Source organism: Diceros bicornis, chromosome 23 (genome assembly GCF_020826845.1).
Source record: "Diceros bicornis minor isolate mBicDic1 chromosome 23, mDicBic1.mat.cur, whole genome shotgun sequence".
Lineage (NCBI taxonomy): Eukaryota > Metazoa > Chordata > Mammalia > Perissodactyla > Rhinocerotidae > Diceros > Diceros bicornis.
The window spans coordinates 23,082,639-23,154,727 of record NC_080762.1 but is presented as its reverse complement, the minus strand read 5'-3'; the positions used below and the strand labels follow the sequence as shown (position 1 = coordinate 23,154,727).

General features: G+C 37.6%; 1 pseudogene; it reads right to left on the bottom strand.

Moving 5' to 3' along the window:
- Nucleotides 1–56,697: 56,697 nt before the first annotated feature.
- LOC131420333 (CWF19-like protein 1) lies at nt 56,698–59,050 on the bottom strand (annotated as a pseudogene).
- Between the last annotated feature and the right edge of the window lie 13,039 nt (nt 59,051–72,089).

Below are 72,089 nucleotides of genomic sequence, written 5' to 3'. Positions count from 1 at the left end.
TGAAGACTGTAACTACATGGTATTCTATTATGTGAATATATCACAATTTATTTTTCATTCCATTCTTGATGGGCATTTGAATAATTTCCAGTTTTTGGCTGTTGTGAAAAGTGCTGCTATGGACATATTTTTGTGTTTTTTGTTGAATATGTGTACACATATCTTCTGTGTATATAGGATCATAAGATAGGCATATTTTCAGCATTTGTAGATACTACCAATTAATTTTCCAAGGTGTTTGTATCAATTTAGACTCCCACTATCAGTGTATGAGAGTTTTGGTTGCTCTACATCCTTGGCAACACTGGATATTTTCTTTCTTTGAGGCAATATAGTGGTATTACATTTGCTTTTAATTTATATAATCATGATGCCTAATCAAGTGTTGTACCTTAAGTGTTTACTGAAGTCATTTTCCCCATTTTCAATTGAATCGAGTTGTCTTTTTCTTATTGATTTGCAGTTCTTTATATATTTTGGATACAAGTCCTTTATTGGATTACAATATCGCAAATACTTTCCATTCTATGGGCTGTCTTTTCACTTTCTTACCAGTGTCTTTTGATGAATAGAAAATCTTAGTTTTGGTATAGTCCAATTTATAATCTTTTCTTTATTGTTAGCCCTGTTTGGAAATCTTTAACTAATCGAAGATCATGAAGATATCTGCCTACATTTTCTTCTAAACACTTAATTGTTTTAATTCTTACAATTAGATTTGCAAAATATCTAGAATTGATTTTTTCATGGTTTGAGAAATATACATTTTGTTTTCCATACGGAAATCCAATTAACCAAACCTGGTAGCACAATTAAAAAAAGAAAACAATTTAATGCTGCTTACTTTGAATAAGAGTGCTATCGTTACATGGAATGGACTGTATCTCAAATCATTCTGTAAATTTAAGTAGTTAAAATTAATAGAGTCTTTATGTTACATACTATGAATTTTTTTAATATGCTTTCATATGATCAAATCCTATCAAAGAAACTGAACATTGGGTAATATTGGCGTTAGAACTTTCTTGAATCCATTACTAATATATTGAGTAGATTAGAGATGTTAAATCCAGAAACCTTCACCATTTAAGCATAAATTTAATAGATACTCACTATTTCCTATAACATTTTATGGGAAAAAGTAGAAAACATATAAAGAAATTTGAAGAAAAGTGTTTATATGTATCATATCGGAAAAAAACAACAACAGAAAATTCAGGTTGAGCATAGTAAGTGCTTTTTTGTTTTAATACATAAAAGGGGAAAAGGATAGTGACAGCCACAGGTTTTAAACGGAAAACATGTGCATGAACTCATGGTTTTGAAAAATTCTTGTTCAGTAGCAAAAATTACCTTTGCTACTTCTGCAGATGTTCTGTTTACTTCACTACTAAGAGAGTGAAAAGGTAACCCACAGAATGGAAGATAATCTGTTGCCAATGTGTATCCGGCATGATAGAACCTGCAGGTCTACTACCCAGTTTATGGTCCTTTGCATGGCCTTTCACTAAAAGCAGAGAGGGCTCTCTGGAGTGAAGCCACTGTTGGATCTCGAGTCAGGAAAAGCTGAACAATCCTAGACTAGCTCACAGTGGAGAGGCAAAGATGGTTTGGGAGATACCTGGGGTAGCGTTGAGATGGGTCAAGACTCCAATCCCCAGAAGAGGGCTTCAATCGAATTGTAAGATTCCTGCATTAAAGTTTTCAGTCAACACCCAAGTTACTCTACCCCTCCTTGGACTCAGAAGATACTTTGTCTTTAGAGGGGCTTCTGCAAGGAGGGACTCTTCTCCAGTGAGGTAGATCTTGCCAGTTAGCACAGTGGGAACTTAATATGCAATTCAAATTTACCTTCCTGTATGGTCTACCACAGGCTTTATTTTGTTCGTTTAATTTTCTAATAGGAATTGGGTTCCACACTGTGATTACTTCTTTGATTATTTCAGAACAAGTGATTATGTCAGGGTCTCTGCGGAATCAAGGGGAAGTGCTCCTCAAGACATTAACAGGCCAATGTAGTGTGCCTTCTGCTGAGCAGAAACTACAAACATCTGATTTCAGAAATGCAAATTACTGACATAATTTTAATCCTCAGCATTATTTAAGTTGTCTGGTTAAAGACATTTTGAAGGAAAATCAACTACTACAATTATAATTAAAATCCCTTCATGTCTATATGGGAAAGACACATAAAGTGTAGATTATAAAGGAAAGGACAGCATTGGGAAGTTTCAAAATAATTTTTTCTTCTATAAAAGGTAAAATAAGAGTGAAAATGAATTTGTTTGGGTTTGAATATTGAGTACATTTTGGTTTAGAATTTTCTGCTTTGAGTAAATAAAGATAATTTTGTGCTGATCAACATGACTGAGCCACTAAAATATTTTAAATTCTAGCACTAAACTAGAATTTAATCTTTGTTTCTCTAAGATAAAGAAATTGGGCTTTTGATTAGGCTGTTACTTCTTGGAAGAGAAAATCAGCCAAGGAGAAGTAACTACCCCCTCTGCTCTAAAGACCTTAGTGTGTATTACATTGAGGAGAGGCAGGCTTGGCTTAATGAACAGGAGGTAGTGGGAGTTGGGGACTCTGTTGAGTCTTGGTGACAAAGAACAACACTATCCTTAAGGGCTGGCTTTGTAATTTGCAGGGCCCAGTGCAAAATGAAAATGTGGGGTCCCTTGTTCAAAAGCAGGAAAACAGTGCCATTAAAGGTACTAAAATATAAAGCTTTTCCCTTTATTCCACCATCTTTCTCTCAAATTGTCACAGTGTTTTTAATTTGCTACTTAATGTTGTTGTAAGTAAAAAAAATTACAATTTTAAATTATTAACATGAGTTTTACCATTCATCTTTATACTGTACGATGCCAGTTCTACATGCAAATGTAAGAGTATTTAACTTGTATATAGAATCACTGAAATTGTATAATTTGTATTTCGTGCATGCATATATATTTCGTTCTTACTAGAGGAGTGGAAAAGCTGCAATAAAACCAACACAACTGTTTTTATTTCACTTCTTGATACGTGCAAAAATATGGATTACTCTACGAGTCCCTTTTCCCCCTTTCCTTGTGTGTCATCATTTTCAGTGTAAGTGGTTGGTTAATACAGGGAAGTAACACAAATAAGAAAGGATATGGTAGGGTTCCTTACTCTTCAGTGTTTTTCAGACCACTGTTGCCTTCTTTCTGAATTCTGGATGGAATGGAAAGTCTGGCTTCCATTTACGCAGTCACAGATATAACATGCTTACCTTGTACTTACTTAGAGTCTTTCTGGACCCCACCATTGTGGGTCCACTGGAATTTTTCACTCCGGGGGCATCGAGGATGCCATATGTGAATAGGGCAGCAAGGAATGGTCCATGTGCAGACTGCATGTATCTCCTGTGCTCACGCTCCAGTGTCCTATCAGACTTCACTTAGAAACAAAAGTTCAGAGATAGCATTATTAAGGATTTAAAGATGGTGACAGCAGAGTGTTAAATCAAGGACAGTGCTCTTCTGAGCATGGCACCCTGTGTGACGGCCCTGGTTATAAGCCCATGAAGCCAGCCCTGCTTCCAACAGACAGTTTATTCAGATGATGTCCTGAGGTTTACATTGTTTCTTCTTAGAGTGGCAGGCCTTCTGGGGCATGGGGCTTAGTCCAGGGGAGGCCTGGGACGAAACATCAATGCCCTATTTAGCACTAGCTCCTTTACCCCAATGGTGAGAATTCCTAGACCACAGGGTGATCTGCTCTTGTGCCCAGAATGAGCAAGTAGAGGGAATGAAGGGCTAATGCTACTTTCTTTCTTACCCACTTTACCCAAGAATTAGGCCTCCCGTTTTTTAGAGTCTTGATATTAAGCACTCACTTTGGTTGAACCATGTTGGTGGAAAGGGGGATTAGAATAGTTCTCTTATCCTCTATCTTAGTGATTTTCAAACTTTGCACCACATTAGCATCATCTGGGGAGTTTTAAACAATTCCAGTGGTTAGGCCACAGTCCAGACTAATTACATCAAGAAGGCTAGGCATAGGTGGGATGCTATTGAAGCTCCCCAGGTGATTCAATGTGCAGCCAAGGTTAAGAATCACTGCTCCAGCTTCTTGCTACTCAAAGTGAGGCCCCTAAACCAGTAATATCAGCATCACCTGGGAGCTTGCTAGGCTAGCAGAAGCTCAGGCCCCAGACCTACTGAGTCAAGTTAGAATCTGCATTGTAACAAGACCCCCAATAAAACTTTGAGAAGCATGGCTGCAGCTGAGCAGGCCACTTGTAACACCTGGAGGCTGGCCCCTCCAGTTCTCCTGCAGACCACTGGTCCTCAGTCCTGGCTGTTTGTTGGAATCACCAGTCATTCCGGCAATAAGCACAAGGATGCATTGATTTTATTTTTATGTTTAATAGTATTTATCAGAATTATAGTACACTAGGATTATTTTCATCAATTATGTTCTAATAATAACAAATGATATCACTAAGATTTACTTTAATGCTTAGAACCTTACAATTATATAAAATTTAAAAATGTTTTAATCTATATACAAAATTTGGCTGTAGAAAAATACAATGTGTGATTAAGAAAATATATTAAAGCATAAAATATATTATAATAGTAAAACATTATGTGAGGAAGTACATTGGAAATACGAATTCAAGGAGAAAAAGAATGTAAAATTTCTGACTATTAAAGGTGAATGTGCTCATGTGTTTTTTTAAATGGATGATGACAGATGTAAAACCTCTGGGGTTTTTTTCAGTCCATTGGATACATTAAAAGAATGATATAAGTTTTATTTTATTTTAAAATATCAAAATATCGATACTTGCAATATGCCAAGAATTAGATTATTTTTAACCATTTAAATTTATAATGGAAAACATTAGACAATGATGCTTCTTATTTTAAAGTGTCAATATACCAGGGATTATATTACTTGCAACAATTTGAATTTATGATGAAAGATACTAAATGCCAATATGTGAGAAGTACATACTTTTTCAAAATTCTAGGAGTGTGAAATAATTCGAAGACCACAGGGATACATGACAAGACCTGAGAATGTCAGAGTCATCTCTGAGTCCTTGGTTATTCTCTTGGCCTCCCTGCGGTCCACTTAGCAACATGCGCTCCTTTTCACTGTGAGGGGGCATAAGGGACAACGTGTTTGCTCCCGCTTTCTTGCCTTGACAGCCCTTCCCACTGGTCATGCTGCTTAAACCTGGGCATTGCCGGAGTAGTTGAACAATCACAGACCTACCTGTTATTGTTCTCCCCTTTGGCAGTACAACTTAATATCTTAGTCAGTTTCTTGCCAACCTAATTTTGGAGGATTGCATAATCTAATAATGCCAGAAATTATGTCCAGCTAAGCCCCTTGAATTGATAGTCTGCACTTGGAGTTTCCATTTCTTAATACTAAGCTTGTGGGTTCTGCCATTCAAAGAACATGGAAGGGAGACCAGAGGCTAGGTGGGGAGAATGCGGTGCCCTGGAATGTTGCCACTCAGGGTTCTAGTTGAATGCAATTCACAAAATTTAATTCTTATCCCTATCAAAGTGATACCATCACATAGTTTTTAAATCAAAAAATTACTAAAAAGCTCATATTAAGATTTTTCATTCTCCACGTCTCCCTAGCCTTAGTTCCACTTCTAGAAGTACATACTTTCAACTCTTAGTTGTTTCCTCTGGGATTTACCTTTATATATTTACAAAAATTATTTATGCTGCTCCTTCTCAATTAAGACTGTTTAGACTTTGTTTATAACATCCTGCTATGGTAGTTGAGGCACTAGCTTTTTTACAAGGCATCCTCTTTCTCTCTCTCTGTCCAACCAATATAGTCATAAGTCAAACTTTGGTTAAATAAATATTCACTGTTACATTTTAATGAATGTATAAACATGCTCACTCATGAGTCCAGTAGTTAACTATAATTATATTTCATATTTTAATAATTTTTTATTTTCTAAACTCTCTATGTATCAAACACTAATTCTTTAGCAGTTTCTAAAGCAATTTGTTATACTGTTCTAGTAATATTTTTGCAAATGCTCAAAACACTTCATATAATCTATGAATTTCTTTCTTCATTCATTCATCTGTTCCTGGCACCCTCCTTGAGCTCTGATCTGAGCAAGCGCTTCTGTATCTGGCACACAGCTTCTCATTTTGAAACTTTCCTTCACCATGTTTCTATGCTGGGTTTTGGTTGGATGTCTTAATTCTATGATCTTCTTCTTTCTCAGTGGATTTCTTTGTTTTTCTAGAACACATATACTGGTAGCTTCCCAAAAAAGAGTGCATGGGAGGTAGTATTTTTTGTTATCAGATCCCTGCAATGTTTTTATTCTATACTTTCATTTATTCTACCTATCAATTCCACCATTGATATTTTCATCTATAAAGAATTTTTCGCTGAAAATAATCTTCACTTGGAACCTGACAGGCACTCTTGCACCATCTTCTAGCATCCAGTGTTGCTCTTGAGAATCTGATGCTATTTGGATTCCCATTCTTTTGCATGTGGGCTTCTTTTGGCACTCTGCAGGCTTTTAGGGTCTTCTCTTCACCTGTGTCATCCTGAAATTTCGTGATGATGTATCTTAGTACTTTTTTTTATTATGTGTGGTTGGCACACAAGTGAACGGTTTCAAGCTGGCAATTTATGGCCATTAGTTCTGAGAAATTTTCTGATATTATTGTCATCATCATCATCATCATCATCATCATCATCATCATCATCATTTTTGATGGTCTTCTTGCTTCCATTCCTTCTGTTCTTTCTTTCTGGAACTCCTGTTAGTCACATATTAGATCTCATGTACTAAGTCTCTAATTTTATTATCTTTTTAATTTATGTTTTTATTTTTACTCAACTTTCTGGGAGGTTTCTTAAAATTATCTTTTGAGTCTTCTACTGTATTCTTAATTATGATTATCGTATTTTCATTTCCAAGAGCTCTATCTTGTTCTCGGCTTGATGAAACTTGTTTCATGGACAGAGAATGATTTCTTATATTGTTGTGTTGTAGTGTATGGTTAAGAGGTGGCCTTGTAGCCAGACCACTTACATTCAAATCTCAGCTCTGCCGTTTACAGGTTTATAAGCTGGGACAAATTACTAAATTTCCTCAACTGTAAAATGGGCTAAACCTTCATCATAGGATTATGATTATTTAATGAGTTAATGCACTTAAAGTGCTTAGAACAGAGCTTGACCCATAGCAACAGCCTCCATAGGCATTTGCCACTCATTATCTCTCTGAGGTTATTAATTATAGGACTAAATTTTTTTTCTAGTTTAATTGTCTTTCCTTCCTCTGAGATCCTTTTGTTTAATTTGGTACCCATCTTAAATATTTGAAGATTTCCTCAGGTGTCTGGTGACCCTTGGCTGTCTGTTCATAATGAAGAGTGAGTCACTAGAAAGTTGATTGGAAGTCGTGTATGTGCATCAAGCTGCTTGACTCAGAGAGTTCACTGTAGGATGCATGGATATTGAAACTGCCCTTTTGTTGGAGGCTACCCAAAACTTACTATGTAGATATCTTCTATCTTTAGCTGTTCAATTTCTCCAGAGAAGAAGTTTGGTCACAATAAAAGTCCAACAGTTCAATATGTACACTTTCATTAATCCCCATTTCAATCTTACACTTTACCACAGTCATGCATTCTTTAGTCTAGATCCTCGTTGCTTAGGTTTCCTCAAAAAATCTTTCAATTTCTTTTGGGAAATTACTGAAGGGGTACTTAATTGTTCTGCTTGATTGGGGAAGAGAACTGGGAAGTCCAACTACTCTCTATTTAGACTGTCAATAAGGCCATCCGTGCTTAATCCACACCTAACACTTACCTGGTATCTCTAAGCCTGAGCCTTTCATGGGTGCTGTGGAGGTGTGTTGGCTCATTTCCTGTCAGTGTCTTCTCTCTTTAAGAGCATAAGTTAAAAGTTTCTCAACTCTGCTAAGTCAGTTAGTTACTACTACTCCATCCACTTTTCATCCTCAAAAATGTTATTAAAATCTTTCCTCAGCAGTTGTCTTGCCTCCCATTCCTATTGCCTTTTGGGGTTATATCTTTTTATCCCCCTTAACTATCACTTTAATGAGGTTCAAGGAGGAAGAGGAGCCTAGGGTTAATTTGCCGTGTTCAACTATAACTCCAACGAATTTTTTAATAGGAGGCTTTATCATCTTTTTCTGGTAGTAGGTACACAGGAAGTACCAAAGAAGCAGGTATTGCTAATGACCCTGGATCCTCTGGATCCATACCCATTTCAATTGCTAGGAGCCAATATTTTGCCTTTCAGCTCACTACTTTAGGGTGAGGCCGAGTTTGTGGCAGTTAATCAAATTGTATTATTATCTGATCTTCAGAGGCCTCAGATTACTGAGTCGAATGGAAAATCATCTTTCTTTAACAAAGCTACATCATCTGTCCTTTTTTTCCCTGTCAACTTTCAGATGAGTCAGCTTGTCTCTCTTTGCCTCATTTTTATGAATGCTAAAAGAAGCAGCCAACACCCTATGATAGGGACGATAGCATTTTCCTCCTAAGCTCCCTCAGGCTCTAGCCTTGGTTATTACTTGGTCTGAATCCAAGAGGTGACAGATCATGTTTTAACCAACTGCTTCACCACCTTCAAAAAGTGTATATCTTAATGAAAGTGTACGTATTGAACTGTGGAATTCTAAAGCTCTGACCTTCAAAAAGATACTTACTCTCACCCTACTTGGATTCACCCATATCAAAAATTTAGGTCCTACCCTGGTAAGAACCAGACTCTTTGAGTTGTAACTGACCATAATCAAACTCAAAATTACCTCCCAGAATCCACGGAAGAATTGAACAACCAAGAGAGAAGCAGCTGGTTCTCACAAGCAGCTGTGACCAGGGATTTGAATGCCACCAGCATACAACTTCTCTCATCTCTGATGTTCTGTATGTCACCATCATCATTTTTAGTTTGCTCCCCAGACAGTTGAATAGAGACATCAATATTCATGAGTTTTCCATATTATGTATCTTCCACCAACCCAAAAGACTGACCTACTTTCTCAGTTTCAGTTAAAAAAAAATCCCTGGGAAGGGCTTTACTTGGCCAAGCTTGAATGAGGTATCCATACCTGGGCCAACCAACTGGGGCCATAAAGTCAGATAAGAATGTCATCTCCCACGGGAACCATTTGGGTAGGATAGTCGTGGTGACAGTGGCACATCCTTGGAAAAGTAAGAGACAGTGCTTGCAAAACAATACCTTACAAGTTCACCACAAACTAGCCTTTAGTTTGGAGCAAAATTTTCTCTTAGTTCAAACTACATATAGTACTATGTTTCTTATACACATCAACTTAAAGTGTAGCTATTAGAGGCAAAAGGAATACACTTTCCATTGTCATTTCAAACTCTTAACTCTTTTTCACTCTGAAATAACCAGCTTATAGCGACAAGGCTGATAGTTCATTTTCAGAACAGAAATCTGACAGCACTTACTGATTTTGACACTTTCAATACAAAAACTCTCTTGCAGTATTGACAACCTGAATTATAAGCAAGAGAGTCAAGAATGTTGGAATGAAAGATACTTTTAACATAATAGACCTCAATAAATATTTTGCATATTGATGGCAATAAAATATCCAACCTGGAATTAGAATCACTTTGAAATGTAATAGATAGCCACCAAATAAGGCACTAAAGTGATTTCTGACAATCTGATTGGTATATTAATATATATACATGTGATGATGTATATATAAAATTCAACGGTTTAATAAAATTACGTAAATTAAAAGGGAAGATTGGTATCATTTTGGCTCAGCATGTACAGTTTGCCAGAACTAGTTATTGATGCCTTTCAAAGGACTTGACACAAACTTGAATTTGACACAAAATTGAACCTTTTGACTGGTTTGCTGCCATTCAGTGACTTTTACATTCTGGTTGTTTTAAAATATAAGAATTACATTTTACACTTGAGAGCTTGTTTTAATTAAAACCTCAAGACTGAATTATACTTCCCTGCAATCTGAGTAGAAGAAGATTGAATTATTTACTTTGTATATCTGTGCAGATACCATAGACCTGATTTTTTGCTGGTAATGATATTCAATCATAGATTAGCACTCTGGATATTCAAAATTTAAAACACATCTTAGTAATTGTTGAATGTCTCCTGAGAAGTCATGCCTGATTTTAAAAAAGTAAGAAAGCACACTTGGGGTTGACAGATGCAGATTTTAAAAACATTAATGTAGCATAGTCAGAAGTGTCTCCTACTGTTAAAATTTCCTCCGCTTCAAAATTTCAGACACTCTCTGACCCTGAATATAGAAAGTGCTTGATAATTTCAGATAATTTCACCTATGCTGAAAGTGTGATAGGTACTTGCAGATTTAGGTATATAATTTTAAAATACCCCGTTTGAGATTTTCTCTTTAGCATGATGCATTAGTATTCTGTTTTTAAGAATGCATGCATATTTATGTAGATTGGATTATATACTTGTCTAATACAAATGGAGATGATAGAGTCATTAGGATCTTATTCATTTCAACTCACATTAAAATCACTGAAATTTAAAACATTCAAGGATGAAATAGAAGGCGGGTGTGAGAATGGAAATGTATAAGGACGTACCTTCTCCCTTTTCTGCTGCATCTTAAATTTTGTGGCTTCACAGAGCCCAGGGAATGGAAGGAGAGATTAAGAGAGACGCTCTGAGCTAGGAGTACTGTACTTTGTGTTTCTGAGTGGCATATGAGCTGTGTTCAAGCTGAGAGACTTCAAATAAAGTCACAATATACTAGACTATGGCGAGAGAATTCCAGAGGGAATGGCTTGTAAGAGATAAATAATTTGAGCATCTATATTAAAGAATTATTTATAACTGTTTCTCCGAGTCCCTATGCATACTCGGTTGTAAAGGCATAAAAGAAGCTAGGCCAAATGAGGCTGAGCAGAGGTTAACCCAGGTTAGTAAACACATGAAGATGTACCATGGCCCTGTGTTGTGAGTGCCGGATGCTCATGACCATTTAATCTAGAGATGGTGGTTTTCAGAATTAAGTTTTAATAGCGAGTACTATCAGATATTTGACACAAGTAGGTGTAGAAGGCAAGAAGCCTTAGGGTGTTTCCTGTGCCTCAACTTCGTGGTGACAGAGACTGGGGATGTGGAAGAATTGGGAATGATAGTGAACCTTGACTATATATTGGTACGTGTCATGGCTTTGGAGGAACTCAAGCAATACCTTCTTAAGGGGATAAATGTCCAATGTCAGTGAAATATGTGAGCTGAATATCGGGAGGAATAAGCACTCCCTTAAAGATTTTTGCCCTCATCACTGGCCTTGTTCTACCAAATTCAGGGGACTGCACCATTTTTAGAGTTTAATAGATAATAGATGTGACCTGTAATAACTATGTCCAAATTCCCAAGTTCCTCTATCTAATGTAACTCAAAGTGAACAAATGTGGACTAGAATCTCTGCTGGAGGCCTGGAGTCCTAGGCGGCCCCAAACACTGAGGGAGGTGAAGGTCCACCATTCCAGAGACTTGAGGTCCAAAATAACAACGTGCTGTGGTGAGTTAGCCACTCCTCCAGGATAAAGAAGGCACCCTAAGATCTTACCTTGCTGGTGTTTTCCTGGCTGTCACACACCTCTGGCAAGCAGCCATGAATCCTCAACTGCAGAGTGCTCCTGGTTGCCCCAGACCCTCCAGCAGAGGGCGAGACGGGAACAATCTGGGTCTATTGTTCCTCCTCCATCCCACCATGACCCGGGAATATTCAGCAGTGTCTCACTGCCCTGCTTCCCTTCTCATCCCTTTCAATTCCTTTTGACTGTGCTGGATATACCTCAGGGCCTGCCTGTAATGACAATGGGGTGATTTACCCCTCTCCTTTGCAAAGTGAACAGGGAATATTATCAAGACTGATTCATAAGGCTGATTGAACTGACTGCCTCACTCACTACTCCCATCCTGTCCCATTCCACTCGATTCAAAGAAAGAAAGGGAAAAGGAAGGAAAGAAAAAGAAAAGAGGCTTGCATAGTTCACATGTGGATGTACACAGAAACACATTTTAATAAAATATTTGATTTCACTGCACAGAAAACTAGAACTGTCAATCAATTTATTGTAAGAATCTGTGAAGAATATTACCACGAGGCCAATGGAACTAGATTGAGAAAACAATCAGTCATTTATGTAAGCTGGGATGCCAAGCAAACCTACAGGACTGAAAGAAATTAGAAAGATTCTTTATGCCCCATTCATTTTCAGAACTCCGATTTGGAATGCAAGTCCATTTAAAACCTGGACTGCCTTCTTTCTACTTGGAGCAACTCGTACCAACATTTACAGGTTAATTAACTATAAAATAAAAATGTCACCTAATAGGAAGATGATAACCCAATTAAGCAACATCATCCCATAAACCTACTGTAAACGCCACCAGTCCCCTGCAACCCAAAACCTTGAAGCCCCATCATTTATGCTCCCCACCATTATTCCCTGTCTCTTATAAATCTTTCCTCAATTTCTGCACTCCCCACCCCCACAAAATATAAGATTACTATACATTTGCAATTGCTGATTATTTAATTGTTGATGGAAAGGTAGAAGCCATTCAAAAATAGTAAGTGCCTAGTTAGGATATTTGGTTGTAAGAATATAAGGCTATCTCTAATGACGGAGATTTATTATGAGGTTTTCTGTGTGGCAGTAAGGGGGATGGGGTTTCACAAGACTGCAAAGATGAGTCACATAAAAGAAACCGAAGTCACTCTTCAGCCATAATTTACAGAGCCAACCCTAGAGGAAAGGGTTGTTTGGGATCCAAGGCTGCTCTGGGGAACCAAGTGTTTCATGGGCCCTCATTGGCAGTTCTGTAATTCTCTGTTGAGTTCCTTCTGATTTTACTGCTTCTGCCTAATTATCATCCTCTCTATCCTACTCATGTCTGTATGGTATATTTTTGGCTTACTTACAATTTGGCTCCTTCATGTTTCCTCTGCTTTACGTCTGCTTTTGGTGCCTTTTATTCTTCACCCTGCACTGCCCCCCCCCCCACTCTGGCCCCCAACGACAGTTCTTTCTATATTTCACACTCAAATTCCTGCCACATTAAAATTCCTGAGGAATATAGATACTTTGATTGGGCTAGAAAATCACCATGATTACTGTTGGGCAGAACTTTCGAATGGGCCAGTCTATAGTGAGGTGCTTACTCTGGTCCAAACAGCTATAGCGGATATGCAGGGTTACTCAGGCATAGAAGGTTTAGGCACAGGGAACGAATCCCCATGGTCGTGGCCTCAGCGGGGCGGTTGCTTACTGGTTTCCTGTGTGAGACTACGTCACAGGTGCTGTAACTGATCTGTCTACTTTCACAGAAGTCAGATTTTGCCTAGAAATTTGTACGAGTCAAATTCCCTTACAACAAACATCCTCATATGAATAGTCTCAGACTGAAAACACAGATTACAATGCATTGATCAAATACTTGTTTGATTTAATAAAAGGTAATTTGTTTCACTGCAGATTTGATTCCTTCCTTCTTTCTTTCCTTCCTTCCTTCTTCCCTCCCTCCCTCCTTCTCTTATTTTTGTCTCTTTGGACTTTTATTTAGAATCCACTTCACGTATATTCTACATAGTTTTGAATTGCTTGGTCATGATGCAAAAAACCAAAAATGTTTAAAAACATTTTTAAATATAAATTTTTATAAGTTGTACATATATTTGAGTCTCTTCTGTCTATCATGTTACATACCACCTAGAAACTCTACTTTTTAAAATTGGAGTCAGTCAGATTTGGGTTGAAATTACAAATCTACTGATTATTAAGACTATGTCTTAGGCAAAATATTAGGCTAGCCTTCCATATCTTCATTTGTAAAATCGCGATGATAATTTTACTCTTATAGAGCTGCTGTTTTTAAGATCAATCAGATTAAATTACACATTAACCACGAAAATCACCAAGCTCAGTGTTCTGGTTCATGGAAGAAATTTAAGAAATATTAGGTCTTCTCTCTTTCGCTACAACACCAGTATTTTTATTTTTGCACATACTTGATGTGGGCTCTACTTCCTTCATGGTAGGGTGAGCACATAACTTATCATCAGGAAGAGACCATTTTCAGAGTGAAAGTGGCTGTTCGTAATTGTTAGTCCAGGAGAATGTGTGTCAAATGGGACTGTCCAGCAAACTGGAGTGTGGTTACCCTATTCACGGAGCCCTTCTTGTGGGTTTGGGTTCAGGGCCCTGGCAGTTATTGAGGGGTTGAGAAATCACAGGCCCTTACTTACCTGCAATTTTCTGGCAATATAGTTTTTCACTCTTCTTTAACCTCTTCTTGTTCTCACTTCATGGTTTCCATAGTCAGTCGCTGTGATGATCCCTCTCCTCTACTCTCAGCTCCTTAGCACCCGGCACTGACTATTCCCAACTCTCAGAATTCAGCACCTGCATTAAGTGATTTGAATGAGGCTGGAGAAAAACAGAAATCCATGCTGACACTTAGCACATATCTCAGATGGGTCTTCCGCTCTGCCCAACCATCCAGCTTCGCTTCCCTTGTCATTCTGCTTTATACTCTCTGAGGGACTATTTCATACCTTCTCTTCTCTCCTCAAACAACATTCCCTTTCCATGATGCACATGCTTCTCATTTTATTAAGAAAACAGAAGCAATTAGAACTCTGCATCTTCCCACCACCAAGCCTTTAAACCTACCTGCATCTGAACCCATTCACTCAGAACCACTATGCTGCACAACTCCAGGGAACATGCTTCATATTCTGGTCTCCATGAATAGTACCTTCTGGAACACATTTCAGTAGCAATGCTTACGTAGTGTTTCCACATTCTCATCTCACATTATCTCTTTAATCAAGTCTCGTTCTGGCTTTCATTCCTCTTAGGAGCTGTTCTGGAGACTCCCAGTGACTTCTATCTTACAAATCTATTTTATTCTCAGTCTTTATCTTAGTTGACCCCTCCACAGTGATTTTCCTTCACTGGCTGATCTTCCTATCTCCTTTTCTGAAGCCTCCTCTCTGCCTCACCGAGCCAGATGGCCTATGTTCAAATCCCCACTCTATCACTTACTAGCAAGTTTCTTAGCCTGTTCATGCCTCAGTTTCCTCATTTGTAAAATAAAGGTAAAATAGTTTTTATGTCAGAGGATTGTTGTAAGGATTAAATAATAATTCAGGTCAAGTCCTTAGCAAAGTGCCTGGTGAATAGTAGAATTCAATAACTGTGCTATTAGTTTTTTTTATTAAATGTTAGTGTGTCCCAGGGTTTTGTATTTGGCCATCTTCTCTTCTCTATCTACACTATTTACCTAAGTGAGCTCCTCTAGTCTTTTAACTTTAAATTCCACTCTTACCAAAGCTACCCTGATTTTTATCTCTAGCCATAACCTCCCCCTCACTCTTTGGCTTGTGGCCTCTTCCTGCATCTTTAAAGCCAGCATCATAGCAGCTCTCTGACCCTGCTTTCATCATCACCTTTCTTTCTCCAATTCTCCTCTGGCCTCCTTCTTACACTTTTAAGAATTCTTGTGATTACACTAGGCCCGCTTGGATAACCTAGGATAATCTCTCTATTTTAAGGTCAGTTTATTAGCAACCTTAATTCCATCTGCAACCTTGATTCCCTTTTACATGTAACTTCACATATTCACAGATTCCACATCTTAGGACGTGGGCATCTTTAGGAGACCGTTATTCTGCCTACCACAAGCACCAACCTCCAACCTGGCAACTAATTCCATCTTTACTCGACAATGAAGTGGCGTCTCTACCACTTGCCAATCAACTTCTCCTGGCCAACACCAAGAAAAAGAAAATCGCGAAAAGGGAAAATGGCTTTTAAGCTATTTAGTTTGCATGGATATGAATCTAATTTTATAGAAACCATAACTGGAATCTACAATCTTTGTAAAGTGTGATGTTGCTGCTTAGAAGACGTATTAGACTGTATACAGTTGAAAGAAGGAAAATTTCAGTTTCCCATTTTTGGGGAAATGAAATATCTCATATATAATATTTTACAAAGCTCAAGAAGCCCATCTACCATGGGTTTTTTTTTCCTCTGTAAATGCTTCTAATATATGAAAAATTGCTAACATTTTATGACTATAAAATTGAATAGAAGAATGAATAAGTAAAGCATTCTTATCAAAAATAGCTTATCATCAGACATTCAAAATTGTTCTTCACTTTAAGACTGGAAAACTGGGTAGAGTTCCGAATCGTGAGCTATTTGAAATAAAATACATGGTATGTGTTGTCTAAGATAAAACTAGGTTAGAAAGCCATAGTTTCATAAATTAATTAAAAGAGAAGAATCTTGTTTGACTATATCTATGAGGGCAGAAAACAAATTGAAATGCATATTAAATTAGGATCTTTCTATCTGATACAAATTCCAAGCTACCTAATAATGGATTATCTTTGTATTTAAAGATGATACAGTCAACTCACCATCAGCTGAAAAGTCTAAACTAATAAAAACTGAAGCCCTGTAACCTCTCCCCCTGCTGTTTTACCAGAACTAAAGGTCAGTAAGCCAATCAGACAATATTGCTGAGGGCCTTCTATGAGCAGGGCACTGCGATTAATCCAGGAAAGGAAATCCAAAATAGTCTTTTAGAAGGAACTTGTTAAAATAATTCTTACCATATATGTAAAGATGTGTATATATGGAAAGAATATCTCTTGGTTTAATTTAACATTTATTCCCAGATAGGCCACAAAAAAACAAATTGGAATATCTATGAAATTCTTACCTGGGGCCATTGGGGTCAGCAAAAGGAGACGTGGAGGTTATACTGAAAAGAGGATGATCATCTGTTGCCCAAGTATCTGCAGAAGTGAAATAAGTCACATTTCCACATTCTAACCGGCGTCAAACTTAACATCTCTTGGATTTGATGTGTGTCACAGGCCTTAGAAGTGCAGGCTAATTTGCCTAACTAATTCACGAGTTGTGAAAGGAAGCCAAACATGTAGAAATATTCTATTAGACACTGCTGCTTAACAACTCCAGGGTGCCTCATTTTAGAAAGTACGTGCTGAGATTCTTTTGAAGTGTGATTGTTATTATTCACTTGAAAACACTCTTAAGTTTTTATGAATTTATGAAATGATTGATCAGCCTTGTCTATGGGTTACTCCAGATGTTGCTTTCCAGGCTGTAATTTTTATAAGCCTATTTTATAGGTCAAAGAGCTGTGAGTCAGGGGAACTAGTTATAGCCTCAAGTCTGGAGAGGTGATACTTAACCATTTAGGGGGCAGGAAAGCAATGAAATGACCATTTGGAAGTTTTGCATTTTAATGAGTGTATGAGATATAAATATAGGGGACAACCGGCCCAGGTCACCTATAAACTGGGAATATTGCCTTAAGAGTCTTTCATCTCTCTTTTTAAAAAAATAAACCAAAACTCAATGAAGATGGTAAGCAGTGTCTTGTGATCAAACTTCAACTCAAGGCTGCACTGCATCTTCTTATTTCCAGCCCTGACCTTACAAGTCAGCTTCTACCCTGAGGCTCTGATGCCTGGGGAAAGCGAAAGGCTGAGCCTTCTACACAACAGGAATAAAGATGACTCATGGACTTGGTTTGAATCAATCTACTCATTCTTTCATCCAGCAAACATCATAAGAGCACTCACAGGGCACTGGTGGCATGCAAAGATGCCTGAGACACTGCCCCTGCCCTCCAACAGCAAATAATTCCTTTATGTGGAGAAAGAGGGAAAGTGAGTGGGACCACGTGAAGGTCAAGAGAAATGGCAGGAAAGTATTTAAAAGAGGCAGCAGAGGGGCAAGCCCGGTGTCGCAAGCAGTTAAATGCACACGCCCCGCTGTGGTGGGCGGCGTTCGCGGGTTTGGATCCTGGGCACGCACAGACGCACTGCTTGTCAAGCCATGCTGTGGCGGCATCCCATATAAAGTGGAGGAAGATGGGCATGGATGTTAGCCCAGGGCCAGTCTTCCGCAGCAAAAAGAGGAGGATTGGCAGATCTTAGCTCAGGGCCGATCTTCCTCACACACACACACACAAAAGGCAGCAAGGCTTAAAGACCATCTGAATAAGTGGCTTCCACTGAACAGGAAGCAGGATAGAGAAGAGGTTAAGCCATGGATTCTAGAGTCAGATAGAAGTGGGTTTGAATTCTGCTTCTGTAACTTCCAATATCCGTGGCCTTGCTCAGGATATCCTAAGCCTTTATTCCTGGACGTAATGATAATGCCTTTGTAGGGTACTTGTGGGGACCAATAATGTTATTCTAAAGCTTGGCACATAAAGAGTGATTACCAAGAGGCAGCTGTTATTTTTATTGTTGTATTTGTCTAAGGCTGTTCAGAGGTTTGGACTATTTCTTTTGTGGGGCAGAGAATTGGATTCAGGGAGACTTCCCTCGCCAGTGGTGATGGATCTGCCCACACCAGCTCAGGAAAGCCTATTGTGAGGTTTTCAGGAATTTTAGAAGCCGTTTGTTAGACACTTTGAAATGGGCCATGGTGGGAGTATTTGTGCTATGAAAATCAGCAGATGCCAAAAATCAGAGCTCCCTGGTGTCCACTTGATTTCCCAGCACATCACTGCAAGTGAATTTCAATCCTAGCAGACCTACGGGGCTCAGGGGCGTGGGAGTGGAGGAGGTGGAGGTGCAGGGTAGGGTGGGGAGAGAGCCTCCACATAATTCAGGTTTTTTAAGTCCTGTCCCGAGGGAACATAACCAGGGTCAAAGGTGATGCCAGAATGAGAAGAAAAATGTGGGAGAATAAACCCACTCTTTATTCAAACATTTTATCTAAGGCTTTGAATGTACTCTTTAAATGTCATATTTATTGGTGCATTCCGGAGTTGAAAATCACAGCCCCAGAACGGCCCAAATGTTTGTTCCTTGATAGCAGCTGTTTTTAATATAACTGGAAGAAATGGAGCACACATGGAGTAATGATATTTATAAACATTCCTTTGCCAGCCGGATCCCTGCAGAGAATAAGAGAGCTCAGGGTGCCCAAGGATCCCCCTTGTCAGTCTCTCTCCTGTCTGTTTTCTGAACTGTAGCAGGAGGCTCCTCAATGGTTATGAAGTATTTAAAATCCAGCCCGGCCCTGACTGTGGAGAGAGCATTTCTTATGCCCTACCTGATCACTGCTGCTTGAATTTAATCTCATTCCTTCTCTCTTTGCCTTCATTAGACATGACGCATAACTGGACAGTGACTTTATTTATTCCGTTCCTGAAGTGAGTGATGCCGTATTTAAGCTCCCTCAAGTCCAGACTACTTTTAGTCCTTTAAAATTTCTCTTTAATACTTTTATGAAATTTTCAACAATCTAGATTTTCCGCCTATATTCTTCTTTAAATATTTTCTTTCTCTATTTCTTGCCTGGACATTGCCCCTCATTACCTCTCCAACTGAAAAGCATTCTTTGTTCCATGAAGTCCATTATTTGGGGCCACTGCTGCCTCTCTATTCAAGTAGTAGAACCCGATCTGATGAAGCACGGGCCCACTGAATCCCTTCTGCTATCCTCGGCTACCTCTAGACAGCCACGGGCATTTCTGAAGGACCTCCATGCACCTCTGAGGTTAGAAGCGAGCCAGTTTATTTATAGCTTCTTTATTTAATTAGCCTGCTTAGTTTTGCAGCTTGGAGCTATTGAGTTCCAAACCTTAGTGACCAAATGATGTGTGAAGTCATCAAAAGTCTCGTAATTTTCTTCTTGAGTGAACCTGGCACAGGAAAGTTTAGAGTTATTAATGGATGTTCTGTAACCTACTAATCTGTGTTACTTGGCATAGAAGACCTGTATGGGACAGGGTAGATAGACTGTTAACATCTCAGGGACTGGGTTTCCACTGGCTGACAGCTGAGCGCCAGTGAAATTGGAGATAAGGTGGAAAGTAGCCAAAGAACATTTTTCCAATCCTACAGGGCAAGATCCCTCCACACTCATCCTCATATCCCTCCTGTCCAATGTTTTTGTACCGCTTAAGCTTTCTGGAACTTAATTAAAACCCCTGGGAAAAAGGATGAGAATCTTGACCTTGTTTCTGCCATTCAGTGGAATGGGCACTAAAATTAAATTTAAATAAAGACAAGAGTAATATTAAATATTTAGCAACTATATAACACTGGTACCAACCAATCAGAACAGGTGTTTGGCTGAAAAATCTGGGAGGCTGCCTGCTGTGCCTGGCATAATCTCTTAAATTGCTAGAACATTCAGAGGCCTGGGGGTCTGTAGAACTGGCTGTAGGGTGGCAGTGGAAATGGAGGGGCATGCACTTGAACCAGTCTTGAAGCGTTTCAATATTTAACATCTGCTCTGCTTGTGCTAGTGCACACCAGCTCAATATCAGGTCTGGTTAAAGAAAAAACAAGCAAAGTTCCTAGTAGGAACATTTTTTGCCTTCTCCATTGTTTTTGATAGCATCTGTCTACCCTTATCTATTTTGCAACTTCTTTTAAGCTTTTTCTTTCTGAAAAGACTTTGAATTTATTATCTTTATTTATTAGACACCCTTCTGACATTCCGTGGTTTCTTGTTAGTGTTTTGGTTCCTTTTGAGTTCTTGCAGTTATATGCTACAGTATTGTGTTCCTGATGCGATTATGGGCTTAAGTATAAAAATAATAAGATCTTAAGCAACTCTGCTTTACTTGCGACTGGGATATTTGACAAACTTATGGGATTTTTACAAGAAGGCCCATTTCATACAATCAGAGTTAGTCCATCATTGTGATGTATATTTACCCGTGGAACCAACTGTATGTTGTTTCTTATTTAAACCATTCAGCAGATACTATTGAGACCCCTGTATACAGTGGTGATAACTATGGCCCACATCCGTCTCATTTCCAATGTACGCATTTTTTTCATCTCTATTTTAAGAGTTCTATATCATGTGGCTTTCATTGAATGCTATCTTAAGTCACTACTGGAATTAGGCCAGGTATAGAAAACCAAATGAGGTGAGTATCAAGGAGAGTCTTTCTTTAACCTCCCTCTTCAGAAACCTCAATCAGTTACAAATACTGGAGATGTTTAAAATCAGAAACAGTTACAAACCTTTTCTCCAGCTTACCATCTGGTTTGATTCTGCTTCTTGCTGTCTGCGAAGCTTGGTGTCTTCTTCTCTAAAATAAGTTTAAGATTGCATTTTGTGTGACAGCCTGAGAAGGAGTCAAGAGTTATGCCGATGAAATACAATGACATGCTCCTTCACTAGAAAGTATTTCCAACCTGGCAGTTTCAAAAACTTGGAAGGTAGAAAAGAGAAGTGTCAGATAGGTGAGGAGGTAAGAAGAGACCACCCAGCAACTTTAAAAGCTGAGGTATGTTCCAGGGCGTTGAAAGAGGTTACAGACTTGATCTCAGAACAAACATTTATCATCTTGCAGAAATCCTGGCACACAGGAAAGGTGTGAGAAACATTATACTAACTGTCTAGAAGGGAAAACATACTCTGTCAGTTTCAGGCAGGGCTTGATCTTGATCTCTAAAAAATTTACAGAATGCATTATTAAATATATGGTTTTAGAGAACTTAAAATGGTGTGAATGGGGGCCAGACCCATGACATAGTGGTTCAGTCCAGCTCACTTTGTCTTGGCGGCTCAGTTCATGGGTTTGGATCTCAGGTGCAGACCTTTACCACTTGTCAGTGGCCATGCTGTGGCTGTAACCCACATACAAAATAGAAGAAGATTGGCACACATATTAGCTCAGGGCTAATCTTCCTCAGCAAAAAAAAAAAATCGTTTGCATGACTTCTGGATCAAGGTAGCTAACTGGGCACACATATTTCTCTCTTCTACTTTCCCAACTCATACTGAAATGACAGAAAAAAATACAAGAAAAAGGACAGGTTTGAGAGTGCTGGAGAAACAGAGATTAGGAAAATGGTGTAGAGAAAGCTCATATAGAGATAAGAACTGTCTTTCTCAGTGAGATTTTAAGAGGGATACAAGCTTGAAATCAGCAAGGATGACGACAGGGAGTAGGCTATAGGACAACAAGCGGGATCATTAATTAAAAGACTTTAAAAGAGCTGATAACTGTATCTGTTTTGTGTATACAAAAGGACTGGCTATGATGTTTGTTCCCTAGAAGAAGCCTCAGAGAATAGCTGCTTTAAAAAGTTGGTGGGTGTTTGTTGTGTGTGTGTGTGTGTGTGTGTGTGTGTGTGTAGGGGTGCAGGTTTCTTAACATAAGCATTGGAGTCAAACGGAAGAGATGGCACTTGGTAGCATCAGACCCTCAATGTGGATAGAGAAGAGAAAAAAATATATAAGAAATTCAGCCACACGCAGCAGAAAAACAATCAGAATTACTGCATCCCCAGAATAAAGCCGTCCTTGTGTTCTCTCCAACTATAATGGAAGCCCTGGCATTGGAGTGTTTCTGCCCATTCATTGGCAAAGCTGCAGAATTAACATCTCATTGAGGGGAGCTTTGCCATCAAAAGTAATATTTGAAGCTCCTGAGGAATCCTACTGCACTGCCTAAATTGTTATGGGCTGAACTGCATCCCCCAAAATTCATATGTTGAAGTCCTAATCCCCAGTACCTGAGAATGTGATTGCATTTGGAGATAGGGCCTTAAATGAAGTAATTAAGGTAAAATGAGGTCATTCGAGTGTGACCAAACCCAATATGACTGTTGTCCTTATAAGAAGAGAAAATTTAGACACACAAACAGTGGGAAGATGGATATGAACATACAGGAAAAAGACAGCCATCTATAAGCCAAGGAGAGAGGCTTCAAAACCATCCCTGATGATGTCTTGATCTTGGACTTCTAGTGTCCAGAACTGTGAGACAAATAATTTCTGTTGTTTAAGCCACTAAATCTGTGGCACTTTGTTATGGTAGCCCTAGCCAACTAATATACATATTGACTAACCAAAGCCTTTACTTTTAAATGTAAAAAGCACCCAAGTATCACCAGTCATTTGAAGAAAACCAACAGCATGGACAAGAAGCACTAAGAGGAACAAATAGAAGAATTAACCTCAGAGGAAACAGATGACTCCAGAAACAGACGAGAACATTAAAAATAATTAATCATGGAGATTCAAGGGGATTTTATATTAAAGACAAAAACTGTTCAAGTGCTTAGAAAACACATAGAATTCTCAACTCCTTAAACAAAATCCATCAAAGTGTAGCAAGGAAAAAAAAAATGCAAAAATCAGAAGTGGCAAGCTGTTGGCCCACATGTGGAATATGGCCTATGGATGTATTTTGTGCGTACAATGTCCTAAAATTTTTAAATGTGAATGAGTTTAGGCATGAAATACGTTCTGCAGTTCACCACAATCTTCACTGTTGCATCTCCCACAAAAAGTTTCTCTCACACATGTGTATTAACAATCTGGGCCTTAAAGTAATTTGCATTTTTTATTCTTGCAGTAGAACTATCTCATTTATGAATATGTATGCAAATCCTAAATACATTGTTATTATATCTAACCCAAGACCAGACTAAAAGAATAATTCATTACATTAATCAAAGTATACCCAGAAATGTAGGGATTGTGCCGGATACATAATTAACATTCAGTAAGTGTTTGTTGAATGAATGAAGTCATTTATCTAAATTTATAATGGAAGAATTAGGCCTGCAACTCAATTCTTTTTTTTTGTTTTTTTTTTAATTTTATTTATTTATTTTTTCCCCCCAAAGCCCCAGTAGATAGTTGTATGTCATAGCTGCACATCCTTCTAGTTGCTGTATGTGGGACGCGGTCTCAGCATGGCTGGAGAAGCGGTGTGTCGGTATGTGCCAGGGATGGAACCCGGGCCGCCAGCAGCGGACTGCACACACTTAACCTCTAAGCCACAGGGCCGGCTCCATACAACTCAATTCTTATCCAATGTTCTTTTGGTGCATTCTTTATTGAAAGCAAAAATAGTATCTTACTGGAAGATTTTCTGTGCCATGAATCTTCCCATTAAAATTTGAAATGTGTTGGAATTAAAATTGACAATGATTGAGGCACAGATAGCTTTAGATAGAAGTTATAACCCAGGTAAAACGTAGTTTGATTTAGTAAGCACATTTTTGCAGAGAATCCACATTGTGGTAGGGTGGTAGCAAGAGATAAAGGAAAAAGTATAAAATTAAGCATAATTGAAAAGGGAAAAGATTAGCAAATTGTTAATTTAAAAATTTTTGAATATTTTACCTTTAAAAAGGTATGAGATTGGGGGCCGGCCCGGTGGCGCAAGCGGTTGAGTGCGCGCGCTCCGCTGCGGCGGCCCGGGGTTCGCTGGTTCGGATCCCGGGCTTGCACCGACGCACTGCTTGGCAAGCCATGCTGTGGCGGCGTCCCATATAAAGTGGAGGAAGATGGGCACAGATGTTAGCCCAGGGCCGTCTTCCTCAGCAAAAAAAGAGGAGGATTGGCGGATGTTAGCACAGGGCTGATCTCCTCACAAAAAAAAAAAAAAAAAAAAAGGTATGAGATTGTTAGGAGAATAAAGAAAGATGAAAAGATGCTAAAAATATACATATAAAATGCTACCTTTTGGGTAAGAAAAAAAAGAAATAAATATATACTATTTTTAAAAAAAGAAACACAAGAAAGATAAATCAGAAACCAATGAAATTTATGAACTAGTAGATGGGAACATGGTGAGTGGAAATAGGATGAAATAACAGAACATCCCTTTGAATATATGTATATATACACACAGACACACATACATATATGTATTTATATTTGTAGTTTTGACTTTGACCCATGTTAATTTTTTTATATTAAAAAATGATCTTAAATCAATAAGGATATGAGAAGCCCAAAAATTGAATACAAACATAAATAAACCTAACTAGATATCAAATAGATAACATAAACACACAGAAGAGAATACAAAGGAGTCCAATTAACTTTTGAACACAGTTCATCATACATCTTCAGTGGGGATGAGGTAACAGGAGGAAGAATCCTGCAGTGATGGATTTGAATTAGAGGTATCAGTGATTGAAAAGCAAGCAAAACTCTGTCTATTAAAGGGATCTAGAAGCCAGGACATCCCTTGGTCAATAAGCACATCTAGTGACCATATTTTGTTTCCTCTGTAGAAAGAACATGGGATCCTTGGAGAAATGACCAATTCCAGGGATAAGACAAGGACAGTATAAGGTGAATATAGAAGAAATAAATTGCTCAAACACTGATAGGGACACATCAAAAGGACGTGAGAATAGCTTAAAGGTGTTCCCACTGGCCAAATTTGGGGAAATTTTCACACCAATTGAATAACAAAGAAGAATTTGATGAGTCTATGATGGTAAAAAATAAAAATAAAAAAATCTATCTTTATAGAAGAATGCCAACTATAAATGTGAAAGGAATGAATAATATAAACAGAAAAATCACCATTTTACAACCACTGTAGTAACAACTTGATTCAGGCAAGTATCATCCTGTATGCTAAAATCACGAGTGAAAGACTCAGTATTTTCACACAGTCGCAAAATATCACCCCTCAGATTACTTACCAATTACGAAAGGGAAAAGCTACTTTTATGATATTATAGACATCTGGCAGATATTGCCTTAGCCAAGTGATTAAAATATCATCCATGAGGAACAAATACTCCCAATGCAATCTACTAAGAAGAATAGAACTCTTCTTCCCATAAATGTTTAACTTCATCCAGCTGTGAGGACGATTCAGACAAATCCATATCGAGTGGCATTCGGCAAAACCAGTGCCGGGACTATTCTAAAATGTCAATGCCATGAAAGGCAATAAGAGTTGAGAGACAGTTCTTGATTAAAGAAGACTGAAGAGACAGGAAAACAAAATGCAGTGTGATCTTTGATGGGTCCTGAATCATTATTGGGATAGTGGAGATAATTGAATATGGTTCATGTAATAGATAATGGTATAATATTAATAATTCCTGGTGATAACTCTATTTTATTATGCAGAATAATGCCCTTGTTTTTGGCAGATATAAGCTGAAATATTTGACATTAAGGGTAATGATGTTTGTTTGCTAGTAAAATTCTTAAATGGCTCTAATTATAATACATATACACATATAAACAGACACGTGTGTATGTTTGTGTATGTATGTATATAAATAGAAAGAGACAAAAATAAATGTAATGAAATTTTAATAATTGGTAAATTTGGGTGAAGGGTATAATGGTATTTTTTGTAGTATTCTTGCAACATTTCTGTGGGTTTGAAAATGTTTAAAATAAAATTGGGGAAAGTTTTGAGCTTAACTCTTGGTATGAGGGGAATAGAAAAAAATATTAGCTTTTTTCGATGGTAAATATAATAACTTGGTATTTTTAGTTTAATTAAACAAAATAAAAGCACAGTTTTCATAGTAAGGCCGACAAAGATTCTAGTCTTAGCAGTACCACTAACCCTGATTCCTAGTAGTATACCCAAAGGCAAGTTGCTTAAATTCTTCATCTATAAAATGGTGATAACAACAGTACTAACCTAAGGCAGAGTGAGGATGGCTTCCTAACCAATATCCATGCTACAATTCTTTCTTATTAAAGTAATGGTAAATGTGATGACATTGACAAGACATCCAGCTATATAACTACATTTTGCAGAATGCTTTGCAGAATAGTCACGTCTTCGCTCAAGAGGTGTAAGTGGAGGTCGTTGAATAACGGCTTTGACAGATGGTACACTTAGGAGACTGGTGCCTTTTGCCTTTGCTCCTTTGCCTTCCTCTTGTTTCTGCCTAGAAGGTGGATACAATAGTCAGAGCTCCAAGCCATCTTGTGAGCATGAGATTGCAGACTACATCTGCAGCTGGAAGGAGATGGGGTCACTGTGGGTATTGTGAAGCTTCTCTACCACCCTGGGATCACCTGCTTCTGGACTTTCTGTTACATGCAAATCACACCATTATCTAGTTAAATCAACATTGTTTAGATTTTCTAATAAATGCAACCCAAAACACTTTCTCATTTACATACTATCTTGTAGATTTATAAAGACTGAATTTGGTTGTAGATGTAAAACGCTTAGTACAATTCTTAGCACACACAAAAAGGCTTGATAAATGTTTAGCTACTATCATAACAGTGTAGTATAAAGGAGTATTCTTTCTCATTGACCTAGAGAGAGAATGGATGTTTCCTTCTCTTTCAAAATTCCGTTTTTAAATATTCTTTTTCAGCTCAGAGAATACATACCAATTCAGAATTCTTCAAATATCTGGTCTATTTAAACATAACTCCTTGAAGTGATTATCATAATCAGCCCCATATTTGAAATGAAGATAGTAAATAGGTTTCTTGAACTAATGTAACCAAGTCATGTTTAGTGAATAATTGCTGTTCTAAGAGTCAGAATGATTTACAAAGTTATAAAAGTGATTATCAAGTATGCTAAGTGAATCCCAATATATAAAAAGTTTGTATACGTATGATACGTGGTCTCAATAAATAAAAACATATAAATGAATAGCAGTGTTTGCAAAACTTGGCAAACTGGTTGAATACATAATGTGGTATGTAAAAGGGCAATTCTATATATTTATTTTGCTATAAAATGGTAAATCAATATACATGCGCTTATCTTGAAATAAAACAGGTCTAGCATGGTTGGATTCCAACACCAGAAATTATCTTAAAAAACCCATATAATATTTCTTGAGCATAGGAAATAGGCAGTTTCCTGTTTAACTTAGTAAGATGTTACTTACTTAACAAGTAAGTGTTACACATTACTTTCATAGTAAGATTTTACTTAAGTAACTTAGTAACATCTGTAGTAAGATGTTACTGATATCGGAATACAATATATCTCATAGAGTAATTTTTCTTTTTGTCGCGTTCCTGTTCAGAGACTGTCTGTGTGAATAAGTATACGTATAACAGGGTGTTGTGTGACTAGAAAATAAAATACCTGACTGGTGGTGACACAGAATTCCTCTTCAGTTTCCAGCACTATATTATTCAAGTCTTTGTAACACAGAGATATCACAACAATTTTTAAACCAAGGTATCTGATAATTCATTCCATAGCATACAACACACTCACTTTTGCATGTGATGAAAATTTATAACTGAACCAAAGAATTATAAGGAAAACAGACATATACTGAAGGCCAAAGAAGTGCCTGGCCCTGCACACATTCATCTTTTCACTATCTCAATAACTCTGTGAGGTGAGTGTGACTATCCCCATTTGTATGGACTGGGGAACTGTATCAGTCAGGGTTTTAGCAGGAAACAGATGGGACTCTTGAATTAGGACAAATCAAGGACGGCTTAATAAAGGGACTCTTTATGAAGGTGTCCTCAGGGTGAGAAACCCACAGGGGATAGTGCAATCTCCCAGGGCTAGTCATAACCCAGTTGCTCCCATACCCAGCGAGAGATGTTGTGACCTTTAATCAAATGATTAAAGGAGCTGACCAGAGGGGACTTTTTGGGAAGGGAGCCAGAGTAAATGCTGGACCTTACTTCCTTCCCTCCAGTCTCAATACTCCACCTCAGTTCCCTCCCTCCAGTCCCCTACCTGGCTCTCCACAGCTGAACTTGAAGGGAAGCCAGTGGGCAAGGACATCTGATGACACAGTCCTTGCAGGTCAGCCTCCTGTGACAGCGAACGGAGTGGGGAGTAGACAGTGCATCTGGGAGGACAAGTAGAAGGTACCCAGCTGAGGAACTGAAGCTCAAAGAGGTTAGGCTCTTGGTTAGAAGTCACACAGCTAGGAAGTTGAGGAGCCTCCACTGGAACTCAGGTCTGACTTTCAAAAGGCTTTATTCTACCCATCATATCAAATGATGGCTCCTATCGTTTCGGAGACAAGGAGTGTAATTATATTTCAATGTCTTGTCTAATCATCATGTTTCTCTATAGAAACTGATATAGAACCTTAATATGTCAATGTTGATTTATCTATTTGTTTAATAAAATATCACAAGAAGAAAATAATGCAAAAGCCCACGGTTTTATGTTGCTCTGAATATACTCTATACGGACAAGGAGCAGATGAATTTTCTGTGGACATAAGTAGCTTAAGTCCAGATAATTGACAAATAGAACAATAGTTTCATTCTTTTAATCATGTATTTGATTCTCTTTTATTGCTTAAGTCTCTAGAATCATTAAACTTCAAGTAGGGTTACAAACCAGTGTGTCCAGAAGGTCATCATTATGAATTTGTTAAGGTTCCAACCAATAATAGGAAATCTATTTTTGCATCTTGAAAAATGGTTTCAAATTGACCAAAAGGAAAATGAATTTTTTGGAAAATAATTAAATTACAAGTCAGAAGATAATTTTCCCTCTTTATGAACATCAGTCGTTGTCACTGATAACAGTTCGGTAAAACGGAAATGAAATTCTTGCCATTTGCAGAAACCATTGAAAAATTAACCTGTATTTTATAAGCTTCCATCAGACGTAAAGAACTTTTGCTTGAATACTACCAGAGCCATCTCTGGAAACATGAGACTACAAGCATGGTTCTGTTCTTCTAGGACATTGTAGGTTTTATTTTAATTAGTAGAGTGATTGAAGGTCTAGAGGATGGTTTTGTTGGGTAATTCCCTAATTGAATCATTTAACCTCTCAATGGAATGGCCTTTTTTTAAAAATTTGGGTGAGTTCCCAGAGTTTACAATCCATAATTGATTATTTTTTAATGAGTTGGTTAATATAAACAGTGATAGGATATAGAAAAAATACTGTCCAAATGTGAAAACCAACTTTTTAGTTTATGGCTAAAATTTCATTCAAGCTAATGTTAAATTCTATATGTTGTTCAACAGAATGACTGAGGATCAGTTTAACAAGGAAGAGAATAACTTCTGAAAATATTTGCTAAATGCTAACATGCAACTTCTGACATCTCTGCAAACTCTTCTATTTGTGTGTGTGTGTGTGTGTGTGTGTGTGTGAGGAAGACCAGCCCTGAGCTAACATCCATTGCCAATCCTCCTCTTTATGCTGAGGAAGATTGGCCCTGGGCTAACATCCATGCCCATGTTCCTCTACTTTATATGGGATGCCGCCACAGCACGGGGCTTGACAAGTGGCGCACCAGTGTGCACCTGGGATCCGAACCTGTGAACCCTGGGCCACCAAAGCGGAATGCTCACACTTAACCACTGTGCCACCCGGCCGGCCCCCGCAAACTCTTCTATTTTATTCAAGGAACTCAGCTAAAGTATGTTCAAGGATTGTAGCTAAAGTTGACTCTAGCTGTGGTTCAAGATAAAGTATTAATTTATATATCATTTTAAATGTTAAGAGGTAAATTACAGACAGAATTTAAGTAGGTAGAGTTTCATAAAGAATCTCATACATAGTATTTTATATTTTTATCTTAGTAGCATGTTTTGTTTGGCTGGACAAAAAGGAAGTGTGTTTCTCTGGGCAAGGGACATTGGTATCTATTTTTATTGACTAAACATTAAGAATCTACACAAAGTGGAAACCTTACTATGCACACCTGGACATTGGCCTGTCTGGGTTTAAATCCCAGCTCCACCACTCACTAGCGGTGTTATGGAAAATCAGGATAATAATAAAAGTACCTTCTCCACTGGGTTCTGTGAAGAGTAAGTGAATTAGAGTATGAGGAGCCCTTAAACACACCCTGTCACAGAGGATGCCTTCAGTAACTTTCACAATTTTGTGATGTGTGGATAAAGGCACTCCACTGCCCACACTCTGGTGTGGATTTTATTTTACATCCTACATATAGTAAGATGAAATCTTATACAAAAAATTATCACAAGGAACTTAGGGTGATTTTAAATTTCAATTTCATATCACTGTTGTTTTCAGAATTAAAGAATAGAGTAACTGGAGAGGTTTTTCAAGAGTGACGGAAGGGGAAAGAAGATGAGAGAACATAGTCTTGCAGCTAGGAAATCTGTTTTATTCTGAGCCTGACCATTAATTAACTGAATCATCTTTGAGAAAATCATTTAATCTCTCAGGTCTTAGTTCCATTAGCTATGAAATGGGAATAATGATACCCTTGAGAAAATGCATATGCTCCCATGCAATGTGCTCTTTTCATTGAAGACCATTTACATCCACGTTTTGTGTCTCCACGCTTTGTTTATCCCTTTCTTAGACTTTTGGATGTCTAGACAGTAGCCAACTTCCTATTACATTCCCATCCTTTAGGTCCTGTGAGTTGAGAACTAGGAAAGGCTCTTAAAGAAGGAGGCCTGTAGAATCACTTTCATAGCAACTAGAAAAGTATTAGGTCACTTAGATGTACGACACTGAGGGGCTTTCCAGCCAGGCACAGCAATCTCGGAGGCAGGAACCACTCGGTTAACCTTGCTGGACACAGTCATTTCTCACTTCATTAGCCCAAAGTTCATTCTGATCTGGGAATCCCACACCAGGAACACAGTTCATTGCACTTCTAATTCAAAACACCTGGACTCCTTTGGCCAGAGGCCACATCCTGGGGATGGCTCATCTCGGTGTGGTGACCTGGGTCTTGCCCCAGCCTTCAGTACAACAGCAAACAGACCACAAGAAAGATGAATTTTAGTGGAACAAAGCCAAGAAAAACAAACATAACTGAGAATTTAAAATATTAAAGACCTATTAGCAGAGACAGTGGGAAGCCCACATTAGTCCTGAAGTAAGAAATGTGACTAATTAGAGAGGCGAGAGCTGTTAGAAGCAGTCTGAGTTAGGGAGAATGAGAGAAAGACTCCTAGCAAGGCAAAAGTGATTGTAATAGAAGCGCTGCCAAAGCTGAACTAGACGAAGAAGATCACCCATTCTGTTTCTATGTTGATACTTTGCTATTGATGCTGTTCCTATGACCATAATGATGAAGCAACACCATCCTGAGAGTTTCAGGGGCATCTGTAGGGCTGTGTGGTGTGTGCATTGATTTCACTTTATGAAAACATAGACAATGAAGGAGAGGGAGTGTCAATAAGGATTTATTGGTGCCCATTGGTTATCAATTGGACATCTGCCTTCATAGATTGTGATGTATATAAAACTTGTAATGCAGTATCATGATGCCCTAGTTTGTATTTTGTTAGTTCATCCTTGAGCTCCTCATTACTGCTCTTTTCTTCATGTCTCCCATTCCAGTTTTTCCTGGCCCCTCTATACACGGGAGAAAAAAAGCAAGAACAAGCAATGGCATTCCAATGGTAGTATCTTTACTCTACCAAGGTTCAATCACAGGTTCACTTCAGCTCAACAAATCTTTTTTTGAGTGCCCTCTTCTGCCAAGCATGGTGCTGGGGGCTGCAGAGATAAATGGGTCTTCATTTTAACTGAACCGTACCCAATGACCTTCTTAACACCTTGGGATTGGCCACTCTGCACGCGGTAGCTGTTGTTCTTCATTTACACAAGGACATAGAGTGCTCACACTAGTCTTAGTATAAGGTCCTAATGTAGTTATTTGTTAGTAGTACTGATGATAGAAATAGAGGAAGATAATGGCTCAAATATGATTTCTTTAGCGTGAGTAATAGATTTGGTTTTCTATAAAAGTTGACAATTGACATATTAATATTTCCATCACAGATATTAGAATACTTTCCATGAAGATGCTGTTCTCCTGTATTAGAAGTATCACAAACCAAAATTTTATGTCTAGGACACAGAACAACTAAGGAAAGAAGCATAAAAGAAATGAGTTTTATAATATATAGGAAAAGAAGTAAATGTTTATTGAGCGCCTACCAAGTTTCAAGTGCAAAGCTTTGCACTTGTGTCCTTCTGTAGGTGGATATGAGTCAGGCTGTAGTGATGGTTAAAGTATTATTTTGTACCTGTTGGAAACAACTGGTATCCTGGGCTCTTGGAGTATGTCGTTCCACCCAGCATCCTAAGAACTCTTCACGGGTATCCCCCCAACTTTCTAGGATCTGGCAATTGAAAAGCAAATGCCTGGCTCAGTGGGTGCTTCCAGTACTTGTTCCAGTACTGAGGTTAACATCTCCTGTGATTGTTCTGTACCCAGGCAATACTGCATGTTCTTTATTTGAATATCACTCATCATCCCACTGACAACAGGAAAGGCAAGGCTCAGAGTGTTACAGTGACTTGCAGGAGGGAGCAAAGACAATTAGAGGTTGGGCTGAATTGAAAGCCCTGATCTGACTCCAAGCCTTTCCCACTAAGCCACACTGCCTCTTGTGGAAGTAGAGCGGGGGCCACAGGAATTCAAGGCATGTTGGAGAGCACTCACTCCCCTTGGCCAGCTGCTTTTTCTCCCTACAAAGCAGCGTGTTGGCCATTGATTCTGAGGATTTAACTGGTGCCTCTTTATATATGGGGAACATGCATGGAATGAGAGACTAGGGAAGCAAGGACATAACTGAGAAGGAAGTGCTCTACGGAAAATGCAGTGATAGTACCAATAGCAAATGTACACAGCTTTCCTAACAGAGATTTACAGGTATGTGAATAGGCACAAACAAGATTTGTCCAATAGCAAAAATATGGGAGTGATTGAAATGCCCATCGATAAGGAGTGGTTAAATCCATTAAAGAACCTCCAGAGAGTGATATTAGGCAGCTCTTAAAACAAGTGGGGTGGATCTGTATGTGGTGATATGGAAATGTGTCTGAGATGAATTGAAAAGCAAGACAATAAGTACAGCATTTTCCACTTGGAAGACAGTAAAAATGGTGGGGTAAGGGAAGCAGCAGCTGAGAGGCAGGGGAAAGTGCAGTGTGAGAAGTGAAAAGCATTCAGGAGGTCTTGCAGCAGAAGGACCAAATGCACTGAAGGCACCGTGTACCCATGGGAGCTGGATTCATGCTCAAAGTCCTTGCATGGATGGTATTTCCCAACTCAATGATAACACAAAAGTAGGTGTGGTAGAGTAGGATATTCACACTTCACCACAATGAGACACCAGTACACATTTATTAAAATGGCTGCAATTAAAAATACTGACCATACCAAGTGTTGGGAGGATGTGGAGGAATTGAAACTCTCATGCACTACTGGTGAGAATAAAAAATGGTACACTTTGGTAAATAGTTTGTCAATCTCTTAAAAATCTAATCATATGCCTATCATTTGACTCAGTCATTCCACTTGTAGGTATATAACCAAGAGAAATGAAAGCACATGTCCATACAATGACTTGTTGACAAATAGCAGTTTTATTTCAAATCAGCAAAAATCTGAAAAAACCCAAATGTCTAGAAATAGGTGAATGGATAAACAAATTGTAAAATATCCATATAATAGAATACTATTCAGCAATAAAAAGGAATGAACTGTGCACATGAATGAATCTCAAAATAATTATGCTGTGTGAAAAAAGCCAGATAAAATAAATTACATACTGTATTATTCCATTTATACAAAATTCTAGAAATTGCAAGCTAATCTACAGTTACAGAGAACAGATCAGTGGTTGCCTGGGGAAGGGGAGGGGCAGAGTAAGGAGGAAAGGAGGAATTGAAAAGAAGCACAAGATAACTTTTGGGGGGGGGTATGGAAATTTTCATTATCTCAATTTTGTTGATGGTTTTATTTGTGTATACATGTTTGAAAACATCAATTGTACACTTTGTGTGCAGTTGATTGTATGCCAACTATATCTCAACAGAGCTGTTTTAAAAAGTAAAAAAATAAAGAGCAGAATTTAAGAGGTCTCTAATTCTCTTTTGGCAGAGAAGTGGATGACTGTATATTTCTCTGCAAATTTATAAATGCAAAGTGGGAGTGAAAGTTGGGGCTGGGGGTCTAGAGAATATTTTCAGAGTTCTGAATCTGCATATGTCACTAAAACAATAAAGGGTCTAAGTGGATATTAAAGACCCCAATTATTTTATTAAAATCCTGCCTTTGCTCTTGTTGACATGCCTTTGAGTAAGTGTCGGAGGGTGTTCTGCTTGTACTGGATAATTACAGCACAATCTGAGTTCCTATTTGAGGAAGGACATCTTTGGTGGCTAGTGGTGAGGTTGTCAATTGGATCTCTGAGGAACAATTTAAAGATTATTTATGATTTGATTCCTTTAATTTTCATCCATGTGAAAAAGAAGCTTATAAGTTTTTAGCAGTCCACTTTCCTCTTCATAGGATTGCATTTCATCACACTCAGCCTTTTTGTAGGATCCTTTCATGTTTTACCACCAGCTGAGCCACACGGTGTCTTAAAGCTTTGGTTGGGATAATTGGATCATTTGTTTTTCTCAAACACAATGTTTTAGGAGCTTCTCGGGAAGAAGTGGCCCTCAACGTATTAGCCTGCTTCAGAGCACCATCAGCAGAAAACAGAGCTCTACTATTTTTTATTTTTTTCCAACAAAGATCTGTTTCTTTCCTGTCTTATTTCACCTATCCCTCTGGGTTGTTCTTTCAGAAATGCATGAATTCATTTCAACTGTTGTAGTATCAATGAGGCCTGAAACAGGTGCTCAGGGCAAAGATGATAATTTCATCTCGTGTGAAATACAGCCTTGGAAAATTCCATAAGTTGGTGCGAGCTTCAGTAGCAGTGACGCTGTGTCCTTCATTTCTGCATCTCAGTTTCCCTAATGGGATCCCATAAAGAAAAATAATGCAGAATTCCGGGTCACGGTGTAAGATTGGGAGCAATGGAGGGTATTTACGCAGGTCACAGGACTGATAAATATGATAACTAAGCAGTCTTGGTTGCTTTGCACATTTATCTCCAGAAATTTCACCCCCTGCTAATCTTGTAAAAAACAAATTAACTTTCATTAAAGTAGAGAATGAGAGCTCAGTCATTGGCTATCAGTCTACATCAGTTTCACAGTATTTAACCTAGGAGAGTAGCTTCTGAATGCTCCTTATTGAACAGCTCAGCTCTCAATGGGAGGAAATTATTGCTCCCAGCTCACACCTTGAAGCAAAGGCCTATAGCTTTCTCAATGACTTTATAACTAGTACAAATTCTCTATTTGGTACTCTAGAAGGTACTTCTCTAGTACCTTCAAGTGGAATTTTCAAGGAAGAGAAAATTTCTTGATGCACAAAATCAACCTTAAAAAGATTACTAATATGTTAAGGAGGCAAGTAGCTTAACACTAGTGTCTTCCATAGGTTCTGGATAAGAGATTTGTCATTAGGGCCATCTTTTTTTTTTTTTTTTTTTTTTTTTTGTGAGGAGATCAGCCCTGTGTTAACATCCGCCAATCCTCCTCTTTTTTTGCTGAGGAAGACGGCCCTGGGCTAACATCTGTGCCCATCTTCCTCCACTTTATATGGGACGCCGCCACAGCATGGCTTGCCAAGCAGTGCGTTGGTGAGCGCCCGGGATCCGAACCAGCGAACCCCGGGCCCCCGCAGCGGAGCGCGCGCACTTAACCGCTTGCGCCACCGGGCCGGCCCCAGGGCCATCTTTTGAATGTAGGCAGTGGGATAATTGGCCCTTTGCAATTTCAGGTCACAATCATAATGGATAATGATAGTGTATTGTGAACAGAGTAAAGGGGAGAGGGAAGAGGTGTGAAGGAGGGACCAAAATCTGGCCTCTGAGGAGAACTATAACAAGACAGAGCTTCCTCACTCTAGGACTGGGCATGGCATTTTGTCATTTTGTAGGGTTGGGCCAGTGTCGTTGTAGCAAAAGACATTTTCTTCCCAAAGAGTTTCCTCCCACATGTCAGGCGCTAGAAAATAACTTAGATTTGTGTTTCACAATGTACAGAGCATTGTTTCCATATATACTTGCCCTAAACCCTTGTAACTGGGTTGAAGTTGGTGCCATTGTTATCCTAGTTTGCATAGGAGGGATCAGGTTCAAGGCTAAGTCAGGGCACATGGCTAAAGAACGGAAGAGCACAAACTTGTCTCTTTGTTCTCTGATGCCAATCCTAGATACTCTGTTAGTTGTTTGATTTAATGTTATATCACCTTAGAGAATTAGATTCACTTTTAGAACTTATTACAGCAATTGCATGCCAGGTAATGAATGCTTATTCTAAGAAGTTTACATGATGATGAAGTGAATGTACTCTGGAGTCAGAATGCTGGAGTTCAAATCCAAGTTCTAACTCTCACAACTGTGTGACCTTGGGTAATATTCTTAACCTCTTTGTTGATAGTGTTGTTTATTTCACAGAGTTGCAGTGAGAGTTAATGAGTTAATAAGCATCAAGCACTTAGAACACTGCCTGGCACCCTTTAAAGGCTGCCTATTAGCTCTAACCACACCGGCAAACACCATTGTTACTATAATTGATACTTCTTATGATAGTAACGGAAAGCATTTATTACATTTCTTCCAGCTCTGTGGGAATAAAAATTAGGTCTGAATGACATGCTTTTATGCTGATTTGAATCCTGCCAGGAATACATTAGGCATTGGAGAGCTGCATTACTCTAGTAAACTCTTGTTTCCATCCCAAGCCAATACTTTAAGAACCAGGAAATGTATTATCATATTCTAAGGCATTTCGTTGACATCTCTCAACCCTATCTCTAGGGGTTACTGGACCCATTCATCCTATTTTGAGTTCTATACTATTCAGAAGGGCTGGTAGTAGGCATGAACACTCAATTCTAGGACTACACATGTATACCTTTCCTATCACTATTTTTTTCTGTATTGATCTTCTGCCTTTCTCAGAGGTCAATCTTTGGATGTCTCTTTTCTAGCTACATCTACTTCTTTATAGTTCTCACCCAGTCACCCTGCTTTGAATGACAACGCTGTGCTAACAATCCCCAAATTTATATCCAGGCTGGATTTCTCCTCTGAACTCCAGACTTGTGTGCCCATCTGCCTACTCCACATCACCTCTTGGAAGTCCAATAGATGTCTTCAACTTAACATCAGCAAAACCACTTCCAACTCTCTTCTCCAAACCTGTTGTGCCTTTAGTTTCTCTCATTTTAGATGGTGACATCTCCATCATTCCAATTGTTCAGGAGTATTGGAATCTTGGAGTGATAGCTCTCTCTCATACACACATCCATTATATTAAGAAATCCTATTGAGCTAGCCCTGATAGCCTAGTGGTTAAAGTTCTGTGCTCTCTGCTTTGGCGGCCCAGGTTTGTTTCCCGGTTGCAGAACTACACGACCCATCTGTCAGTTGCCATGCTGTGGCAGCAGCTCACACAGAAGAACTAGGACTTACAAGTAGGGTATACAACCATGCTTGGGGTATGGGGAGAAGAAAAAAAAAAAGGAGGAAAGATTGGCAACAGAAATTAGCTCAGGGTGAATCCTTCTTTGCAAAAAAAAAGAAATCCTATTGACGCTATCTTCAAAATCCATCCAGAATCTGACTACATTTCACCATCTCCATTAACACCACCCTAGTCTGAACCACAATCATCTCATACAGATTATTGCAATACCCTCCTCATAGGTCTCCATAAATCTGTCCTTTCTTTCCTAGAACTTATTTTCAACACAGGAGCTGGAATGATGCTTTTAAAATAGAAATCATATCATGGCACTTCTCTAGTCAAAACCCTGAAGTGGCTTAGTGATTCTAAATGATTTGACCACCTACCACTCCTCTGATCTTCTTTTCCGTTCCTCTTCTCCTTGTTCATGTCTCTGCATTTCCTTACGGTCCTCAGATGTCCCAGGTGTTTCCCTGCTTCCTGGCCCTTCGCTCTCCTGTTTTTGCTGCCTGAAACGCTCTTGCCCTGGACATCTGCTCGCCTAACTCTCTCACCTCTGTAAGAGAAGGTGCTTAAATCTCACCTTCCCGATGTGGCCTACCCTCACCACCCTATTTAATTTTGCACCAGCTCCCCTCCCACCTCCCTGTCCTCCAGATTTTCCTTTCCCCGCTCTATGTTTTCCTTTTCCCATGGCACTGTTCCTAACAATACTCTTAGGCCCACAGTCCCCATGCAAAATCCTTGGAACCAGGTGCATTTCAGAATTGAACCTTTTTCAGATTTTAGTAGAGAACGCAGTACATCTACAGTACCATATATTACATCTCATCCATACAAAGTCCTGTAATCAAACACATTCATATTTCTGAAGCAAAACATAGAAATATACATATTAACTAGAATAAAGACTATACGTAGCCGTTGAGTTCAGATCAGGTTCACTGACAAATAAATTCAGGAAAAACTTTAAATTTTTTAGAACTCTTTAGACTTTCTTTTGCAATTAAGGGATTGTGGACCTCCATATAATTATTTGTTATGTTTATCCCTCCATTGGATGATAAACTCCATGAGGACAGTGTTCATCGTTTGTAGTTCACTGACATATCTGAGAGCTGAGAACAGAGCCTGGAGTATAATGCATGTTCAGTGTATGTTGCTTGCATTAATGAATTATCCCTCAAAACTCTTCCTTTTCTTCTTTCCAGATTTAACCAGCCAATCATTGTTTGTTGAATATGTGTTATATGCATGCTTTTCCATCTGGATGGACCTTTCCTTTCTTTGATCCTTCAATTCTGCCCCTGTTCTCTTTTTATTCAAGTCGTCCAGTCTTTCTGTTTAGGCCTAATCTCACCCCCACATAAGTCCCCCTGGCTACAGTGGGGTGATGCCCTTTTCCTATCAACTACTATTGCAGTCTTTTTTTTTTTTTTTTTTTTTTTACTAATATAGCATTTGTATCCAATATTCATGTGCCTCATTTCTTTTATGAGCAATTTTTTTAGATAAATTATTGTTACTCCAACTAAATTGCAAGCTCCTTAAGAATAAAGGCTATGTTACCATCACCATTAGCAGGGTATTAAATAAAGCTCTTATTTCACAGCAATAGGCTCACGACTTGACGAATTGTTACATTTTATCATTTTGTGTGAGACACTGTACTCGATGCTGGGACTAAAATGACTTATTAGATACACTCCTCACCCTGAAGAAATTTACTTACTAAGAGGAAAAAAAAAAAGAAGAAAACGGGCCATTGCAATTGAATTGATTGATGCAATTGAATTGATTGGGGATTATAGGCATTTAGCCCAACCTTGGAGGACCAGGAATCCTCCCCAAGGCAATGGCAGCTAAGTTAAGCCATAAAAAGTGGGGATCACCCAAAGGAAGAGGGGCAAGGGGGAAGTATTTTGCAAGCAGAGGAGATTGCATTTGCAAAGGTCTGGCAGTGAGAGCAAGAAGGGGTATGTCATTATACAAGGCATCCTTGGATAAACTAAAGGCATTTTGGTGTGGTGGATGTACAGTTTGCAAGGGAGTTGGGGTAGTACACTGAAGGCTAAAACTGGTCTTGAAGGGAGGCAGAAACCAAATAGTAAAGGGTGTTATACATCATGCTAAGGAATTTAGGCTTATTATGAGAGGAGCAGTGAATTATTCAGGGATTTTAAGCAGGGGTCTATCATGTTCTCAGATTTGCATTTTTGAAAGATGACTCTAGCTGCGTTGGGAAGAATGGATTGAAAAGGGCAAGGCTGGAAAGAGAAAGACCAGTCCTTTTATTTTTCCAGTCTTTGTGGCAATGCCTTCTTGAAGAGTTTGTTAAACGGGTGTGCTTGCTGTTTATCTCCTGTAAGATGAAAAATGAATCTTAAAGAATATGCTGAGGGGAAATATGGCAATACATTTATTGATTAAAATATTTGGTTTTTTTTTATGTCTTTGGGAAATGAATTTTTGGAAAATAAAAGAAAAGTGCATCCATAAAATATCTGAGTATTAGGTATGTGTTCTGCAAAACAGGATGTGATTTGAGCTGAGCTGTCCCTCTGAGAGCAGACACAGGACTGCAGAGGGCAGGGAAAGGACACACTAGAGATGTGATGGAAAGATTGACGGTGACACATGGGGTGTGAGCACTGGGAGCATGAAGAGCCTGGTGCGCCCCACACTCTACTGTGTTGAAAGCAGCTTTCACAGACCCTTAAAGAAATGAATCTGTTAAACAGATGCCTTCAGCATGTCACTTGCAGACAAAGCTTCCTTTACTAACACCCTTCTCAGAAAGGTTGATAATGGATAAGTCTGGTGAGAGGAATAATTTGTCAAACTAATTTATTATAGTCCAAGGAGATCTCTGAATAACACAGGACTCTAGGGACTAGAAGGCTATCATCTCATGGTGTTAGTGACTCTCCTCTCACAGACTGGGGCCTCTGTTTGCGTATTTGTTTTTTGGCTGAGGCTAAGATTGTTGCCAGTTCTCTGGGTCTGTTAATAATAGTCCATTCTTTGCTCATTTTGAAAATGAGAAAATGTGAGCCCGTGTGTGGGAATGTTGAGTTTCAAACAGGATTCACCAGGGAAAATTGGATCTAGGAGTTAAAGCTATCAATAAAACAGTAACTGGATCGGCCTGCTGCAGTTCGGCTGCTTCGCTGGGAATCTGTAGGACCCTCAGGGAAAGGACCCCCAAATAAGGCTTCTAAGGCAGTAGCTTATGCCTCCATGCTCCCCCAGAAGAGCTCACAACCAAAGCTCAAATCACTAAGCACTACGGGAGAACTTTTATTTTCTACGCTTATAAAATAAGAAAGAAAAATCACTCAGCCAAAAAAAAAAAAAAAAAAAAGCAATTTAATAATAACTAAATGGGAAAATTATTACCATTCTGATAGAAACGGTCATTTTTCAAGAGAAAGTGTTAAAATTCCCATTTCTAATGTAATGGGTATCAGACTGCACATTTCTGGAAGAATTATTTTCCCTGGTCATGGTAATAACTGTATTTGTCAAATTATTACAAAGAAAAAAAGAAAATGAGAAAGGGAGAAAGAAAATGAGATGGACTATACGAGCTTAGTCTGGTGAAAGGGCCCGTGGGGGCACTGTTTCATGTCCAGGAGTGCCCATATCGCACCACACCTGTACTCAGCCTCTTTTGTTGGCCTCAGTTCCCTCACGTGTAGCTCATGATCTCCACATTAGCATTTCAGGATTTAAGAAATAAATGTCCCACTAAACGCATTGCAGAAAAACTTAACAATGTCAGAAACTAATAGAAAACTTAAAAAAAAAACATTCTCTAACCATCAGAGCAAGAAATAGCATGACAATGATCGTAAAGGAATCTTCACAATGTGGTAGAATGAAGTAGAAAAGAGGTAGGGCCTCTGAATCTGTTACTTAGTAGTAGTTTTAGAAAAATATCCTACTTCTTGTCACAGTTTCTTACTCTGCCGGATGAGAAGTTTGGACTAGATGGTCTCTCTCTCTTTTTTCAGATCTAAAATTCTATATGTTAAATGGACACATTTAAATTCAGACAGTAAATATTTTTATTTCCAGGTTTAGGATCCCAAGATGATGAGGATATGATCCTTACTTTTGCAGAGTTCATAATGTTATGTGTGATTCTCACTTGTGCAAAATGAGTAGAATTTTTGTTATTTGTTTCTGAAACACGTTAATATAATCAACGCAAAGGCTTTGCACTGAAATATAAGTGGATGCAAATCAATATGGCCCATTGGTGGATATAAGGCACCTAGATGATATGTTATAAGTATTTTGAATGATATAAGAATGTTGAATGCCTGGGGGTGGGGGAGTTTTAAAGTAACACATCAGATATTAATTTGTGAAGACTTGTTTGTACATGTTTGCACAAACGAGCGCAAATTTACTTTTTCGTTTGGCATGAGCTCTCCCAATGCTGAATGGTACTCACAAACACTCCTTCCACTCACACGTATTTTCAGCACAAAAATCCGTTGAACTCAACTCTGGATGGTCAAGCGCCAGATAATTCAGTAAGAGAAACTTTACGTACTTTCCTCTTTGTTCTCAAGTGGAGCGTTAATACAGGTGAGGAAGAGAATTTTTATCCTAAATCTGAGAACTTGACCTGTTTGATCCCTGCCAGGCACAGATGTGAGTAGATGGGTGCAATTGTAGGTACCAGCCTGGCATGTTCACATCTAGATCTCTCAGCCGTGGCTGTCAGTGGGTTCTGTGGCTCTAAGTCGAACCTCGTATGATGGTACATTTCAATGTCCACACTCCAATAAACTCATGTTACTGATCAAAGTCTTTTATTCCACCCTTCCATTTTTAGGATGTTCTGACTTTCACGCAATGTCACAGGGCATTTTCTCTGAAAATCCTTTTTTGGGAAACTGCTTCCTACTCCATGTTACTTTTCTTCAAAAAGTCCACTTCAGACGATACACTAGACCTTTTGGACTTTGAACATTCCTTAGCCAGATGTTCAACAGCAAATATTTTCTCAGCTGGGAAAAAGAAGAAAAAAACAGTGAAACTTGTCAGCACTGGTGGGAATTATCGGTATCAATGAACACTTATTTTTTGCTTTTGCACGGGAGACTGGGAGAAATATTTGAAATATGAATCTCAGCCCTATCCTTAATATACCTTAATAAATCCCAGCTCTCGAGTAGCAAACGAAAACTGATACTGGAGACTACAGAGCATGCAAAAAATACGGAACATATTCAGAAGTTATTACTATTCATTCTACTTCCAATCATAGGTTTGCTCAACCTCTATGTGATAAATGAACCTTTGGGGTATGTTTGCATTGACATTTATGGGTTTCAAGAATAAACGACCTGATATTTTTTGGAGGGGCATTCCTCAGAGGGTTTAAAGGTAACTGAAATATCTGTGGCCCAGAATGTTTCTTAAGTAGCTTTGAAGCCAGAAAATTTAATTGAATTTGAAAACCCACTTAGGAATAAAAATCTGAACGCACTTTGGACATTGCATCATGGGGCTAAGCCAAATATTTCAAAAATATTTTACTTCAAATGAAATTTTCATTCATTGGGCTGGTTAATTAAATATGATGTTTGTCTGAATTTCCTTGAGAAGGAAAGAACTCTTTGAATGAACAGTATTAAAAAGAATACTAAACAAATTGGAACACAAGAGGCCTTGGTTTGGGGCAACTTTGAAAAGTAATAGCTTTTTATCAAGGAAAGAAACATATTACTTCTTATGATCTGCTCCTTCCTTCATTTGCCTTGAAGCTATTAGGGCCCCCTTTATGGTCTCCCCTGGCCTGGATGGTCACTTATTCTCCAGTGAAAGTGATTTGGAAAGAAATTACAACGCACTCTGCTGTTTTCTCCCAAGGTCCTCAGACACTAAAGAGTTCTCAAGTAAGATATAACAAAACAGTGTCCTTTTAACTCAGAATATCTTTGGATTCAGACTTGGGTTTTGTCAGTTATTGACTTGAAATCTCTTCAAACTTGGTTCGTCATATGGAAAAAATTTATCCTTAGTGACATGATGAGTTATCTTGTAATTAAAAACTAAACTTTTATCTTAGAAGTACTTTTAAGATATAGCAATCAAAACAGGCATCCCAGGGCACTGTGGATCACCATTCATTTTTCTCAAACAATTCCTTCGTTTGAAATTTTGGCATTTTAACTTCGAAAATATGCCATTGAAGTGTACACTGACAGGTTGCTTGAAAAGTTGAAGGTTAAAATTTAAATCTTGGAAATTTTTTTGGCTTAAAGAGCAGTCTCAACTTATAAAGCAATGACATTGCCATGGACTTCTTTTTGGTGGATGATAAAATCCTTCAGAATCTTCACTTTGGCTTAATGAACATGAGTTTTTTAATATGAAGATTGAATACAAATATTGTTGACTTGAATCACCTAGATTGATGATGCTTAAGTTCCAAGGTGTAGGGAGATGCAGTCCAGAGAGTTACCTGCCCGGTCAAATAATTCTTATGGTAAAAACTGAGTTTAGGAAACTACTACTTTCTATTTCCATCATCTCTCTCTCCTCAAGTGGAAAAAAATTTGCTTTTATTTTTATTTTATATTTATTTCCCAACACCCATAAATTTACATAACAAGTGGAAAAATCAGAAGGCTTATTTATTTTGAAAGGGATTGGCAAAATATTTGGGAATTTCTGATTATTGTACCACCCAATCTTTAAGTAACTCTAGTGTCTGTAACTTGATTGAAAAGAAACTTTTCGACCAAAATTGAAGCATATAAAATCAGTAAGGTTGGATCAACGTGTACTTTTATAACACTTCGATATTATAGTTGGACTGGAAGCATAGCCAAACAATTCACATACAAATAATTGAACAGTCATTTGCTGTTCACATAAACCTGAAGCCTAATGCCTTATTAGAGAGTCACTTTCCACATTCTCCAAACCATTTTCCAAACACCTTTCAACTTCAGAATTGGTCCAAAAGCAAGGAGCCAAAAGTTCAGAGTGTCCTGCCAGAAAATGTCTTTGCATTTCTTTTACTAGAAACCAATAGGTTTAAAACAAAGAAGTCTTCTAAGGGGAATTGTAGTGGGCTTACCATGCAAATATTGGACCAAATAAATGAACTTAAGATAATATTTTTGAATGAGGATTATTTTGCCTACCAACAATTATGAACATTCTCAGTTACTCATGGTGATGGAGAACTGATAGCGTAGATCTAAAAATATACCAACTATATAGAACAAGTATAGATGTAGTATATGTATGTTATAATACATAACATATATAACACAAAATAGAGCTACATACAATTAGTAAATTTCAGACAGATTTTCTAGTATTACCTGGTCCCAAACTGTTTATAACTGTTTACAAACCTGCCCAAATTACTAGCATCACTTAAGTGGCATTCAAAAATTCAGGTCTTCCCATCCTCATCATTTCTTTCTTAAGAGTTTCTGATTCTGACCAGAGAAGGTCTCAAGAGACCATGTTTTACAAAAGATCTCTGAGTGGTTCTGAAGAGAAACCTAATTTCCCATCTTCTCACTTAGGCCACCTGTTAGCCTGGTATCTCATCTCCTTCAGAGATGGAGTGAATAAAGCGAACATTCTGCTTGTATACAAATACTAGGGTGGACTGCTTTAAAATTAATCCCTAGCATTTGAATTATATTTGTAGGTGTTTCTAACGTAGACAAAAGAAGAACCCAAAACAGTTATAGTTAATTAAATGGGAAACCCATTCCTGGAGCTGTTGTGAACAGACGTCAATCTTAAAAGTAGCTGGAAATTTCTTCTTAGAGGTATCAAGTCAGATACACAAATCGAAAGTTTTCCCTCCTTTAGGGAATAGCAAAGAGACATCAGAGTCCAGCTTGTTAAAGGGGCGTGGAATGATGTTGTCCTGGAGGACAAGGTATCGAATACTAGAACTTTAACTTATCTTTTATTTCCTTATGAAATTCTATTTTCTTATCACAAAAGTAAATTTTGCAAACTAGAAGAAATTATTAAAAACATTGAAAATTAGAAAAACATATCAAAAAGAAAATATCACTGTACCCATAGACAGTCACTCTGTATTTTGTCGTATTTCCCTCCTGTTTTAAAATACGTGTATCTGTATCTCTATATTGAAATGCATATAGATATTTACAAAATTTTAAGCCCAACAATTGTGTGTTTCTCTAGCTAACACTATTGCTGTATAAAATTTTGTTTTAGCTGGAACAATGACCCAGTTAAATTAAATAATACAGTAGCTAACATTTATATATTGCTTACAGTAGGCACTTGACACGTTAAAACTTTTAATGCTTGACACATGTTAAAGCTTTTATTCTTCAGAACAGTGAGGTAGGTACTGTATTATTTCCTATTTTATTGATGAGGAAAGGAGGTACAGAGAATTTGAGTGATTTTGCTACTACTATGTAGCAGAGGCAGGATTCTAGGCCTGCTGGAAGGTTGTTGCTCTCAACATCCATGGAGGGTCCACCAGGGCATGAATGCACAGGACGTGGGTATAGACTTGCAATTCCCTGAAATTCTCCTCTGCTCCTGCATTTCTATTTTAACCTAAATATTTAAGTAGTGGAAAATTAATTAGGAAATCTTGAAGTTCACTGGAGGCGTGCTGTGGTGCTACAAAAACAGCTTAGGAACCATTGATCTCAATGTTCCTATCAGGCTGGGTTTTTGCCTCAGCTTTTATTCCTGAAACATGAAGGAGGAAAAAAGAAAGAATTTCACAAATAATTAAAAACTTTTCCCTGGGGCGGATTTCATTTTCCTTTTCTCAGTAAAATGGCCCTTATTTTTTATTTAGATCTGAAAAAGGACTCTAAAAGACCCCTGCAAAATTCTGCAAGGCAAATTTCTAAATGCAAGAAAATATCCTAATTGTTTTTTCAGACTAATTAACAGTTGGATACTGTTGGTTCTGTGAAACAGTCGGTTTTAATTTAGGCTAAGAATTAAGACAAGAGGAATCTCAGATTCTTCAGTGTGGTTTGCTATTTTAGAACAGTCTCCTAAGCTTGTGTGCTCCGTGGTGCTTGTTTAACATAAAGCTCTCTCCCTGGGAAATCGGCCATCTTAATTGCTCAAGCTTCCGTTGAAGGATATGGAAAGTGACCAGACCCCAAAGGGGCAGAGTCATAATGAGGAATGTTTACTGCTATTTCTTATGTCCTCATTGTTCAGTGACACACAGAAGCATCTCTACTTTTTAGTATCATGTAATCAGTAGCGAATTATTTTCTCTGGAAACCGTGGCCCTCTTAGTATTATGTCACACGTTCACTGTTCAATGATTTACAAGCTGCCCAGCTTAGCTTGGTTTTTTTACATCTCTCCAGTGATTGCACTTTCATTTTATAAGAGCAAACTTCTCATAGGTCAAAGAAAGCATACTCAGGAGGAGAAATTCCCTTTACTTCACATTCAATTTAGTGAAACAGGGTAGGAAATCACTGCTTCTGAAGCATCATTCCCAGAGCTCAGTAATATGGCAGCCCAGCGCTCTTGAGTGATGGAAACTTCTAGACTGACATCTGGTGTCGCATGATTTCAGACAAAGGAAATCCACTTGTTGTGAGGCTGCTGTGAAGGCAGCTGGCCTGCGGAGTTAAACAACAGCATCAAGTTCATGCTTGCCAAAGTTCTGAATTAAAAAAAAAAGAAAAAAGAAAAGGTGAGGGGAAACATCTGCCCAGCATCTGTTTTTAGAAACTTTATCTCTCTTATGAACCTCAGACTGTGTGTTGGAAGTGTCAGCTCACCAGGTGATACTGAGAAGACCAGTAAAATGTGAGATAATGATAATGTTGGAAAGTGAAGTAATAACAATGGGAATCCTGGCTCTTTCCAGGCAAGATCCTGTCAGTCTAAGATACAGCGATCCAGTTCTGTTTTGGGTACATATCAAGACATCTGGCTTAACAAGCCCTTGGTTTAGTCTCAAGTTTCTCCCAAATAGTCTTTTCTATATTCTCAACACATACTTTTCCATATTTCCGATACCTTGCCGAGTTCTTCATACATATTTCTGATACCTTGCCGAGTTCTTCATACATAGTTGATGTTCAATAAATGACTTGGGAAAGACACCTAATCCATTAAATTTTCTCAGATACTTTAGAAAAGCTTTGATCTTCTCTTAGATCTCTTTCTTTTTTTTTCTTATGGAAAATTTCCAAAAAATCTGCAATTTATATTGCATTTGAGAAAAACTTTGATTTACTTTTATGTATTTTATTATAGAATATTTCTAACATAAAAGATGATAGAGAATAATGGAATGAATACCCACTTTCCCACAAGCCAAGATTTAAAAAAAATCTTAACGTTTGCCACGTTTGTTTTAGATATATTTTTAAAAAGAAGCAAAGCACTGCAGATATAGTTGAAGCCCCCACTCCTCCACGAGTCTGTTCTCCTCTTCCACAGAGGTACCTCTACTCAGAGGCTGCTGTATATCATTCTCATGCATGGCTCATCAGTACATACTCATACTTTTTACCATATAAGTTGTGTATATTTTGCTATTTCATTTTACCATATATGTAATATATATTTTACTATGTATATATTTATCTATAAATCATCGGCAACACACTGTATATATAATTTTCGAATTTTCTCTTTTCACTCAATATTATATTTTTCAGATTTTTTCATTCTTACTCACCTAGTTAAACATCACTGCTTCTCCAACTTTGGTAAAGAAGATTTTTTAAAAAAAAATTTTCAGTCTATCACTAACCATATGTCTAATTAAAATACAATAAAAATGGATTATTAGCAAAATGTGATAAAGATGTACTAAACACAAGCCCCACTTTCTTATTATTACATTTAACAGATAAAAATTACTCAAGTTGCTATATAAGTTTCTAAATGCTTTCTCTCAATTTTAGTACTCATCTTGACGCAGATTGGTAACAAATAGTTTGCCAACGGATGCTGGTGGAGCGTTAACTCCCCACCTCTTAAATGATGGCAGAGCCTTCCAAAGAGAACAGTGTGGATGGAGCGGGGAGGTGAGGAAGAGTAAATTTACGCTAGAGAAATCTGACAAGTAGTAGCATAGCTAATCATAAAATATACCGTTTTATTTTCTATTTTTAAAGTAATAGCTTTATTAAAATATAATTCATATACTATACAACTCTCCCATTTAAAATGTGCATTTCAATAGTTTTTAGTATAGTCAGAAATTGGGCACCCATCACCACAATAAATTTTCATCACCCCCAAAGAACCCTGTACTCATTAGCAGACACTTCCCATCACCCCCTAAACTTCCCCTGACTCAGCCCTAGGCAATAACTAATCTGTTTTCTGTCTCCACAGATTTGCCTCTTCTGGTGAGAGCGGACATCTTTGTCTTGTTTCTGATCTTAAGAGGAAAGCATTTAGTCTTTCACTATTAAGTACAGTGTTAACTATAGGTTTTTCTTAGATGGCCTTAATCAGGTTGAGGAAATTCCTTTCTGTTTCTAACTTTTGAGTGTTTTTGTCAGGCAGGATGTTAAGTTTTGTCAAATTTGTTTTCTGCGTCTATTGAGATGATCATGTGATTTTTGTTTTTTAGTCTATGGCTTTGATATATTACACTAATTGATTTTGAGATGTCAAACCTGGCACTCCTGAAATAAATTCCAGCTGGTAGTGGTGTATGATCCTTTTTATAGGTTGCTAGATTCAACTTACTTATATTTTATTGAGGATTTTTTTCATCTGTATTCATAAGCAATATTAGTCTGTAGTTTTCTTTTTCTGTGATATCTTTTTCTGGTTTTGGTATTAGGGTAATAGTAGACTCATAGAATGAGTCGGGAAGTATTCCCTCCCTTTCTGTTTTTGGAAGAGTTTGTGAAGAATTGCCATTAATTCTTTAAATGTGTGTTAGAATTCGCCAGGGAAGCCACCTGGACTTTGGTTTTTCTTTGTGGGTAGTTTTATATTTATCTTTGCAATCTCTTTCTTTATTATAGATCTATTCAGATTTCCCATTTATTTTTGAGACAGTTTCAGTAGTTTCTGTGCTTCCTGGATTTTGTCCATTTCATCTAATCTTTGTCATTTGCTGGCATACGGTTGTTCATAGTACTCCCTTATAGATCTTTTCATTTTCGTGAGGTTGATGGCAACGTCTCCTCTTTCACTTTTTAACTCTTCATTTTTGAGTTATTTTGTTCGTGGTTACCCTAGGGTTACACTATACATCTTAACTATCACAATCTAGGCCAGGTTAATACTGACTTAATTCCAGTAAAATATGACAAGTTGGCTCCCTATTTAGTGCTATTATTGTCATGATTATTCTATATTCTGTCTATATATGTTATAAATCCAACAACACAGTGCTACAATTTTTGCCTGATACAGTCTATGGATAGCTCATTTTTAGGGTTTTCCCTCAACCAGGATTACAAACTCAGGTTAGTAGAGCATAAGGTTTTCCCCATTCATTTCCTAAGAAGTTTGCTACTTTTATTGACAGCACCTCTATCCTGAGTTATTGCCCTCTGCTCCAAATCAAGTCCGCCTCCATTGGCAGCAAAGCTGTTGGTTTTTCCTGACCAGTCCCACCCTTGTAAAATTACCATGTCAACCGATTGGGTGCGTGTACGTGTGTACGTGAGTGTGGGGTGGTGGGTGTGTAGCAAGCAGGCAAGGTAAAGAAGCCTGCAGGTGGACTCCCACTGTTCTTACACAAAGCATTGGTACGTTTCATAAATAAATCCTTCTTAATTTGTTGTTTTCATTGGTCAACTTATTATAGCACTGAAATGTTTGTTTTTAACAATTTTGTCCAGTTTTATACTTGCTTTCTGGGGAGAGGATTCTCCAATATTCTAATGCTGCCACATTCAGAAAGCCAAGCTTTTTGTTTTACAAAGAGAATACTTCTTGTAAAAAAGTTAAATAATACACATAAGAATAAAGAATAAAAATTAATTCCTCTGTATCTCAGCTACAACTACTATTAACTTCAACTACTATTAACCTCAGTGTGAACATCCTTTCATACTCTTCAGTGTATTACCATACAATTTTATATTAAGAGGATCACACATTACAGAATGTTTTACAACCTGCTTTGTTTACTCAACAAATAGTGGGTATTTCAGTGTCAGTGTGAATAGATTTATGTCATCCATTTTAATGGTTACACAGGATTCCATTTTATGACATGGTTGTTCTAAAATTTATTACCCAATCCCTTAATGAGGAGTTTTAAGATGGCTTTCTCTATTTTTCTTCGTTTTATAAACAACAATGTGATAAATGTACATCTTTGAACATTTGTCTGGGTATCTCCTAAGGATAAAAATCTACAGGAAATGTTACCAGTTTTCAGAGTGTGATCATTCTGACTTTGGGAATATTTTGTCAAATCACTCTCCAATTTATATCCCCTCCATCAATGCCTATGGATAGCTATTTCTCCATATTTCATAAATTCTGGGCATTATTCAAAACTTTGTGTTTCTCAGGCATAATAATTTGCATTGATAATTTATTCCTACTTTTGTTTGCATTTATTTGGTTACCACTGCTATTGAACATGTTTTCTTGTTTCTATTGAATGTTTGTATCTCTTTTTCTGTGAGAATTTCTCATTTTTATTCTTTGCCCATTTTTTTCTATTGGTATTTTTCTTTGTTGTTAGAACTCTTTGTCATTTATCATGTTATCTTTTAACTGCTATCTCCACTATAAATCCCTTTCCATTTTTTCATGTCTTCAACTTTATAGTGTACTTTTCCTTTTATTGGCCTTTTTTTTTTTTTATTGATGTTTTAATGGTTTCTAACATTGTGAAATTTTGGGTTGTACATTTTTATTTGTCCATCACCATATATATGACTCCCTTCACCCCTTGTGCCCACCCCCAACCCCCCTCCCTCCACCCCCACTGCCCCTGGTAACCACAGTCCAGTTTTCTCTGTCCATGTGTTGGTTTATATTCCACCTATGAGTGAGATCATACAGTGTTTGTCTTTCTCTTTCTGGCTTATTTCACTTAACATAATACGCTCCAGGCCCATCCATGTTGTTGCAAATGGGACGATTTTGTCTTTTTTTATGGCTGAGTAGTATTCCATTGTATATATATACCACATTTTCTTAATCCAATCGTCAGTCGAGGGACACTTAGGTTGCTTCCACTTCTTGGCTATGGTGAATAATGCTGCAATGAACATAGGGGTGCATAAGCCTCTTTGGACTGTTGATTTCAGGTGCGTTGGATAGATTCCCATTAGTGGGATGGCTGGATCATAGGGCATCTCTATTTTTAATTCTTTGAGGAATCTCCATACCGTTTTCCATAGAGGCTGCAACAGTTTGCATTCCCACCAGCTGTGTGTGAGGGTTCCTCTTTCTCCACATCCTCTCCAACATTTGTTGTTTTTTGTCTTGGTGATTATAGCCATTCTCACGGGCGTGAGGTGGTATCTTAGTGTTGTTTTGATTTGCATTTCCCTGATGATTAGTGATGTTGAGCATCTTTTCATGTGCCTATTGGCCATCTGTATATCTTCCTTGGAGAAGTGTCTGTTCATTTCCTCTGCCCATTTTTTGATCGGGTTGTTTGTTTTTTTGTTGTTCAGTTGTGTGAGTTCTTTATATATTATGGAGATCAACCTCTTGTCAGATGTATGTTTTGCAAATATTCTCTCCCAGCTGGTTGGTTGTGTGTTCATCTTGATTCTGGTTTCATTTGTCTTATAAAAGCTCTTTAATCTGATAAAGTCCCACTTGTTTATTTTTTCTTTAGTTTCCCTAGTCTGGGTTTTTAAAAGACTATTTTATTTTTATTGCAGAGCACAGGCTATGGAGTCAGAATGCTGAGGTTCCAATTCTAGCTTGTCTACTTATAAACTCTGTGATTACAGATAATAAGGGACTCTATGCTTTAGTTTCCTCAGAAGTAAATTGTGAGTAATGTTAGAATTATGTGAATGTTAAATGTTATAGTGCAAGACATTTAGAATATTACTCCTAAGTTCTTAATGAGTTTTAGCTATTATTATTGCTATGTAATAAAAATCTATAATTTTTTTTCTGACTTTCTGGTTTCCACAGCTAGCCTTACCCTAAGATTTTGTCATCTGAATGTGCTTGGGCACACTAAGATTTTAAATATATTTACTCATACTTTATCCCGGTATTTATATTGTATTAATATTTATATGCTTATGTATTCAATCTATTTGCATTCATTTTGGTGAGTGTGATGTGTGTCAAGCGTTTACTTTTTCCCAAATAGATGACCATTTTGTTTTTAATCCATTTTATTAAAAAATTACCAAATAATTTAATAATTTATTGCATAGTACACTTTATTTTAGTAATCTGAAATGCCTGCTGTGTATTAGATTGAATTCCCACATATAGTTGAGTCTAACTCTGGACTCTTTGTTTTGTTCTAATTATATCTGTCTGCTTCTGCTTATTGTTACAATCAGACCCTCCAGGGGATCATACCTCCCCCTGTCCATGCCCCTTTGCAATGTGAATTTCTTATCCCTCATCAAGAGGTGGAATCCATTTTCTCACCTCTTGGATCTAGGTAAGCCTGTGCCTTGATTTGAGTAATAGAATGGTAGAAGTGACCTTGTGTGAATTCTATGCCTGGGCCTCAAGAGGCCTTAAGATATCTGCTTTCACACTATAGGACATTTTGGATATCCTGCTGTATAGGATAATTGAGGTGGGCTGGATAACCACCAGACACATGAGTAAAACCCTTTTGGACCCTCCATTCCCAGAGGAGATCTCAATGCCAGCAGCCGTGAGTGACCACAGAAGAGATTAGTGGAAAGACTATCCAGTGGAGTGCAGCCCAAATTGCAGAAATGTGAACAAATATATGTTGTTTTAAGCCTCAGTTTTATTCCTTTGAAATGCCACAATAGATAACTGGTACTCAGACTTAAATTTCCAATTTTATCTTAAAGTTAAATAATTACCTCCATATCTCAATAACTGGAATTTTGCATTCTCCACGAATATTTTACTCTCTCTTCTGTAATTTGTGTTTGAATCTGTACTTTAGTCATCATTCTGGCAATGGAAATGTCTATGAAGAAATAGAAAAGATGAAAACTCACAATAATACCTAAAATAAAAATTGACAAATTATTGGGTGATCTGTGAACATTTTCTTCTGCTAATTAAATAGAGGACAGAGCTGTATTTAGAACCAAGAACGGCTCACCTGTGCTTCATCCCAGATGTCCTGTCATCTCAAACTAAAGGATGTTCTTATTGTTCGCCCAGCCCTACTGCCAGCCCTTATATCCTCCTAGCCCCACTAACGAGAAAACTGGTATCAATACTAAATAAATCATATTATTCTGCATGGAAGCTTGCCAGTTTTTATTTGTAATATAAATTAGGGTTGATTACAGAAGACAAATGCAAATCTCTGCTGCTTTAGGAAATATACCAGAATAAAATCTGATAATCAGCACTTCCAAATCAGTAGCTATTATTTTCATGTAGCCAAATCTACTTAACTATATTTCTCTATTATGTATAAAAGATGTTCTGAAATCCAAAATTTTAACTATATTCACATACAGTTTTCTTCCAGTACTATGCCCCTTACTTGGTGTATGACGTATTTTATTTCAGAATTTAGGAAACAGAATAACTAACAAACTTTAGGACGTCAAGAAGAAAATTAAGACCAACATAGAAATGAGTAAGACTGGAATTTTCCTTAAAGTAGTTCTTGAAATAAACATAATCAGATAGGCTTACGTCTGGCATGTCTGAAAAGAAAAAAACCTAGGAAATAAGCAACATTAAAAATGATAAAGTTGTTTGGCAACAGCTACTGAACAGATAGTCCAATAATTCAACCACAGGATATGGCATTTTAAGCTTTTGTGTTGGATAAAAAAAGAAAGTAAATTAGCTACAATTCAATCCTCCAAATCGAAAATTTCACATTTCTCCAATTTCCAGTAATAGAATTATTTTGTATTGAGAAATATTACTTAAGATAATAGTGAATGCAGTTCTGCTCTTTACGATAATTTTGATATTTCTTATTATTTTTCTAGATGTCAATCATGAGAAAGTTCCTTTCATAGTTTATCTGAGAAGGTACCATCTCGTATTCTTCTAAATTGAGACGAGGTGGTTATGTGTTCTTTCCCAATTTCACTAAGAAAATCCTTTAGGAGACCACGATATAATTTGACAATTTGACTTGATTTTCTGCCGCGTCTACCTTTCCTAGCAGTGAATGGCACACCATTCTCCTTCCTCTGCTGTTTGCTTAACATACTGACATTGCTTACCCGTAAGATAGAGGTCACGGCAATTGCTCCATTCTATCAGACCTATGGATCTTCCTTTCCCTCTCCTCCGACGCCTCTCATAATCCAGGCATCCTAACATATAAAGGTGTGCACCATGTACATGGCATGGCACTTAGCTCTCAGGCCTCTATGTGTGTGTGTGTGTGTGTCTGAAAGCATTTATAGTGTAGGTGTGTGTATGTCTAGACCAGCCTACAAAAACTCAGAAGAATTTTTATAACTTGAATTTTTATAGCATTTTGTGGTTTGCAAAGTACATTAACATCAACCATCACATTTTACTCAAATACATGTGAGGTAGGAAAAGCAGGAAGTAATTGCCTCATACTATGGAGAAATGACTATGAACCAGAGTGGCTAAGTGACATGTCCAAGGTTACAGAGTAAAGGAGGAGCACAGATGGGACACCTGAATCCCTGACAAATGCTTTTTAACCAATGCTATGCTGGCTCTATAGATAGAAAATTCATTTTCCTGATGCCCAAGTGGATGCAGCTGAAGAATGATACTCCTCTCTTTATTATTTTTTATTTCTTCCAGAAACATGTCCAGTGTAACCTGGGTAACATTATATAGGAATATATAAAGGTTAAATTTCATTACTATATAGCATATATTTTATTTTTCTGAGTACTGATACTCATTAAAAATGAGATTCTAGAATGCTATTGACTTATGCATTGACTTGAGAAAGAGTTCTGGCATAGCATGCTACACTCTTCCCTACTAAACACACACACACACACACACACACACACACACACACACCCTACACACACCCTATATAGTGTATCAGAAGTTAATAAATAAATAAATATTAACTAATCAATTATTGAAGCCCTTTAGGCTTAAATATCCAACCAGGTATCTGTCTAATTTAGTCTCAAGTAAAAATATCAGCATTAATGATGCCCCTACCCATCACACATTTTTTTTAAAGCATTTGAATTTTATTTGATGGTTGAAATGTTTTTTAAAATATTGATAAACACAAGCTGTACTTGGAGCTGGATGACAGACAAGCTTTTAATATAGAATCATCATCCTAGAATGTGACTTCTTCCAGAAGAACAATCTTAGGCCTCTTGCTGCAGGTAGGTTCCAATGAGAAGGCATGAAAAAGAGGCAGGGAAACAGTCCCCATGGGAAACTTTAAGTTTCTTTAAGAACAGGCTGCTATTACTTCTTGTGAAGTTCATAAGGTGCCTTTCCTTTTGCTTAGTTGTCCAGAGTGAAGTCAAAGGGCTCAAAGTCTTTCCAGAAACAGTGGGCCAGGATCTCCTCCTCTTCCTTGCTGATCTGACACTGCTCCTGTCGGGAATATTAAGGATGGCTTCACTGGCCGGGACTTCCCTTCCAACCTGCAAAGGAAAATTCTGTGGAGAAGCTTCTCTCCTGTGTCGAGTTCAACACAAAAATATGCTGCTCCTGGCTGTGCAATCCGCTTGATGGCAGAATGCTCTGGGATTCCCAACAGCACTATCTGTTGTTCCCATGCCTGGGTAATGAAGGCGTCTTTAATGTCATCAGTTGTGTAGTGGAATGACCTGTAGCTGAAGGTGATGGCTCTTATAATCTCTCTAGAATAGAACACATTGTTTCCATCACCTCTGCTAAAAGCTCCACCAGTGGCTCGTAGTGTCCCATGGGCAGGATGAGGACGTGGTCACCAGGTAAGCCTCCTTTGGCCAGGGCAAGGTAGCAGTGTGTGCCAATATTGACCACCACACGCTTTTCCACTTTAGGGTTGGCAAGGCAAAATCAGCAAGGTCCTGGAGGCTGGGGAGGTTTGTGAGGCTGCTTTGGGTGAGGGGAAGACTTGCTGTCTCTGCCTGTGGACGAACACTTCCTAAGCTGTTTCCGTCAAAGTTAGCCACCTTACAGAAGAACAGAGTAGTTACAGGTGATTAAAGAGATGATTAAAAATATAGATATAGCCTTTAAAAAATTATTGGTCATATAAGCAGGAAGGATTTCATCTTCTGTGTGTGGGTTGGATATAAATCACCTATTTAATTTTAACCATTATTATTGTGAGCCAGCCTTGTGGAAGTGGGAGAGAACCATCTGCTCCAGAAAGGTGATTATGAATAACACATAATGAAGCCTCATTTGGCCAGCACTGATTGGGGCGGAATTACATGGTGAACAATGACAGAGCTTGGAGATCAGAAAAGCTGGCTTTGAATAGGGACTCTCCCACTTAACCACCACTGTGACCTCAGACAATTGTTGAGCCTCTTTTAGTCTTTGTCCCTTCATCTGCAAAATGCAAATAACAGTATCTACTTCATAGAGTTCTTGTGAGAATTAAATAGGAAAATGCATGCATCGCACATAATAAGCATTCAATAAGTGGTTGCTATTATAAGAAATTTGCCAACAATTTCATAAGCAAGATTTCTTGCTGATTCAAGAACTCGTAGAAATTTTTAAAACATTCCTGAGACTTTTGTTCTTTGCCATAAAACTTAATATAAACACTAATGATGTGAATATTCCTGTTTAAGTTATACATTCCTGTCTGGAATGTTAAAGTCATTCCAGAACTTTCCAACCCTACATTTTTTACTTCTCTCTTCTAGTCTAAGCTTCTGGATATTCTGCCAAATTCCCTCAAAGCATGGCTTCTTCAGTCTGAAAAAAATCCATTTGCTATGCTTCTTTTCAATGTCTCAGGGTCCTGATGCCTGCAAACTTGATTTTCCACATCCCCTTTGCCAGTTGTTTTCTGGAGAGACATGGCTAATAGAAGACAGAACTGGAGGACTAGGGAAGGGAAGCCAGGTGACTTCTTTGTCTTCTCTCTTGGCTTTGGGCTGCATTTCTAGCATAGAATGAGTGTCTATAATTCCACTCTCTCTAGCAGACCCCTGCCATGATCCCAGTTCCCAGTTGGACCCTGCTTCAGTGATTGGTCGCTCCACTGTGGTTCCAGCATCTGTCTGGATGCTCTGTATTCTCAGATCATTGGTAGCATCATCTCCTTTGTCTCTCCAGCTCTAGATAACTTTTGGCCGACGCTAATCTCTGGATATTGATGGGAAACTCTGCGTGTCCTCACTATCTCCTGACAGTCTTTCAGCTCTTCCTAATCCTTTGTAACTGGTGGCCTAGATCAATGGCTTCTATTTTTTTATTTTTATTTATTTATTTTTTCCCCCAAAGCCCCAGCAGATAGTTGTATGTCATAGCTGCACATGCCTCTAGTTGCTGTATGTGGGACGCGGCCTCAGCATGGCCGGAGAAGCAGTGCGTCGGTGCACGCCCGGGATCCGAACCGGGGCCGCCAGCAGCGGAGCGCATGCACTTAACCGCTAAGCCACCGGGATGGCCCAATGGCTTCTATTAAAGTATTTGGTCTGGGTTCTCCTCCTGATCAGACCTGACTGATTCAATCACGGTAATTTCACAGCTGTTTTCTAAGCAACCGACGTGGTGTAAAAATTTGGTTTTTAGTGCATTTTGAATTCCAGAGGATATTTTAAAAAGGTAAATACTGAACTATGATTCATTTCTTTTTTTATTTAGGGAAGTTAAGAAATACCTGCTCCAGACTTTGATAACTCATTTTACTAGCAAATACCTATATAGTAGAAATTCTGTGACCAAGACCTATAGGTGAAAAAATTCAGTGAAGTCCATGACATAGTCACATCCCCAGGGAAGGGAGAAAAGACTTCACTTTCTTCATTTTTTACCGTTAGTATCATAGCTCCTGATATTTAGGAGTTAGAAGTAGGAATACTTCAATTAGTTTCAAGTTTATCCTAAACAAAAGAGCTTGGAATTCTAAACCTCAAACTTTTTGTATTAAGATAGTTTATTTTTCCTCTGCCCTTCACCCGTATAGTTCCCACAAATCAAATAAACAAATGAAAAAATACTAATCAAATATTTAAAAAAAAGTATAACTAATAACAGCAAATAAATTTTCTGCGTAATCATAGGGAATCTTAAAAAATAAGCCTGATATTTCCAACTTGCTGCTTAAGTCAATGCAAAAGAATCAAACTTGACTTCCTTTGACTTTGTAGATCATCTGTAATTCAAGGGAGAATTAGCTGCCCAAAGCAAAAAGGGTGGGTTGAATTCTGAAGTTTAGGAAAATCATATTAACCTAACATCTCAAATAAAATACAACCAGTTTCTCTTAGGCAATCACAGGGCCAGCCACATACACAAACTTTCATCTTTGTGCAGATGGGTTACATTCAATAGGAAAGATAGCATGGAACAGTCAGTGTGTCCTGAGATGTATGTCTTTGTTTAATTGCCTGAATTGGTTCTTTTCTATTTCCCATGATTGTTGGGAAAATATCATCAATAAGTCAGGGTTTTGGAATTTATCTAAAGTTGTGGAGTATCTGCTCTGATAGATTTATGTGACCACTACGTTAACATAAATAAATAAATTTTTTGAATTGGCCATTTCAGGCAAATGTGCACTGGGGTAAGCTAAGAATTATCTATCTGAATTGGTGCGGCTGGTGCTTAGCAAATGTTATTGACCTTGAAAAAATCACGACTCGCCAAAAATAATGAAACTCTAATTTTTAAAAAATGGTTATTCAGGAAGGAAACCTACATTAATGAGGGCATTTCTCAAAACTGTCTGTCAAAGTAATATAGCCATAAAAATGAGTCCTTTAGGAAAAAATGTAGTATTTTAATGATACATAAAGAGTTTGTAAAAGAAGAAACTAGGGCCAGGACTTAGACAGCTTTGGATTCCATCATTATAAAAATGTAATATAATAATGGACAAAGATGCTGAAAGGTTGATGCAATAAAAAAAGCAACTAGGAAATATCAAATGACACGGAGTAAATTAATACAATGAGTAGGAAATATCAAATGACACAGAGTAAATTAATACAATGCTTATTTATTTAATTTTTTAAATTAATAGACTTTTTTTGAGCAGTTTTAGGTTTATAGAAAATGGAGCAGAAAATACAGAGAATTCCCGTATACCCTTTCTCTCCCCTGAACATAGTTTCCCTTATTGACATCTTGCATTAGTGTGAACAGTTGTTACAATTGATGAGCTCATATGGATATATTATAATTAACTAAAGTTTATAGTTTATATTAGGGTTCACTCTTTGTGTTCTATATTCCCTGGGTTTTAGCAAATGTATAACGACATGTATCCACATTACAGTATCATACAGAATAGTTTTATTGCCCTAAAAATCCCCTGTGTTCCTGTTCATCTCTCCCTTCCTCCTCCCAAGCCCCTGGCAACCACTGATATTTTTATTGTTTCCATAGTTTCACCTTTTCCGGAATGTCGTATAGTTGGAATCATACAGTATGTAGCCTTTCAGGTTGAATTTCTTCACTTAAAAATATGCATTTAAGGTTCCTCTATGTCTTCTTGTGGGTTGATAGCTCATTTATTTTTATTGCTGAATAATATTCTATTGTATGGATGTACCACAGTTTGGTTTATCCATTCACCTATTGAAGAATTTTTTATCTACTTCCAAGTTTTGGCAATTATGAATAAAGCTGCTATGAATATTCATGTGCAGATTATTATGTGGATATGTTTTTATAACTAATTTGAATATTTCTGGGATTTTTAACATTCATGACAGTTCTATGAAAACTTTATGCTATAAATTTAAAAATATTAACTAAATTGACAAATTCCTAGAAAATATATACATTAGCAAATTTACCTAAAGAAGAATTAGAAGATCTGAATTGTTCTACAATTACTAAAAAATTGAATCAGTAGTGAAAGATATCCCCACTAAGAAAATTCCAAGCACAGATTCTCTACCAACAAGATCAAACTAGTGTCCAAGGAACAAATCATTTCAGTCTTAATAATACTCTTCCAGGGCACTAAAAATTTATGTATGAGGCTAGTGTCATTTTAATACCAAAATGCAACAAAGATAGTAAGGAAAGGAAAACATGGGCAAATTTTATTTATAAAACATAGATGCAAAAATCCTAATAATATGCTAGCAAACAGAATTTAGAACATATGTATAAAGCATAATGATATAATTCACCATTACAAAGTTGGGCTTATTTCAGGAAGATAAGTTTGTATTAATGTTAAAAAGCAAATTAATATAATTTGCCATATTACAAGATTAAAGGAGATCATAAAATTACCTCAACAGTTGCAGAAAAAGCACTGGATAAAATACAATATCCATTGATGTTGATGTTTTTGGCAAATTAGAAAGAGAAGGGAACTTCCTTAATCTGACTCAAAATCAACAGTAAACTTTTTACACAGAGAGAACACACTGAAGGCTCTACTTCTAAATTTGGGTAGAAGACCAAGATTCTAAGTGTTACTTCTTTTATTCAATATTTTACTGGTGTTTCTAGTCAGTGCAGTATGACAATAAAAAGAAGTGCATAGGGCCAGCCCCGTGGCTTAACGGTTAAGTGTGCACGCTCCACTGCTGGCGGCCCGGGTTCGGATCCCCGGCGCACACCAATGCACCGCTTCTCCGGCCATGCTGAGGCAGTGTCCCACGTACAGCAACTAGAAGGATGTGCAACTATGACATACAACTATCTACTGGCACTTTGAGGAGAAAGAGGGAAAAAAAGGAGGAGGATTGGAAATAGATGTTAGCTCAGGGCCAGTCTTCCTCAGCAAAAAGAGGAGGATTGGCATGGGTGTTAGTTCAGGGCTGATCTTCCTCACAAAAAAAAACCAAAAGAAGTGCATAAGGACCAGAAAGAACAAAGGCGGGGCTGGCCCAGTGGCGCAAGTGGTTAAGTGCACGCGCTCCACTGCGGTGGCCCAGAGTTCGCCGGTTAGGATCCCGGGCGCGCACCGATGCACCACTTGGCAAGCCATGCTGTGGCGGCGTCCCATATAAAGTGGAGGAAGATGGGCACGGATGTTAGCCCAGGGCCAGTCTTCCTCAGCAAAAAAAGAGGAGGATTGGCAGATGTTAGCACAGGGCTGATCTTCCTCACAAAAAAAAAAAAAAAGAAAGAACAAAGGCATAAAACTTCATTTGCAAATCATGTAATTGTGTACAAGGAATAACCAAAACTACCTACAAATAAATTATTCAAATTAATAAAAGAAGAAGGCAAAATTGCTAAATAAAAATCCACACAGTAAAAAAATTATATCCTATATAACAGTAATAAATACTAAGAACACAAACAAAAACTTAAAGATACCATTTATAATAGCATCAAGCATACCAACTACATAAAAACTTATCTAACAGAATTTATTCAGGAACTCTATGAGGAAATTTAAAAAATTAATTGCAAAACATTAAACAATACCTAAACAAATGAGAAGATAAATTATATTAATTGATTTTACCCCCAAATGGTTCATAGATTTAATGCAATCCTAGTCAAAATCACAGCATGTTCTTTCCATAGAAATTAACAGGCTGATTCTAAAATTTATATGTAAATTCAAGAGGGTGCATATAACTAAAGACAGTGTTGCAATAGAAGAATTAGGTGCAAAGACTTGATCTACTGGATATTAAGACTTATTACAAAGCTGTAATAATTAAGATAGTGTGGTATAGGTACAGAGATAACAGGCTAATGGAATAAAACGGAGAGGCCAGAAACAGATGCACACATATACAGACATAGATATGAGAGACGGAATGGAAGATAAGTGAAGGATGAACAATCTCTCCCATACATACTATTCAGACCACATGTATCCGTATGAGCAACAAATCAAAATCCTACTTTACATCATATATAAAATAAAGTCTGGGTTGATTAAAGACCTAAATGTGAAAGGGAAAAGTATCAACACAGTAAATTATCTTCACGATGTCAGGGGAAGGAATAATCTACATCTGTTGACTTCAGGTTGGAGTATAAAAAAATGAAAAAATAAAATAATAGACCACCAATAATATTCATTCAATTGAATATGCCATTCTTTTATGTTTTAAAATGTAGCCACTATATTGCATACACTAGCATTCTTTCCTTAAGAAAATGAAAAAGCACTTCAGATGCAAAATAGTATAGCAACAATATTTTCTTAGCATTGTGCCATAAGAAATACAAAATTTGCAAAAATGCCTTTTTATATGCATTGTGGTAAATAAACTTATCATATATAAATAAATATATTTATTTATAAGACTCAATATATAAATAATATATAAATAAATATATAAATATTGTAATATATTATAAATATATAAATATACTATATATATAATATACTAATATATAAGTAAATGTATATATTTATAAGACTAAATATAAGTCTTTCTATTTTTTTGTTCAAATAATACCACAAGTTGACATTTTACTTCTAAAATGTAAAAATAAAAATATACGAGAAGAAAGAGAAATAATAAAACTCCCAAATGAGATGTTTGTGCACCTTTGAGAATTGTTTTTCTAAGGAGTAAAACATTAAATATGACTTACTTGATTTAAAGACTACCTTCACTTCCAAAAGCTACTAAACTTCAAGTTATTTCTTCAAATGTAGTAATAAATGTAATAATTTTTCTTCATAAAATATTGAGTTTTATGGCAAAATTTCTACAGAGAATTATTTCTGTAATATGTTTAGCTTAATACTGCAAAAATTGCATTCCTAAGACACTGTGTATTATCAAAAACAATTCTTTAACAGGGAAAAGGGAGTTACGGACTAGACAGCTTCAATCCTGCAATCACAAAGTGAATTTTACTATAGGAATTTCAATGATAATAGTGTTTTTTGAGCTGTTATGGACTGAATATTTTTGTCCCCCCAAAATTTGTATGTTGAAGCCCTAAACCCCAATGTGACTATATTTGGAGACAGGGCCTGTGAGGAAGTGATAAAGATTAAATGTGATCATTAGAGTGAGACCCTGATCCATTCGGGCTGGTGCTCTAAGAAGAGACACTAGAGCTTGCTCTGTCATGTGAGGACACAGTGAAAAGGCAACCAACCCTCAGCAAGCTAGGAAGAGAGCTCTCACCAAGAACCTAGTCAGCCGGCACCTTGATCTTAGACTTCCCAGTCTCCAAAACTGTGAGAAAATAAATTTCTGTTGTTTAAGCCACCCAGTCTATGGTATTTTGTTATGACAGCCCAAGCTGACTGAGACAAGAGCTAAAAATGCATAGCTGTATAACCTAAACATCTCTGGCTAAATGTAGCATTTATGACACCTAGCATTTGCTTCATAATAATGGCCATTTCTATCACCATCAGCAATATAATTAGCATAGTTTCTTACAAACAATATTTATTTCACTTTATTTTATAAACCAGCTTTTGCCACTTAACTAACTACCCCAAAACTTAATAAATTAAAACAATATCCATTTATTTAGCCCAGAATTTTTGGGGTCCCCATGCTGATCTCAGCTGGGAAGTTCTTCTAATCTTATAGTTCTGGTCTTAGCTGGCATTCCTCAGGAGTTGGCAGTCACCTGAATGTCAGCTAGATCTGTCTCTGGAGATCTGTGGCCAACACTTGCCTATAAGTTTCTCAGGGACAGCCATATTGTTTTTCACATTTTTATCGCTAGCATGAAACACAGTGTTGGCAAATTGCAGGAACTTAATAAACATTTATTGGATAGTTGGTACTAAGGCAGTGACACTGAACAAGGAATTGCCAAGAAACATGGAGCTCTTTCAGAGAGCTGACCAGAGTCACTCTTTCGGGCAGGTGTTTGAACCTTTGGGGAGCAAACAATGGGAATTATGTAGAAGGTCTTTGCTAGGAGTTGATCCTGCAAAAGCAGCCACCCTGGAGCTCCTGTTAGTAGAGCCAGAGCTGCCTTGATGAAAAATTTAATACAGGCAGGAACTTATTGTTGAAGGTCTCCAGTTCATCCCTTATTGTGGAATATTTGCTCAACTCCTTGCTCAGGAGAAAGAATCACAGTTTGCCCCTTCTAGCTACATACATGAATTGCTCACACAATCTAGTCTTTGTTCTTAAATATAGTTATCCTGCAGCTAGGACAAATTAAGTGAAAACACTATAAGGAGTGGAAATTGCTATAAAACACTATCAGGACAGTATTTGGGTGATATGTGAATTATCCAAAAGGACCATAACCAAATTATTTTCTTATACATTGTTCTAGTGGATGCTTAAAACGTCCTTTGTGGGGTCGGTAGGTCAAGTACTACTGGATTATGATTTTCAGGTATGTAAACAGGCTCAGAGGCTCACAGGACCTGCTCCAACTTAAGATCACCAATAATTAGTGAAACTAAGATTCGGAAAAAATCTTAGGATTCCTAATCCAAATTACTTTCTCTAGTCAATGTTGCATCTCCAAAAGCAAAACTACAGTTTGAGAAATAAAGGATGCTCTTCCTTAAGCTTTGTTCCAAAATCTGAGAAGTATAGTTGTGGGTCTGCAGGGAGAAACTATTTGTATGAAGATACTTGTGATACTGGTCAGCTTCTTTACTAACTCCCTTTGAAAGAGATTTCAGAGCAGTTAGTTGAGACATGCTTGTAGAAAAATCCTTTGGCATTTCCCCTTTACATTTAGCTTAACACATATTTATAAGAGGGTTTATGCTGAATTTTAATATGATGAGATTTTGGCCTATATTTTCCAAAATTTTCCTCAATTGAAATACATAATAATCTCTGAGAACCTCGCTCTAAATTTGCAATTTTTTCAAGATCAAAGGAAAATTGGCATTATTTGTTGGCAAAAACTGAAGTGACTTTCCAAGCTTCAAAGCTGTGTAAAGTGTTTTGAAAATACAATTGCACTATTCATGTGTTTTCCCTTTAGAACCAGTGTATCGTGTATGCCAGCTCTGGTAATGTGCTTTGGATGGGATGCTAAGAAGTAATCTCAGTTGAAATAAATTGAAGTCCTTCATTAGACACCAAACAGTGGCATGAGGGAAATCGATTTCCTTTAATCTGCTATATAAGGTGGCAATCTCTTTATATGCAAGTAAAGAATTTTGCATATTGATGGTATTTTTTTGATGATTGAACTTACACTTTTATAGACTAAATGTCATTCTTTACAAAGAAGGTGTGTAGTGAAGGGGAGGAAGACTATCCTCTACACACTGGGTCCTTTCGGGCTGGGCTAAAAATCAAATTGACATGAGACTGAATAGCAGGAGAAAATCAAACAAATCTTTAGAAGATGTATACATGGGAGAAACCAGGGAAACTGAGTTTCTCGACAAATGGCAGAGGTTTTCACCTTAAATAGCATATTCAGGTAGACAAAGGAGCATGTTGGGGGTGGGGAAGTCAGCTATGGGAGATTACCAGAAAACACAGTAATCAAGAGTATGCAGATTTAAGACCTCACCTTCCGCACTGATAAGAGTTCCTAGAGATAAGGTCATCCCCCCTTCTTCCTGGTACAGAGAGGGAGATACCTTACAAATGGAGATTTCCCTTAAACAGAACTTTGATAAGAATGGGCTTAGCAAGGACCCTCCCAGTCTATAGCTTTTGGTCAGCTTGGGGGAAGGTCAAATGTCCTTCAGAAAATAATCAAGGTAACAAGACATATTTTGAGGTGGCCAATTCTGATCCCCCACAGCAGTAAATATCTATTTCCATGATTTCCTCTAACAATTTACTACCCCAGCAAGCCAAACACTCTGATGGCACAATTCATAACTTCTTCTCTCATCCTAATAGTACTATTCTCTTATGCTGATTTTATGCTTCTATAAATGCATAAATAACTCATTTAAAACAGCAAGGAAACTCCTCTCTTCCATGTCCAGTGTAAATTCCCACTCTGTACGTGGGGGATAGGATGACCAATTTCCCCTGGTTTGCCTGGGACTTTCCTGGTTACAGCAATGCAAGTTCTCACCCAAGGCAACCCCTTAGTCCTGGAAAAAATGAATGGTTGGTAATTCAAGGGCTACCAAACCAGGATTGTTGGTAATTTGGGGTGCTGATCTTGGCATTTGTTTTTTTATTCACTTTTTAATTTGTATGCAACTTCAAATTTTCAGAGGAAATGAAAGAATATATACACACACACACACACACACACACAGATATATACATACACACACACACCTTTTACCCAGAATAGTAATTGTTTATTTTTCCTCATTTGTTTTATTAAACTCTTACTATATCTATCTATTTTGTATTTTTTTTTTCCTTTGGTAAGGAAGATTATCCCTGAGCTAACATTTGTCACCAATCCTCGCTTTTGCTGAGGAAGACTGGCCCTGGGCTAACACTCATGCCCATCTTCTTCTACTTTATATAGGGTGCCGCCACAGCATGGCTTGACAAGTGTTGTGTCGGTGCATGCCCAGGATCTGAACCCTGGGCTGCCACAGGAGAGCACACGCACTTAACTGCTACACCACCAGGCTTGCCCCTATGTATATGTATTTTTAACAAACTGTTTGAGAATAAATGGGAGACATCATGCCCCTTTACCTCTAAAAATTCAGTGGTTATTTCCTAAGAACAAGTAAAGTCTCTTTCATAACCACAGTATACTCAGTATATTTATCAAAATCGTGAAATTTAGCATTTGTAAAATGCTCTAATTCACAGTGCATATTCAAATTTCATGTCCCATAATCTGTTTTCTAGCTTTTTTTCCCCTAGTCTAGAATCTAATCCAAATTAAATGCATTTCATTTAATCTTTCCGTTTTTTAGTCTTCTTTAGTCTAGAACAGTTTTATATCCTTTCTCTGTGTTTCTTGTCCTTGATATTTTTGAAAAGTATACGCCTGTTATTCTGTAGAATGTCCCTCAGTTTGGGTTTGTCTAGCTCCCTGCTGATTAGATTCTGATTGTGCAGTATTTAGGCAGGAATACCACTGAAACAATGCTGTGTCCTTCTCAGTGAATTATATCAGAAGACACATGATGTTGGTTTGTCTCAATATTGGTGATGTGGGGAAATACTTCAGATTTTCATCCTCTAGTTTTAGTGGCCATTGAGAATTTTCTAATGCCATCATTCCATCTATATTAGTTAGTTACCATTCTACTCTTATTCTATTGTAAAGAAGAGCTCACCACTTGTTTTCTAATTTATAAGGAGGCACTCAATTCAGTATGAAATTTATTGTTATAATTGTCCAATGACCTAGCTTTACTATTTGATCTACCAGTATTCCTACCAAGTAACATACCTGAGAAATACCGTGATCTCAGGTCCCCAAGTCTTCTGAAAACAGGCAAAATCCATCTACTTCTTAACTTTTTGCAAAAATAAGAGGAACAAGTGTTGCGTGATCAGAAAACACCTTTGAAGTCTTCGGAGAATAGACACGACGTATATTCCACAGGAGCACTCTTCCACAGCCTATCAGCCAACCACATTTATTGACTGTCTCCTGCCTGTAGCATGTTTTACCAGATGCTGCTCCATAGGATATTGCCTTTAATCTACATACAAGCTCACTGAGTTAAAATTCTTTGGAGAATACAGCTTGCTCCATCACCTGCCCCAAAAGGGTTCTTATTAGTATTTCAAATGTTAATTGCATAGTTTTAAGAAATGTTAATTGCATAGTTTTTAAGACTTAAAGAGCAAAACACAGCTAGCAACACACATTATATGTATGTGAATCTCTTTGTTGTGTCATAGATGATCAGAGGAGAGGCTTACACAGATAAGTCAGTTTGAAGACAATTAGTGCTCATTTTGAGAACAAAAGAGTGGCTTTCAGAATTGGGAAATTTATATGTATTTATAATTTGTTTTATTTCCCAGAGTATTTTTAGTTGACTGTTTTTATATCCATAGGCTTACTTAACTCAGAAGTCTCACTGAATAAGTGACTTGGATTGAAAAGCCCTTAACTCAGTCTGTGTCATGGGCCCTTCCTCTCTAGGGTTAGATAAAAGAACAAACTCCTGACTCTTGAGTCCTAAAACTCAGGTTGTTTCTTTGGGTATGAACATTTACAGATAGGTATGATGTAAAAAGTAACAATTTCAGTAAGAGTACTGAGAACAAATAATTACACTTAGCTGTAATATCTGGGAAATTCAAGTTTGCCTGACTTGTCTATGGCTTTGTTTCAGGGACTAATACACATCTTGGTGCTGTAGGAGACTTCAGTAACAGTTATTGCAGTTTTAACTCCTCAACATAGTAAAAAGAAACCATTATTTTCATGAATAGTCTGAAAAACCCCCCATAACTTAGTTGTTTAAGTGACTTGAGACATTTAAACAAATCCCACTAACCTCTTTCCTGTACTATGATGGAAAATAGAATTCATTTCTTCATCAGTAAAATAAAGACCAATGAGTACATTGTTGACCTAGAGGAGCCTATGTTTGCTCTCAGCTCAAAAATACTATATTTGTAATTATCAAATGCTTAATCACATGCTTTTATATCTAGTACATTAGGTTTAGATTAAATTAAATACAGGCCCTTGTCTTTGTCTGGACACTCACTGTATAATGGGGATCCATAATACAATCACTAATATAAATTATGCTTAAAATCTATGTCTTGGGACGTGGAACTTCATTATCTTTTCTAATAGTTTATAGTTATTGTATCTTCACTTTGTTACCACACAAAGGGCATGATCTGCTGGCCACCAGACAAAAGCCAAATGTCAAGAGGCAAGATGGTGGAAAAGAAAGGGAAGTTTATTATAGCTTGCTAGCAATGGGGAAGATGGCCGACTAATGTCTCAAAGAACCATCTTAAGGGGGCACAAAATATTATAGCAGTTATAGAGGCCATTGGATTATGGGGGAGGGGGTTAGGAATGTTGACCCTTTGGTGTTACAGACTGCCAGTGCCACACCAGATCTTTCAGTTTTCATCTCTGATGGTGTTGGGGGAAGAGGGAGAATCTCCCTCTGCCCTTTCCCTTAAGATTCTTATGGCTGGCCAAATAATTAACAAGACAGGTTAGCAGGAGAAAATAATACCAAGTTTAATAACATGTATACATGGGAGAAACTCAGAAATGAGCAACTCGTCCCTCTGTCTAAGCTGCTTGCTTAAGTATCGCAGCTAAAGGCGAGGAACGTGTTGGGGGTGGGTAGTGGCCTGGGACTTCAGAGGGCAGGAGGACAATTCTTTTCAGGGTCATCTATAGATAATGTGGTCAGGGAGAGACAGAGTTTTTGATAAAAGAGGCTTGATGCCTTTCCTATTGTAACCTCTATCCTACATTATCTTTATAGCCATCATGATAGAAGATCTGTTCCAGGAAGGAGCCACCATGTCAAATTCTTTAGGCAGTTAGTGGGGGAGGTCAAATGTCCCTCAATGAAAACAATCAAGGTAAAGAGATATATTTCAGGGTGGCCAAATCTTGATCTCCCACAGTCCTGCCTTTGAAACTAAAAGTTTCACAGTCCTTTTGAAACTTAAAGAAGTTTCATAGTCCAGAAGCTGAGTTGGTAGATTGTTTCATCTCACTGAACACATTTCTTAGTCCTGATAATAGATCAGTTCAATTAAGTTCCTTTTGGAAGGTGGTGATGCAGGTGGGCTCTCAAGGTTATGCCTATATTGTGGAAGCAAGCAATCAAGTATTTAATAGAAGCATTTCTATGGAAACAAAAGAAAAACAAGGTTAATGGTTGGAGCAAATTGTAAACCAGTTTCTGAGGTCAGAGGACAGCCAGTTAAGATGATTTTTAGATGTCAGCGTCAAAGCATCTTTTGCAGTTTAAATGTCCCTGATGATGTCATCAGATATACTCTCCGGTTTATATCAAGTCCATCAGCTTCAGTTTCTAAGGCTTCAGGAAAAAGGGCAGGTTCAGTTTTCAGTGATTCCAAATGAAAATGAAGGAAAAAAAATCAAAAGCATTAGTTTGGACATCTGTAGCCAGATATTTCAGGAGACTAGAAGAAATCAGGATCCAGTCCAGTCAACAGATATAAAACAAAAACCTCAAAAGACAATTAACAAAACTAGGATCTAATATCTGCAAATTTATACTATTGTTTTTACTGAAATATAATTTTTCTCTCTAAAATCACCCTCATTTTTATTAAGATAGCAAAATTAAAACTAACTACTTTGCAAAATAAGTCTAGTTCCAATAGAGTTGGCCGAATTATTTACATAAGTACAGCAAGAATAGCAGTTGATCACATAGGCTCTTTTAAATCTGCTTTGCTGGAACTTTTTATAAGGAATCTCACATTGAACTTTAAAGGCCTCTTGAGGCCAGCAAAGCCAAGCTAAGGATTTTGTCATCAGACTTTGCCTGAAATACCTACAGATTTGGGTGAATTCCTCTCTTCTGAGGTTCCCCCAAAATATTTCGAGGTTCCTTGTACCTGCCAGATAAGTGACATTCTTTACTTATCCTGGTAAGTGCTGCTTGGAACATAAGGTACCAGGCCAATATTTCCATGTGGCTTTATTCCATAAAGTCCAATCTTCATTCCTCAAAAGCTGTATGGTTATATCGCAAATATGATGTTCCAGTCACAACCTTGGTAATATAACCAGTGTTTCCAATTGTGTCCTGTTATAAGGAGAGCAGATTCTTATTGAACTTATGCAAATAACTATATTGCCATGAAAACAACAATACTCACTTACTAAGAGTTTCTAAATTCGAGGGATCAGGTAGAGAGAAAAAGATAAATATTTTAATTTTACTTACAAAAGTATCATTTACCAAATTGCTATAAGTC